Raw genomic sequence first — 72,089 nt, 5'->3', positions numbered from 1 at the left:
AAAATATCAACCCAGTGGCCAAAACGATTCCAATTTCAAATCGGTTTTAAAAACATTGATAAATACATATGTAGGGATTAAGGGAAAAACCTTATAACCAATCAACTGGGTATCATAAAAGGGGTAACGAAATGTGTGTGTATGCACGATAAATTTAAATCAAATCAGAGGAGATCAAATCTGCGTTCAATCCAATTATTAAGCAGAATCTATCCATACAGATTTTAAAATCCAAATGGAATTTCAAAATTTCAGATACCATTGACAACCCAAAAGCTTATCCAGCTGTTTTCTGGCATTGAAGTTACATATACCGGAAATAAAAAGATCACTTCAGACCCATCAGCCCAAAACTAGACACTTATTCACTCTCATTTTGCCACCAATAAATAAAAGACAAAATTATTATACACATAAAACTGTCCGTGCTCATATATCCTGATCAGTACATTACAAAGAGAAACCATCTTTATGTTCTTAAAGTTGTCATGGATTAGACCAACTTTTCCCATTTATTAGACGCGCATTAATAAAATGAATTAATCCTACCCTTATTATGCCTGTAGATGGTTTCATTATTTTACAGATTGAAGTGTTGGTACCTCGCTTCTCAATTTCAGGATGGCGGATGTACAAGATGGACTCTCCTCTTAAGTTACTAGAAAGGTTCTTGAATATAACGGCACCGGAACGAAATTGGCTTCAATTGGTGCTTGGCATGAAATAAATTCCTGGTATTGTGGTTACCCTGCATCAAGTAGAAACAGCCATAAATTAGCCATGTGGAAGGTAAAATCATCACCACCATTCAAGCCTTATCCCAACTATATGAGGTCAGTTGTCATTCATTCTGTTTATTGTCATGTCCTTTGTTAAATTATGGACGCTAAAATCATTTCTTACTATTTCGACATTTGACATTGAAGGTAGAACTGTGCAAGAAATCAGGTTAAAGTTTTTACAGATTTATTATTAGGAGTACAGCTTGTGGATTATTTGGTTCACATAGTTCTACCAGTTGGAATATAGATGTGGTAGCTTAGAAGTCACCACATGGACTAAACATCCATCACTATCAGTATCGCAATCATCCTTGCTGGAATACTTGAGTCCATCTTGGATTGCGGGTCCCATGGGTTTGGAACGTGTGATACCACTCAGAGTTCTAGCTTACGATTCATTTGTTGTTTTCCCAAGGTTGGACCCAGCAGTAGTTGCATTCCACTCCACTCCACTACTTAGCTTGTCCAATGGATTTGAAGATCCAGCAGTGTAATCTTATATGGACCATAAGTGATGTAACGCGCTAATCACTTTACAGGTCTCATGCTGTAGGAAGCCCCAAGAACGCACATTGTCGTTCAAGAATTTCTTCTGGTTAAAATTCATTAGCCCATAACAAAGAAGTAATCCTATACGGTATCACTGCAGTATATAAAATCTGTTCAGAGGCAGGGATAAAAGGAGAAAGAGAAAGAATGAGAGAAAGGAAGAATTAAAGAAATAGGAAAGAAAAGAACTAAGACCATCATCTGGAGGTCAGCTATATATATGTCTAAGATGGTGTGGACCCATCATGTTGAGATGCCTCGTATTGCAATTTTGAATTGGACCAAGGACAACACTAGAACATATTCAGGCCACCGAAGACTGACGCTATTGATTCTCTTTTAGGAAGAAAGAGAAAGGCAAACACCACAAGTTTATGTTAAGAAATAGTGATTGATGCTGCCAATAAAACTAAAGAAGTCTACGAGATTTGAGCATGGGCACTTTAGACAACCGAAGGTAATAAGAAGCCGGAAGAGGAGCTCTCGATGCCTTCTTTTCTGGGTAGGAGCCAAATTAAATTTGTCTATTGCAGACAAGAAGAATTTTTGTACAAGAAGATTCATTTGCATGATTGCATGTAAGATAAGAACAATATAACAAACACTACAAGCAACAGAAATCATGTCCATACATGTTGTCACATAGGAGATGAGCCACCGCTAGTCAGCTCCCACCTAGAAGATCTCGTTAGCTGAAAATTAACCCACCCAATATCTGATTCTAATCAAATGATCTAGAGATTTGTCTGGAATTCTTCCTAGTGTTCTATAATACTTTATACTATCAGAAAGAAGTGAAACTGAGCAGTAGACCATCTAATCAGGTGGATTTAGGTAGAGCACAATCATCCTATACATATATACATACATACTATAGGCCATGGCTTCCAAAATGATATAGAAAAGAAAATGAACTGTATCACTCACCTCACAGATGTCCTATCATAATCACAGGTTGGAAAATTTCAGTGCTTTCTGATTCAGCTCCTCCTTTTTCTCAACCTCTCCCTCTTTTGTCGAGTACTGCATAATTTGCAGGCCTTCCTCAACCACAGATTAAAAATGCTGTGATGAAGATGATAAATCCCAAAAAGGACATGTTCTGCATAAAACAAGAGAATATAGGAGGTATAACATTAGATTTATTGTTCTATTTTTTAGTTGCCTTGCTCATTAATTGAATGTGAATATTAACGGAAAAACTAAATGACCCTTAAGATGTCCGGGCCACCGGTCATGGGACCAATTCCATAGTTTCTGGATTCGGTTATTTGGGATCAATTTCGATCCGGAGCAGAACTTAGAAACTTGTAGAATTTAAGGCCCCAATTCTTTTAGTTGGAGCCATTGTTGGTGAGAGAAAATGAGGTGGGGAGCTAGTTATTTGAATTTCAGAGAAATTGATCAGGAGTGCAATTCATTCAGTGACTAACCAGTAACCACAGCTTTTGGAAGTAAAGTTCAATGAAGTACCTTAGTCTTAGAAGCAGAAACCATCTCTGCGAGATAACCACGTAATCCAATGTCATAAACTGGAGTTCCATCTGGATAGTACAACCCATAGTTCCTCTCAGAAGCCGGACCCGGCTTCAGATCCTCATTGAAGAGTGCAAAGACATAAATATCGATCGGAATAGATGGTTTCAATGGAGTACCCTGCCCCTCCTCTATTCTGCGCAGCAAATTCCCATTATAAATCCTGGCGTTCTCTGGTGAGGCCCCTACCTCGTCAGGGTCCCCTTTAGAAGGCCAACCTGTCTCAGAAATCCTCACTTCTATATCAGTATGCCCCATTCTCTTGATCGCCGAATAAACAGCATCTATTTGAGCATACAACATGTTATCGTATTTTAGATTTGTATTTGGATCTGTCATCCCTTGGTTCGACTGGAACAGAACGTAGTCCAATGAGACTTCATTGGGGTTATCTTTATAGGCAAAGTAAGGATACGCGTTGATGAGGAAAGGAGACTTGATCTGGGAATGAAAATTGAGAAGGGGTTGGATGTATTCACCGAGATCTTGCCGGAAAGCACCAGAGGAAGGCGGGAAGGAGTTGGCTAATATGGAGAGAGAATGAGCGGTGGTTACGTTCACTCGATCATTCATTCCAAGGGAAACAAGAGCATTGTAGATGGAATGGATTGCCGGGAGGAGATAGGACATCAATTGGGTGTCATTACCAGATAAAACTTCGTTCCCGACGGTGATGCAGGTTATTCTGGTCCAGGGAAGGTGGCGCAGGACATGTTGCTTCACCCAGGCCAGGGCTTTGTTGGAGTCCGTCATGTTCAGAAGATACTCATTTCCAACACCAACTACAAACTCGACGTTCGAATTTGAGAATGCCTGGAGGACATTTGGATCAGCATCATAGAGTTTGACTCTGTTGATGTTGAGGGACTCGAGGAGGAAGGCGACTCGGGAAGGAGAAGGGAGGTTGTTCGCGATCTGGCCGTAGTTGATTCCGAGCCCAAGGCCAAGGATCTGGACAATTGAATCTGTTTCATCAAAAAGAGAATGAGCTGATGAAATCACCAAACCAGGGTTTTTTTTTCTATTGTTTGAGAGCAGAGAATTAAGATTCCTGGTTCAAATTACATATCTTGCAATGAAAACACTAGGAATTTGATGAGGAGGAATGTAGTAGAATTATACTATAAAGAAATGTAGAAACATCGAGACATATAGAAGTCTGAAAAACTATCAAGAAATGCAGAAACATGTAACAGAAAACCGGTTATATTTTCAAATTATCAGCCCTAAAACGAAACGATAAATTAATAGAAGAGCAAGATTTCCAAAGTTCTAAGCTGGAAATCAGAACCACTCTACTGCAGTTCCCGAAAACCAACCAATGAAACCTTAGCAGATTAAAAACAATTAAAATAAGAACATCACTGCTCAGAATCAGAGAAAGAAATCCTATTGAGACGTGAAATCTTTAATTTCCTTAAAGAAATTACAGATTTTAAGGAAAGGAACTCAGCAGAGCAGAGCAAAGCCAACAACTATCTTCGGATTCTCAAATTTAAACTGCTTTCTATCTCAAAGTGTAAATTGCTCTACTCTGCAATTAACTGAGGCTCATTCCTCCAAACTTTCCTTCTTTTCTAACACACACTGAGAAAAGAGCAATGGACGCCATGAAGGAGCTTGAAAGACGGCTAGAAACAGAATTGACTGAAACACAGAGAGCTGAATCGAATTCCTACATTTTAATATACAAAAACCATGCGATCTCAATGAAACCAAATGTTACACGATACCATAAATAGAGTACAGAATAAAAAGGTTCGTTGCTCATTCACAATGAAGAGTACTGCCACGAAAGTAGCTTGAAGAATGAATTGAAGAAGAAGACGAAGACAGACCAAAAAGGAAGAGAAGTGTTAGCAAAAACGCGCAATCTCGCATCGCTTCAGCTCTCATTTCCCTCCGGTGGGCACCTTCTCCGTCTCCGTCTCCGACTCCCCAAATTTCAGCTCTCAATTCTCAGCGCCTGCTTAATATAGTAGTAACAAATAGACCTGCTCATGGGCCGGGTGGCCCGACGGGCCGGCCCGCCCCGGCCCGGACGGGCTTGAACATGGTTATAGGCCCGCGGGCTTAAACTCGGGCCAAAAAGCCCGGCCCGCAATAAATTCGAGTCGGGATCGGATTTTGTCAAAATAGCCCGGCCCGACCAAAACCTAGACCTAAAAAACCCTAATCGAATAGCCCCATCTTTTTATTATCTCTTTGCCTCTTTCCCTCTTCTTTTTCCAGCCAAACCCTTCTTCTCCAACCTCCACATCCTCCACACTCCACAGTGAGGTGGTGAACGTTCACCGGCGCAATCTCTCTCTCTCTCTCATGCGAAGTTGCGAACTAATGAGGAATCTCTGTCAAAGTGCGACGGTGAATTTTCTCTCTCTCTCTGCAAAATTTATTAGTTCGGGCTTTGGGCTTCGGGCTCGGCCTCGGGCCCAAGTTATAGGCCCGTAGGTCGGGCCGGGCTCGAGGTCGGGCCTAGCATATTTTCATTAATGGGGACTAAAAGTCCGGCCCGGCCCGATGGGCTGTGTTTGGGACTGCGATCTCAATTAATCCAGATATGGTGTGACACAAATGTGCGAAATTGACTGAGTGACCCATCACAAAATAACACGCTAGTGTTCCGTATACATGGGCCCGTCCAATGTCATCCCATGTGTACAGAACAATGACGTGTTAAATCGTAATTGGTCATCCAGCCAAATTCTCAGTATTAGCACTTAGCAGTAGATCCCGTGCCGTTTTCAACGGGGACAGAGCAATCATTCCGACTTGTGAACTTAAAGGCCCGCTTGCCTTTTTAATTTTTCGATAAATAAAGGGGAAAGTGTCTCTCATTTACTAACAATCCTATGTTTGTTGGGTTATTCCATAAACGCCTAAACGGTGGGTTTGCGGTAAATTGATTTTTTTCCTATGCATATCTACCACCCAGTTTTGGATATTAGCTTTATTCATTTTTGGAAAAGTTTATTTAATTGAGTAACTTCATTCACTCGGATAAGTGTTACGTAGAAAGCACTTACACTTACCGATGGGTGTAATATACTTGGATAGGTTCACTTATATTTACCCGGCTTACCTATCTTCATTTGATTCTCAAGTAAATTATACAATCACTATTTTATCTATAAAAATTTCATTATTTTTTTTGTAAGTTATTGTTAAAATGAGCAAAATTGTTGTAATACGTCTTGTCGGCATTTCTAACCTTTTGTGAGTTTTATATGAATATAAAAAAATGAATACTGGAAAAGTGGTCAATGGGAACCACAGTCCCATTGATGAATTCCCAGAAAAATTGCCAAAATGTTATGAGACAAATTCACCCCTTCTAATAATTAAGAATGGCAACATGGTGAGGTGAGACTGAGTTTTTCATGCCCCATTCCTAACCTTAAATTCAAATACCTTGCATTGTCCTCGCCCATATCTCAATGGGACTAGAAATCTCATCCCCATCCTCGTTAAGCTGGGATCTGCTCCTCACAAATGGGTGCTTCACAAGTACATCCACCGTGCATTGAGAACATCTCCGATGAATAATAACTAATAAATACGGGAGATGTTCCCAATGCATTATAGAATGTGCATGTGAGGTGCCAGGTGTGAAGAGTAGATCTGGTCTCATCCTCATCCCCACAAAGAATGGAGATCCCTGAATTCTTACTTACAAATCTTTTTTTTTTTTTTTTAAACCTAGTCAGAACTATATTATATTATGTAATATAATACAACATATATATATATATATTAAAAGTTATGTTATATATAGAACACACACACTTATAGTTCTAGTTAGGGCAGGTTCTGGGGCAGTGTTGGGGTGGAGCGGACAAATACCATCATCCCCCACCTCGTCCCCGGTCACCATAGTTTCGGGTTCCTTAAATCCGATCAATGATCAAAAAAATATAGTTTGCCATAGATGGGGTAAGACAGGTCAAATTGCAATGTTTATTATTAATGACAATTTTTGGGTAAAAATAATCATTGTTTAAATTACCTAAAATAACACTTTTGATCAAAAGAACATGAACACATAAATGCCTTTCTAAAAAACAAATGAGAGTATGAGACATAAAGAAAAGCATGTTAGTGTAATTCTGTAGGGTTAACAATGCAATTCATTATTTTTTTATTATTTTTATTTTTAAAAATAAGATTGATGAGAAAATAAGCTAATTGTCTTCTCATCATATTCTTCAATTCTTCTAGTGCCCTCCCCCTTTCTCTCTCCTCCCATCTTCTCATCATACTCTCCCTCCCTCTCTCTCATTTAATTCTAAGGGGGTCCATGTAATACATCAAAGTATGGGTGTCAACGGGGAGTTAGGATCTGGTCCCAACAGAGTTCCAACACATCATTGCAGCTTTACACAGCGAATTAAAGAGTGATGCTCCCTGAGTACGGCTGCAATGGCTTGTTGGATCAGATCCTGAATCATTCAAGGGGTAGGTTTGGTTTGGGACAGAATATACTGGTCTGAAACCAATTATTAATCAGGATAAAATCATAGACGCAAAACTCTATTAATTTATATAATCGTGTCTGACTTTATTAGAGTTAGTTATACTGATATTTGTAATTATTTATATTAATAGTAATTTAAAACTCTATTTCTAATAATACAATCTTAATAAAAAAAGATAATAAAATAGTAAATTGTTTATATGTTAATAAATCAAGTGTTTTTAACTAAATCTTATATATTATCTAATAAATTTATTCTTTTAAACAAAAAATATAATAAAAGTTAAGAAAACTAAGAAACCTTTATATATTATTAACTCAATAATCTATTTAAGACTTGATTAGTTCATAACAAGCAAAAATCATAACCAATGTTATTATTAATTAGGACAAAATCACAGAACCAGAACTGATATAATCGATCCGGTTGGTTCAATTTGATCACATAGAACCTGACTCATTAATGGCTTTGATTTTGTGGATTTAGCCCTTCACTAAAACTAAGAGGTGGACCAATTGGTAGATGGTGAAAAGTTTTCCCGTAGCCACTGTCGTTGATAGATGGGGAAAGTTAATATAGACGAAGGTTTTTAAAACCGATTCAGACAATGAACCGATAGGGGTCTGGTTTTTAAGTCAAATGGTCTGATCGTAACCAAACAAACAATTTGTTCTGATAAAAAATAAAACCGATCAAATCAGTGAACAGTTTGAATAGGTCAAACGGTTCGACCACCCATGTCAGTGGTTTGTTGACCAAATCAACAGTTTTAGGAGAAATAATGATTCTGGGGTAAAACGAAATCGATCACCAGACCGGTCTCTGATTTTTCCGGTTTGACTGTCCAATCCGGTTTGGTTTTGAAAGCCATGATATAAACCAATTGGTCAACAGCTGCCTATTGCTTAAAACCAATCTCATTTGCCAAATTAAAGTGAACCCCAAAGCCCATAATGGTATTCTCTTCAAAAATTTAGACAACCATTTTATTCAATTTAATTAATTAAAGCTGATAATAATTAATTAAATTATTTAATTAATAATTAAATATTTAAATAATTTTACTAGTTATTTAATAGTTTATTATTAATAATAATTTTATTACTTTTTATCAATTAATCATTTTATAACTAATAATAATTTTAAGTAATAACTTAATCACTTTATGTTTTAAATAATTAAAATTAAAAATTTTAAATTAATTTATTGTTTAAAATGGTAAATTAGCCATTTTTTAAAACCCAATATCCAAATTCTAAAACAGGATTCTTTGTATCCAAATATCAGGAAAAATTAAAAAAAAAAAGAACAAATTACTTTTCTTCTGATATCAAATGAGCATAAGTAGAAAAGTAAAAAAGTGGTCTGATTTCCCATCTATGAAGAATTAATCTGAGTAAAAGGAACTTACTCATAACAAACGTCAAGCAACTTATGCGGTAAATTACTTTTCAACAAGTAATTTACCACAAACCTACTAACAGGACCAAACAACACCTTAGAAGATCTCGTTAAACAATCATACCAACAAGGCAACAACCAACAAGCCTATCCTCCAATGCTTTCAAACCACCGTTTACCCAGACAGTCGGATCATTTGGCCCAGGAACCATTCAGCAATCGGTTTTGTTTTATCCCAAACCCGGTCCTTGGTCAAAAACCGTTGAATTGGTCAATAACCCATTGACTCAAGCGGCCAAACCATCGACTCATTTGACCCATCCAACAGTTTTTGGCTGTTTTCTATTTTAATTCTTTTTTATTTTTTGTCAGAACAGGCCGTCCGTTCAATTCAGATAGCTGGAACCATCGATCAAGAAACCAGTGGCCAGAATGGTTCAAATTCCAGGTTCTATTTTTTTAAGCTCAATGCTTGGATAGAACTTGCCGATTTGCAGTTGATGTGAGAGAGGAACTCTGTTTATCAATACTAAATAAGTAAATAGCTTAACGCCTTAACCTGAACTGTTCAGTTCAATTTGGTGGGTTAGGATTTGATGCCTGCTTAATAGTTGGAGAAAATCTATGATACCAAAACAAGATAATACTGAAAGAGCTTTGACCAATCAAACCCCCAGCACTAGATTGGTTAATATACCGGTTAAAAGGTTACAAGTTTTTGCAATATTATGTCTTTACAGCAAGGTTTTTAAAACCTAATCGGTCAGGGGTCGATTCCTGGGTCAAATGATTTATATTAAACTAAACGGATGGCTTATTTTAACAAAAAATTAAAAAATAAAAATAAAAACCACAAAATTCGTTTAACAATTTGACTGCCCAGATCAACGATTTACTGATCAAATCAATAGTTTTTAGTGAAATAATAATTCTGAGATAAAACAGAACCGATCATCTGATCAATTCTCAATTTTTCGATCCGACCATCCGGTACATTTCGATCAAGTTTTGAAAATCATGCTTTCCGGTATCATAGTCAAACCCAAGATCACGTCTTTTCGTATTGATGCACTCAGATAATGGATATACGGACACAAAATCATTTTAAAACTTTTAAAACCTTGGGACTATTAAAGCCATCCCTCTACTCACTGAAAAATAAAAAAGTAAAAAACAAAAAATAAAGTATTGGTGACACCCATACTTGGGTGGATGCTGTAAGCTGTACCAATTATTAGAGTTGAAGACCTTTTCTCAATTTTTTTCACACGTGATGTCACATGAGATTTTCTTGATTGCTATTGATATTTTGTATTTTTAAATTAAAACTAGTGATTAATTAATATACTCAAACTATTAGATAGTGCTTAAAAAAAAATTCGAACCGGACCATCCAACTGAACCAATCGACGCACAAACCAGTAAGTCTTTTAATTATATTTCTTTGATTGTTCTACTAGTGAAATGTATTATAAATAGGGTCTGTTTGGTTTATGATCAGAATCAGAATTGGAATAGCCTAATCCCAACATCTTTGGTTCGAATCACAATTGAAATGAGATTATTTCCAGATCTCTAAAATTTGCAGGGTTCAGCCGTTCAGCCATTGGAAGAGGGAGTGCCAACAATGGAGGGAGGGGTTTTTTTTTGGTTGGTTGGAATGGGATTCTCATTCAGGGGAAGGGGGATAGCCATTCTCTCAAATGGAAAAATGTCATTCTACTAAGAATTGGAACTGGATTCTAAATCGGCTTAACCAAACAGCATGATCCATTATAATTCCAATTCCAGACCCCTTTTCCCCCAAACCAAATGGTATTTATTACCAGATTTAAATCAAGCATTGGCTTCACCAATGTTTGTGACACTAAGGCTGCAATTGGCATTCCTTATTTTAAGGATTTATCTACTTTTTACAGTTAAAATGCCTCTATGAACAGTGAATTTTTAACAGAAAAAAAGAGAAAAATCCTTAAGAATGCCAAATGCAATCTAAGACCAGACTAAAAATTAGAAAGTTCAATGGGTCATAGAGTTATTGATTAACCAGCCAATTAGAATGTTCACCCTATAGAAACCACCAATTAATCAGGACCTCACTGAGTGATAATCTCAACTATAATTAGGAATGTCAGTGGGGACTCTAGATCTCCTGTTCATTGGGAACATTTCTACCCCGTGCATTGGGAACATTTCTACCCCGTGCATTGGGAACATTTCTCCATGCATAATACCATGTAGGAGGATGAGATGTTCTCTATGTGTGCATATGATGTTATGTGGGTAGACGTAAGCAGAGTTCTTGTGGGCAGGAAATCCGGACTTGTCAGTGAGTCGGGTTAGATGATAAACCCGCAATGACTTGACCCTTTCAAGTTAGGGCCGGGCCAGTCTTAATATATATATATATATATATATAATATCAATTGAATATAGTTTGACAACATTGATTCATGTCACATTCAAAGGTATTTTCATCTAGAAGTGTTGAATTGGAAGTTAACTCATTCATTAGTTCTCTTTTTACTTAATAATTTTTTTAATCAGCAACCCAGGAACATCCGTCTAATCATTTTTGGTTCATTTTATTCGTTTTCTCTTGATTAAAAAATGATAATACATGAATTATTTAGAGCATTACTTGCATTTGTTGCATCGAAACAGAGAGTAGGAAAAGAAAGAAAAGGACATAGAAACAACCTGAGTAGGAAATTGGACTATGAGTGGTGGCGGATTGAGCCATTTCTGTGCAGGCCACATTGTTTTTTTAAAAGTAGGGTGGATATACAGTTCAGAACTAACACCTCAACGTGGACCCTGGGTGGCTTTTAATACTCGGATTTCTGATAGCTTGTCACTGTCCCTCAACCCCCTTTCATTGTTTAACACGTGGCATGACATAAAAAATCGATAGAAAAAGCTGTAATCTAAGCAATTGGGATCTCCTACCAATAAAACACGTCTCAACACCCTATCAACGTGATTTGACACCACACATCTCACTATAAAAATGGGACCCACCATATATGAGATGTCCAGTGGGAGATGATGTTGGTAGAGCATTGAAATGCCTCTTGTTGGCAGGTCTGGACTCTAATCTAAGGAGGTGTTTGACCTCATGGTTGGTTTTATTTTTAAAATAAAAACAACTGCCACATCAACAAATCCGGATCTCCTATACACTCCTACCCACAGAACACTACAGCTGTACATTAGGAACATCTATAGTGTCTTGTGGGTAGGAGATCCGAACTATTTAGGGTTGTCCTACAGTGTGAATTGTTTTTCTTGTAGTTGATTCCTGAAATGGTTTGAAAACGGATTATTTCTCAAAACAAAAACATGAAAAAAAACGCATGTCCTTAACTGATTGTGTATGTGTTTTAAAGCTGAAACCAAAAATATAATCTTAAATTTCTGATTTAAGAAACATTTTTATCTGATTATTTAATGTCATGTTTCATAAATCATATAATTTCTACACAACAAATTAAATTTATTTTTGTTAAAAAAACCATTATTTTGATGGTTATAAAATCATCTATTGTTTTTTTTTTAACAAAACAACTTATCTTTTCCTTTCAAAGCAAAAATAAAGTGAAAGAACATTTGTTTTGTTTTTGACAGATGTGAGGATTATAAAAACAAATAAAAACAAAAACATTAATATTGTAGAACACCCCCTTGTATTGTTTTTCGCACACTACCTAAGTAAGCTCCGCCGCACAAGCATTAATGCTTATTTGACGGTGCCGACTGGCTAAATTGGTAAGATCTTTGGTTGATTCTAGTGGAGACTTTGGGATCATATCTCACCGTCATCAGGGTTAGGGGATTATGGATAAGGGACAAGCCACCTTATATTGTATATCACCGCGAAATAAAAGAAGAAGAAGAAAAAAAAAAAAAAGTGGCTCAAGTTAAATCCAATGGACTTGTTGCCCAATTGGAGGGGACTAAGAGATGACTCATCTAGAGCTGGCAATACTGTGGCAGTGGCTGTCACCTTTCCTTTGAGTATATATAAAATAAGGGCAGGGGTGCTTACAGGGGGTCCCATATGATGCAAGCCCTCATGTTTAACCATTGGATTGGTATCCAACATGTAAGTAGGTGAGGTATGGTTGTCAAGTGGATTCTAGTAGTCTGTTAGTGTGAAAGTACACCTCACATGAGGGCCCTTCACTGATCATGAATGGTGTAATAGTGAAGTTGTACGAGAGAACCGTGTTGAATTGCTGACATTTTTTATATAATAATACCACTTTCAACCAAGTCAGAAGATACTCTTTCTTAATAATTTTTTTTTTTTTTTTTTTTTCTGGTAGAATTTCTTTTCTCATCTCTTTCCACATTCTTTGAATAAATTTCCTTCTCATCATGGTGGGAAAGGAAACTTTATTCTGGTTCTCCACGCCTTCCCACTGTATCTAATTTTTCATATGGTAAAGGACATTCGTATTAAGCTAGCTCTTTGGGCAAAACTTGGTCTGATCTTCTGCCTAATAAAATATGAACGAATATAAACCTTTTTGAAAACTTGTATGGCCAGATGGTGATGGCTTTTGAAATATACTTTGTGTGAAGCTTTTCGTCAAACACTTGTTTAGAAGAATTTTTTGTTTTTGACCATTTATCAAACTTGTTTAAAGATAGAAGTTAACATCATATAATCTACGTCAAAATTAAGACAAATATCTGTTTTATATATTATTATTAATTATGGGGTATTTGCGGACATGTATGATTTTACTGATTTGTGGCTGTTTTCGTTTTCAAAAACGAATTCACACAAATTGGTGAACACCCCCTAAGATAAATCTGTCATTGGGTCAAATAGATCCACAGAAACAACCCCATTATATAAGGGTCCAGTTCTATATTACGTTCTGATTATAATTTGGTCGAGATCGGTTTTGGTTGTTCCTAAGGTTTTAGTTTTTGGAAGGAGGACATATACAAATATATAGAGTGCAAAACCTTATATTTTGTATCATTTTGTATGTATTTATACTTTATATATGTGTATTTATATTTTTTCCAAACTGTAAAGAATACAAATATAAATATATACATTACAAATGCATACAAAATACAAAGTTTTACATTCTACATATTTTTGTATCTCAGTTTGGAAGGAATGCAAATATAAATATGTTCAGTGCAAATACATATAAAATAAAGGTTCAAAAAATCGTTACGTATCGGGCCCTCCCGATACACCCCTACAGGGGTTGTATCGGGCCAAGAACTAATTCAGAGGGTAGCCAAGACTTAAATCAGCCCCTTTGAACCAAAATCAAAAATAAATAAATAAGTATTAAAAAAAATGACTGATACTATCGATACTTTAAACCTTATATAAAATAATACAAAATATAATGTTTTGTACTCTATATATTTGCATTTGTACTCCTTTCAAATTGAGCCTAAGGCATAGTTTAGAAGGAATACAAATACAAATATATACAGTGCAAAAACATGCATTTTATATTTCTAAGCCTCATTTGGCATTGTACATATTTGTATTATTTGTATGTGTATTCTTTAATTTTCAAATTCACAAATGTATATGTATATTAGCAATTTAGCATGTCACAAAGATACCCCCATTCTTATATCTGCCTTCATGGTATATTGGAAATATCATCATATTATCATGTCCAAATGTGCCAATTTAATAAAATAGAGTTATTAATTATAATTGAGTCTCTTGTTAATAATTGGTTTGGTTATGAATCTACGGGTTTGGAGTTGGTACTACATATTTATTTATCAGTTTGGTATCAGATCGACCCTTTGATTTGTGGGGCAGACTGAAGATCCAGACCAAACTAATCCAACTATATAGGGTACGGCATCATAGATCTTTTCCTTATTACAAAGAAACTCCCAGTCTAATACCTATATTTCTCTTTCACTATAAAAATTAGGGAGAAAGACGGTTCAGCCCAGGGTCAGAATTTGTAGGCATAAAGTGCTGTTGGGGTAAGTGCCAGCGCAGAATTGATGTCAATTTACAGATGGGCGTTGGTGCATAGAGTGTTAAGTATTAACATTTTAAATGTTTATAGCTCTGCAGTGGAAATCAGAAATCTACATTGGGCCTGTCTGTACTTCTCTGTAAAAATTATTTATTTTTCTTATAATATATGATATTTAAATGTAAAGATTTAAAAATTATTTATTTTTTCTTATAAGATATGATATTCAAATGTGAAGATTTAACAAATAAGTAGGTTTATTGACAAATTACAGATTAAAGTCTAGCTATCAATTACAATCGGGTATAATAAGGTCAGATCCTATAGCACTCATTACAAACCCTACAGAGTCTGGTTTGAAACTGATCTGCACGTTTAGGGGGTGTTCTTTAATGTGAATTATTCTGTTACCAGTTCCAAAAACAAATTAAAATCATCTGGTTTAAAAATAGATGTTTTCAAAACAAAAACACATAAACATGTTCTTGGTCATGTATATTTTTTTGTTTTAAAATGTTTGAAGAGATAAATTTTGTTTTTGTTTTAGAAAACACACCTTTAAAGGCTTCAAAAACATGATTTATTTTTGGAAACAACACCATCTTGTTGTCGTTTATCAAAACAAAATCAGAGAACATATTTTTGTTTTTATGCTGATGTGGCAATTTTAAAAACAAGTGAAAACAAAAACACTCACATTGTTGAAAACCCCTTATCAGGTTTTTTGGACCGGGTCTACACTGAATATGAAGGGGGGGGGGGAGCAAATTTATACTAATACTTGTAGGGTTCATATCTGTAGAGAATTTGGAAATGATAGGATTTTATTTGTCTGGCTTAGAATTTGGCACAATGTATGGGCCAAGTTTTGTATTAACTCGTCGTGAACATAAATATGGAGGTGGGCTGGGGCAGGGGTTGATCTAAGTCTGGCCTAACTTGGCCTCTACTTGAAGCTTGAAGCTGTGGAAGGTTTAAAACTTGAAGGTGATAGGGAAGAGAAAATGCCATTAGACCTTTGGTCTTGAGCCTTTTAAAATCAATTGTGGCACTCTAAACCGAGTCAACTGAAAATTCTTCCTCATCCAAGATACTCCAAATTCTTCCTCATCCAAGATACTCCCTTATCTTGGATATTCATGAATCTAGATAGCTGATTTGTGAGGTTTCAATTTGAGTATGCATGGATCGTCATCTTTCATGTATTTCAGGGTTGCAATGTGCAATGTGTCACCACTAGAAGTTGCAATAGGTTTGGCATAAACAAAATCGACTGCAGTGTTTCACAAGACTGTGCTCACACCATTCACACAGTCTCTTGCAATTTTGCATTAGGAATATTTCCCCATGAAAAAAAACTATACAAGTATGGAGATATTCCCAATGCATGATGTAAAAGGTTGTGCAAATGATGTGAACATGGTCTTGTGAGCACTAAAGCCAACAGTTTCTCCGTCACTCTGAACTACTGTACTGAGCACCGTTAGGTTACGATCATATTTTGGGATCTTTTGGTCCCCTTCAAGTGCTAATCTAGCCTTGTCTCTGGATCCCCACCCACCCATTTGAACTTAGAGCCAAGCCAATACACCACTAAATTCTGTGTCTTTTGAGTATTGTGCGCCATTTGCTTGCTCCATGTTCTCTTGATCCTCAAAGATAAGTTTCTTCTTAGGAGGTCCACTTCTGCTGTGGAGTACCCATCAGGGAAAGCCCCAAAATCTAGAGGTCCATCTACTAACTGATTGAACACAGTCAATAAAATAAATGTTTCATTTCTGTTTGTTTCTTATTGAAAATTTAAAAGAATATGAAGTTTAAAACAGTCACAAGGTATGTTTAAGTCCATTTTAGAACATCCGAGTATGTTTAAGTCAATTGCTCAAGTTTTTTGACCGAGAAAAAAAAATGGATGTGAATATGCAATCAACCCAGAGTAAAATTATCTACCTCCGGGCCATCTTAGTCGAGATTATTTTGAAATCTTGAAATTATAAAAATTACATTTCTTATTTAGAGTATGTTGTTCAAATCCTTTTAGTTTTCATGATTGTGTAATATGGTTTTCACACTGTCCATCGAAAAAACATCCATATTAGGTCTATACCAAACCATGTGTTGTGATTTTCCTGGTGATGCTAGAGCTTTTATAGTTTCACAAATTAAAACTATCCCAGTTTGCTTCCAATGCAATTTTATTTGCACTGGTGCAAAAGCATGGATGTGCAACAATTTGAGTGAATAAAGTATTGTGATCTTTTTTCTATTGTTTGTTTGCATAATTGCATTGCAGATAAAGTAAAATAAACCTGAAGCAAAGTAAAACAATACCCAAAGCAAAAGTGAACCAGAACTTTTATTCTTCTCATTTGCATTCCCTGTGCATCTGTACACTGCAATTGAAATTGCGCTGCAAAGTGGAAACGGAGCCAAACAGGGCTTGTTTTCCGACATGGAGATCTGGAAGGAGCTATAGGACTGAAACTTAACCACGACGTCTGAAGTGTGGCTAGCTTGGAAAGCACTTGTGAATACATGAGATTGGATTATCTACATTTCCCTGCTAGACAATTTGCATAGCAAACCCAAACTCATCTCCATAACGTAGATATGCTGCACGATCAAGACCTGGCCACACCACAATTGGCCAGTACCCACTGCTCCTGTGCCCATACAACCCCTTCACAGACAACATCCACTCAGATAAAGGAACTCATTGACAAACTTCTACAGATCATGTTCCACAGGATCACGAAACTGACCATGCCCCTGTACAGGCTTAAAAGCATGTAAAACAGTGCAAAATTTTCTGAACCATACATCGAGGAATACTGCAAAGAAAATGATCAAAGTAATTCTGTGTTTTGAGAAATATGTTGCTGACCACATGAAATGGAGTATACTGAGATTCTGAAACCATCAGACAAACCTCTTAGTGGAACCATTAATCAGTTCTCTCAACCTGAATTTAGAAACAAAGCAAGACTAGGAATCAAATGTTGTGAACCAGTACATGCATGCGCCACATGAGGAAGCAACAAACCTTAGAACGTCCACCCATTTGACAAGTGTTGTGAACCAGAGCTGGTTCTTCCTCCGTTTCCATTTAATCAAAAGCATGACTGAAAACATCACTCAGTAGAGATCACTTCATATGTGAATTACAGTCTGATGTTGGATATGAGACAAATGTCAACACATACCCCTTCTCCAGCTGTTTATCACAACAAAGGTCTCATCAGACTGGTCAATGGAACCTGACACCATCAGCCTAGCATTGGCTAAGCATGTTCCAACCCTGCACGAGTAGGGAAGCTCCACCAAACCATCAGTTGAAGCGAAAATTTGACCATCATCAGGAGCATCGGTTTCATGCTCTTCTCCATTTGGTCAAATCAGTTTCACCTTGTATATTGCCATTACAGATCTTTACTTAGAAACACTCTTTACTGAACCCAAGGAATATAGAATTTTTTTATCCAGGCGCCAATACTTCTCTGGTTACACTTCTGAACGTGCAAGTGGAGGGGAGCCTTCTGAATTCCTCATTAACCAACTGCAGCTTTGCCAAAAATCTTTGGCAATTTTTTCTGGATGCATCTCTAGGCGGAAGCTAGGATTCCTCCAAACTCAGTTACTGATTTTGTTACCCAGTGGATCAAACCAAAGATGGGGGAAAAAGGAAAGCTCTTTTGGAAAGCAGTAATTCATGCTGTTATGTGGGGAATCTGGAAAAAAAGGAATAGAAGAATCTTTGAGGATAGATTCTCTTCCTTGGATAGTGTTCGTGAGAAGATCTTATCAAAAAAAATTTCTTGGATGATGGTCCACCAGCTCTTCGAGGGGGTGAACAGAGGGGAGCTACAAAGAAACTGGCTGAAAATCCTGAATACTTCCCCCACCTCGCCATCTATACCAAATTTTCCTCCCCAAACTAGAGACGAAGATTACTTGTTACAGTTTGATGGCAGCTTTAGAAGGTCGTTGCAGCCTCCTTCAGCTTCTGGAATAGGGGGTACTGTGAGAAACTATACAGGAGACATCTTGTGGGCCTTTAGTGGCCCTGACCAAGTTGCAGATGCCTCAGAAGCTGAAGTCAGATCTCTTCTATAAGGTTTAAGAGTTGCTAAGAACAACCATTTCAGTCCATTAGCAGTAGAAGGAGACTCAAGAGTTACTTTTAAGTGGGCAAAAGATTCAGATGGGGGTCCATGGAAGCTAGCTCACCTTGCAGAAATTCATGAGCTATCTTCTTTGCTGAACTGCTCCTTTAGATGGATTCCCCGGGAGATCAATAGAACAGCAGATGCCTTAGAAAAGCAAGGATTGGGAAGGGATTTTTTGTATAGTGCTAACTCTTTGCCATCTTAATTTGATACAGGCTTTTCTTTTTGTGCTTTTTTGGCCTGTTTGTACATCCCTCCCCCCTTTTTTTGAATATAAGTTATCTTTCCATTCAAAAGAGAAAAAAAGTGGAAGGGAGGCTTGTGGATCAACATGTTTAGCCTATATCAACAGACCCCAAGCAGTAAATTTTGTTCATGAATGAACAAATTTACCATTAGTAAATATGGATAATGGATAGACAATTATTTACCAGAAAGGAGAATCAATACAAAAACAATGAAACTTGCTAAAGGCATTTAACAGTTCAACCAAATAAATTCTTTGTTTATTTTCCTGGATAACATCTTATCCCCCAAAGATCTGAGAAACTATTCAAAAATGTATAGGGTTCATAATTCCTAGGTTCGACCTTTCAATCAAATAAATCATAACAAGCCACTGGCATTGATCTTAGTGCAGGATACCTTTCAGGCAGGATTGAAAATTCTGCAGTCTTATGCCCTCAAGAGCATAATGCACATTCCTACTATGGATTTATATTGGAACCTAGATAATATATGTCAAGTTACAACAGATAAAAATACAGAACCAAAACTTTCCTCTCCGAAAAACAAGGAAATATTGATTAATGTTTGGAGCTGTATGAGAAGAATCAAGTGAATGGATCACTCCAACACTAAAAATATTGATCCTTAACCTTGAAATAGTCTACCATTGCAGGAAAAAAAAAAAAACTGTTTGGCCAGGTATGTCTGGATTTATATACTTCCAATGGCCAGAACTGTTCATACAGCAACCAGCATGCTAATTTCCCTCTATGAAGCACTTAGAAATTTATAAAATACTAGTGGTGACCCATGCAATGCACAGGCTGCTGTTTAAAAATGTATTTTTTTCAAGGTAAAAAATGAAATAACAGTGATTTATCAAATTTTTTATATATGTCTAATTCTTTACATAAAATATAGTAAAAAAAATAATTTTCTTTTCTTTTTTAGTTATTAAGCTGCAAGCTTATTCCTTTTATATAGCTAATATATTACAAGAGTAAATCAACTGCATAGCATGAGAACCAACTGATGGTGGCTCAGTTGATGGGTTCTCTAGCTAGTTGTAGCAGAGACCTGCAATCAAATCCCGCTGCCACTGTTAAGGGTTTGGGGGATGGGCTAACCCATTGTGTAGCCCTGTAAAGTCAAAAAATGTGCCTAACATGAGATAAAAAACAAGTAAAAAAACAATTTTATGTGATTTCTTACTGCATTTTATTATTAAACCAGAACAATCCATGAAACAAATATACATTAGATTAAATTAATAATAAAAGTGAGGATGATAATCCATGGAGAGGAGAAATAGTTTAAGAAATAAAATATGCACATATGTAAGAAAGGAGAGGAGGTATGTGTGAGCTATGCGGTGATAGGACCCCTCACCTTCCCTCTTTCCTCTTTCTATTACATATAGATGGTGTCTTCTTCACAATTCCTATTGCTTATAACTAAATATTCAGAAGTGTTAAAATCAAAGGCTTCAATAGTGATGCAGCACAAGTGAGCCTTACCCATGTTGCCTTGGGCTAATGACCTTGTGCCCACAACAACAGCAGGCTGTCTTTGTTTACAAGCCAAGACTCTTGGCTCATACACCCAAAAGACAATCTGAATTCCCAGCTTATTGTCCTTATATGCCAGCCATTATAGCAAGCTCAAAGCAAAAGACAAAAGGGGAATATTCCAAGGAAGATTCAGAAGTAGAAGACACCAGATTGGTATACATTTTTGCGAATTTTTGCAATTTCAATTTCTTGCTTTGCAAGACAACCTAACCTTCTATAAAGGTATTGTTTCCTCATTTTTCCTTTTTAGAGCTGAATGAATATTTTGAAGTTGTAGCTTTGCAACTTTATTGAATTATTGTTGTTGGCAAGTGAGATACTTCAACTTGATGGTGAAACTCCATCATCTATGACCTCTCCTGGGTTTATGGATTCCATCATCTATGATCTATCCTGGATTTGGTTATGCTCCATTGACAATGTGGCTTTGGGTAATGAAACTCTATCCATTATTCTCCCATCTCTACCTGGCTTCTTTTCTTCCTTTATTCTTCCCCGCAATATGGTTCTTTCCATTAAAGCATCTTTAGTAGAAACTCTCTCAGAGTTCATGTCCATGTTATAATCTCACCTTGGGTTCCATGTCATCATCAAAGAGGCTACAGTAACAGAAATGTTGAGAGATTTTGTGTGTGTGTGTTTGTGTCTGCTTTTTTTGGGAGGAGGGGATGTTAAAAATGTTGAGAAGTCATTGTTTATCTGTAATAAATTGACGGAAATCCCACCTGATACCAGAAATTGAATTATGAAAGCATGATGAGGCAATTTCACATCAAACTGCTAAACAGAAACAGGACTTCTTCCATCTCTTAATAGCCATTCTACTATGTTACGAAAGAATGCTTCCATGGGCCTGTGCTATTCTGCCCATTTTTGCTTTCGCAATTGCAGGGTTCCTCAGACATCCTCCAAACACAACATACAGAAATCCATTTAAAATAAAAGGTTGTTTATCTTTTTTTTTTAATAAATAAAAGGTTGTTTATCACTAGCTCTCATCTTGTATCCATCCAACCTCAGACAACATTAGAACAGGCTTAAACAGTTAAACCCTGTTAGGAAATTGCCCATAATGTTATTTGCAGGCCTTCCCTTCATGAACGGCATGCCAAATGGAACCATTTGAGCATATTCCATGTACTCAGATCCAAAGAACTGCCTCAAGAAAGACTCCTCATATGGTATCTTTGTTGAGAAGAAGTGCCAAGTAACCAGTGTAAAAGCAACAATGCATAAGGGATTGAAAAGCATCAACTGACTACCATTTTCCCAGATGAAAGAGCCACAATATCCTGAATGAAAGCTAAATCCGTAAATTCCATGAGTTACCAGCACATGATGTTCTTCACGATATTTCATAATCATGTGTAAAGGCACATCCAGCTCTGACAATTGCAGTTTACATATAGCCTCTCCTATAGGGGTGGTAATTGGGCGGGTTGGGTTGGGTTTGGGGTGAATTTTAACCCAATCCATCTAACCCGCCAACCCATTAATGACCCAGTTATATAAAAGTAAATGGGTTGGGTTCAACCCAATCCAACCCACCCAAACCTATTAATCTTATACTTATGGACTTAGAAAACAAACTCTCTCTCTCTTAACAAGTAAGTTGGTTGTAGCTTGGTGGTTATTGTAGTTATTATTTACATTAGACAGAGCAAGCGGCACTGATCCATCCCGCCTGGGATCTATTTCGGATTCAGGTCGACCCGGATCAGTATATGCTAGATCGGGTCAGACCGCATTGAACTGGTCCGGACTCGGGTCAAATTGATTTGGATTTATGTTGGGTGAAGTGTATTGATTCAAGACAAAACTAAATTTAGTCAATTATTAATAGAAAATTAATGCATTAATTATAAATTATTTAATTCAAATGAAGAAAATTTAAAAAAAAAAGGATAAGGAATTAATACTTATGTCTATAATGGTTAACCCAACGGTTATCTACAACCCAACCCAACCCAACCCATTTAAATGGATGGATTGACTGATGGATTGATCACACAACCCGCCAAGTAAATAGGCGGATTGGATGGATTAGATACTGGGTGGATTGGGTGGGTTCAGCGGGTTGGGTTAAAAATTGCCACCCCTACCTATTAGCACCATCACAAGGCCTAAGTTGCTTATCCACCAAAGTTCCTTGAGTCCAACAAACAAAGCGGTCTCAAATGTATTTCAACAATGAACAGCTAAATGCTATTAACATAATTTTTACTGATCAGAAGTGAGGAAAGGGTTACCTTAGATCTTCTATGAAAGATAAGTGCCAGAATATACTCTGTAGTGTGAAAGAAAACTACTAGTGTAAAGAACTGAGACAATTGCCTCCAAGCTGTGCAAACAAAGAATACCGTAACCATTTTTAACTGTAAGAAAGTTACTAGTTTATCTATGCTGTAAAGCACTACTGGAAATTCTAAGGTTCTAAAAGAAACTCCAACAAGATTTTTACGACCTAATTCTAGGGTTCTAAAAGAAACTCCAAATCTTCTGTTTCTCCCAAATTACTTCACAAAGGACTAATGCAAGATGACTGGCAAGAAAATAGAAACATTTAGAAGTTCAGTTAGATATGAACTGTTAGCAAGGCTAGAATTTATATAGGAAACACTTATCCATGTAAATGCATTTATCCATGTTTCTTTATTCGTCAGGTAAATAAGGTAATGACCATTTTAGTCATAAAAATCCATTATTAAAAGGGGCATTTTTGTCCCATTCAAGTATTAACAACTTTCCTCCTAGGTGGAAAAGTTATTTACCCACATAGGAGATGGGTATCACTTATTTGGGTAAGTGATACGCAAGAAAATAAACTTTCTCTGGTCCCCACATAAATCTGAAAATTGAACATGGGATTTTTGGTCAATGGAAACCAAAATCCCATTGACCAACTTTCTCCCCTCTCAAAATCCAAAAATAAATCACCCCCACAGAAAATTTCCAGGTAGGTGCCACTTCTGATAATTAAACGAGTAGGGCCTAAATCAGATGACATGGATGGCAAACCGTCGTTAACCATACAGTCAGTCCCATGCTACAATCAAAATAAATTTCATCAAAAGAAAATTTAAAATGAAAATTATCCATTAAGCCCAGAATAACAATACATGGAAAATGAAGATCATGCCACACTTCTGACATGCCAACAAAGGACAAAACGAAGTGAAAAATAAAAGGGAATTCTAAACCACAGGAAATGCAAGAAAGAATAAAAGGTCAAACAAAGAGAAAAAAAGACCCAAGACTAATTTTCTTTTTTCTAGAAAAAAAAAAGAAAATTAAATTTTATCATCAAAAAATTACTATATTTATGTTTTCACAAAATACTCATAATTTGTTTGGGTCCGAATGTAATAAGCACGTTAGGTAAGTACAATGAGTGAGCACGTAATAGTTGTATGACACATGTCCCAGTTAATACGTCTTTCATCCAAACATTTTTGGTTAGATAGAAATTATCCATTATTTTATTATCTTTGTCAAAATAATTAAAAATAAAAACAATAAAAAAAAACCTAAATATGTTGGGAATTGGAACTCATTAAAAATAAAAACAATGTCAAACATTTTTGACGTCAGAATAAAATAATCAAATACAAAATCACAATCACAACAAACCCAGAAAACAAATGTCAACCCTACAAGCTAATAAAATGCATGGACATCAATCAAATGAGTCAAGAAAAAATAAATACACCATAGAAAAGTTGTATAAAAAAACTTCATTTACCATGTTAAGGATTTGAAGTTTTAAAACCTAAGCGCATAAATGATATTAAAATAAATAAATAAATAGGCCTACACAAAAGAAAGGAGAAATCTAGCAAAAAATGTGACACAGAAGAGTTCACCTAAGATATAGATTCAGATTACAAGAAGCTAATGGTAATGGAAAATGGGATATTACCTGGCCGGAAATAATTGAAGAGTCAGAGAAGAATAACTAGTGTTGCTTGACAAAATTTTGGTTGCAGCTCAAAGTTAGGGGTGTAAACGGATCGAATTTGATCGGATCAGACAATATCTGAATTAGATTTCAATTAGAAAATCCGATATCCGAATTCGATTTAATATCCAATGGATATTGAAAATTAATATCTGAATTCAAATTCAAATAATTAATTATTTTAGGTAATTAATAAATATATAAAATAAATATTTTATTGATATAAAATATATAAATATATAAACTATTTATATAACTTAATTATTATATATAAAATATTTTATATATTATATATAAGAATTAAATAATCAGTCGAATTCGGATATTTATAGAATCGAATCAGGTTATATCCGAATTCAAATCTGAATAACTATTCGGTAAGAATATGATATCTGAATTCGACCGATTAGATATTTGAATTATCCAAATCTGATTCGATTATACTGAATATCGAATTCGAAATTGGATATTCGAATACCGTACACCCCTAGCACGAGCCTCTCTAAACAGTTGTAATTTCTTCTATCTTTCTTTAATAAAATTGATTACTTATCAAAAAAAATAACTGGTGTTTGCTTATATTTATAAGAGACTGGAGAGTAGAGATGGATGCCCTTTCGCATTTGTTAGTAGCCTAATGAGGCAAAAGAGACATTCCATGTACTCGCTTACTATCTCCAAAGCCACCTAAAACTAAACCTGCCTTACAAATAGGAGTGCAACCAGTGTTTTAAAAGCTAAAGGTGCAAAAAAGGCACAGAGGACCAATTTGTGCCCAATGCACAAGGCGCAAGGCAAGGTGTGTGCCTTTTTTAAGCAAGGTGCAAAAATACAAAAAAAATGCTGAAAAATAAAAAAAAAAGTCAGGAAATGCAAAAAAAAAACTAAAAAAACATTAAACATTATATTAATAAAAATATAAACTTGAATTTTAAAATAAATGTTTTAAAAATAAAATCAAATATATAAAACATTTTCAAGCATGTAAAACCCACAATCTCTTTCTTTCATCAATTGCATTAATTCAAGTAGCTCATGTGAAGTAAAACATATTACATTCCTAATTCTACAAGATGCCTTTGTGCCACACCCCTCGAGGCAAGCCCAAACAAGTCCATGTTAGGGTTTTAAATTTTCAGTTCTCACATAAAAAAAATTATGATTTTATAATTTTAATTGCTTTTTAAAAAGATATTTTATTAGGATGAATGAATGAAAAACATTAGCAAACAGGGGGGTTCTCAGAGCTTGGTGAGTAAGCGCAGCCGCTAGGTTCAAAAAAAAGTAAAAAATTATGAAATTTTCAAAAGGCGCACGCCTAGGCTGAGGCGCAAGGCGCATCAGGTGCACACCTAGGTGCACCAATCATGCACCTTTCGAAAGGGTTGCACCTAGGACCTAGGTGGGGCACATACCCTAAAATGTGCATCACTTGTGCACCTAGGCGCGCCTTTTAAATCACTTGTGCAACTTAGGCAGGCTCGGGTTGGGGCCATTGGGCTTTCGTCAAATTTTGAATGGACCAGGCCTAAAGGCCCGAGCCCAATGACCAAAGCAATGTAAAATGCTAACTCAGGCCAACCCAAGTTGCATCCCTACTTATAAAAGAGGACCACGTTACACATGTTTCTTATGTAATGCAAGTAGAGAATAAACCTACTATTTATTAATATCTTGCTCCTTTATCTCAAGAATTTTGGAAAGGTTCTATCTCTTTGGTTGGAGAGAGAGACATCCTAATGATGTGGCTATCTCATTATCTTCCTATTTCCTTTCTAAGCCAAGGAGAAGGGGGAGCATAATGTGACAATGTACAAGGCCAGCAGTTATTTGTACAACAAGGAAAGGAACGCCAAAATTTTTAATAAGGACAAATGAGGAAATCATTGAAGCAATCATAATAAAGGTGGTGTACTGGATGGAAATGATGGATACTTTTGCTCATTTCAATGTGGATGATATATTTAGAGGTCGGCAGCATGTAGCAACTTCATTATCAACTAGAAGACTCCACTGAGGAATGGCTGCATCATGATGAATTTCAATGGATGCATCATTTGGAAATTGGAACCTAGACCCCTCCAAAATAGGTGGAGTATTAGCAATGAATACAATACAATACTTGCTTTGTTCCAAGGACTAGCTGGAGTTGGAAACTCCATAATGGCAGAACTCTTGGCAATGATACATGGACTGAGATTGAGACATACTATAAACTTCAAGAAAGTAATCATAGAGGGTGACTCAACAGTAGTGCTGAGCATGGGAGTTCAGACAGATTCTTAGGGAATTAAAATACTTCATCAGGATGTAGCAACTCTTCAGTGGGTAAGAAGATAATGCAAACAGCATGGTCTATAAACTAGCCAAACAAGGGGTGCATAGGGATCAATTCTTTTGGGATCAGTTGTAAGATAAATGTATAAGTGGGATAAGCAAGTTCTGACTTGACCATGCATTGGGATGCTTGGCATCCTTGTACATACTTCATTATTTTTACATATCAATAAATCAGTCCACTAGTTACCAATAAAAAAAAATTGTTTTGGGATATATAGAAGGAAATGAGCAGGTACATCATTGAAGGCAAGCAATAGTCCAACTAAAGAACTATGCTTCCATGATGCTTCAAGGTTTTTCATGATTCCTTAGATGGTGAACACATAGATCTGGGGTGAAGGAGATTCAACAAGCAGATCTTCTTTCTTAGGGCTGTCTATGAGTCAAATAGAACAAAAAAAGCCAACCCAATTATATAGCATCTGGCTATTCATTAGGCAACCTGATTATAATTGGATCTGTATTGGGATTTGATATTGTGTTCTGATTATAACTGGGTTGGAACTGGTTTTTGTCTAAATCTATTGTGTTCTGATTTGATATTTTTGTCTAAACCTATTAAGACCAAAATTGAATATATATATATATATATATATATATATATATATATATATAAGTGTACACATGTTGCACGTGGAAATATCAAATGATGATGATGATAATAGTCAGCAACCAAATGGGCTTACTGGTTGAACCATTAACCTATTTAACCAGGAGAATGGACTATGATATTAAGACATTAATTCATTTTTTCTTTGTATTTTAGACATTTATATCTTTACTAACAATAATTCTTATTTGTCAAACATATTTTTGTTTAATATGAAGAATATATAATATTAATGCATGATCAAAAAATTTTATTTTTTTATTTTTTTATTATTTAATTTATGAGATAATAAAAATTACTTATTTACCAAGAGGAAATGCAATTCCAATATATTGTTTGAATATTGGGTTTTAATATTGTGGTCAAATCAATTATATATATGTTATTATTTATTTATTTATTTATAAATATGTTATTTATATTGCATTTTTGTAAACTTCTTATATGATGAAATAGTTGAAAATACTTATACTTTTTGTTTTTTTTTTTATTTCAACTATTATATTTTCCTTTCCTTTTAATAATTTATTATTTTTTTAAATTAAATCAGGTCGTATTATATTTGGATATCCAACATATTGATCGAATTTAGATCTGAATAAATATTTATGAGATCTGAGCCGATCTTCGGATCGAATCGAATTCAAATATACCCTAATTTAAATCCGATCCGATCTATTTGCATCCCTACTAAACCACTTTCCTACAATGACATAGCTAATTAAATCATTGAACCATTTAACATGGTTAGTGCGGTCATGTGTTAGACATTAATGCTCTTTATTTTTTATCATAATTTTTATCCCATTTCTATCATTAATGAAAATAATTCTCATTAATCACACTTTTTTATATGATGAATATATAATATTATAGAATGTACCCAAAATTATCTACAAATTTTTACATTTTCTAGAATTTTATGTATTTTATTATTTAATAATAACATCATGTGTTGATCCATTTGACATGGATAGTTGAACCACTAACCCACCATTTGGATGGAAAAACCATTTTTTCTTTATCAGTTTATTTTAAATCATGTTTTACATTTTTATTATCAATAAAAGTAATTCTTATTTCCACATTAATTTTTGCACGTGGTAGTACCAAATGATGATGATGATAATAATCGGTAACCAACAGACCTTACTAGTTGAACCATTAACCCCTTGCTTAGCTAATGAATCAGCCATAGCATTAGCCACCCTCCCCACCCATTGTACAATCAAGCTCATTTGTTGTATTAATCATCTGAATTTCTTCATTTCATCTCAATAGCGCCCACATCACTAAATTTGGGTCTTTTAGCCATCCCACCACCACCCTGGAGTCCCTTTCAATCACCAAGTTTTCCAAATTCACCTCTTTTGCAATTTGAACACCTTGTAACTGCAAACATTTCATCCCTTATAAAGTCTCCATTCCCCACCGGTCCTGAAAAAAAAGTGCTACTAGATTCCCTTCCCTATCTCTTATGACTCCTACAATTCCAGAAGGACCTGAATTGCCTTGGCTACTTCCATCAAAATTTAATTTCAAAAATACTTCACAGGGAGGTGCCCATATCAATTGATGGGTACATGCTAGGTGCTACAAAAGTAGGAGCTCATCATGGCTTCAATCCATAGAGAAATTTTGGAAAACATAGCAAAAGGAAAGCATAGTTTGAAACAAATAAGTAAATGTACTTCCAATTCATTTTCAAATTATTCAACTTGAAAATTTTATTTCAATAAAAGATTCTATGAAAACAACTAAGGCTTGAGAAAAGAAGGTAACAGAAGAAAAAAAATCTAGCACATCTCCTCAGTCAAGTGAAGGTTTGAGTCTAGATTTTCATAGGTTCAATTGCTTTAACCATAATGTTGAAGACACAAGATAGGTTACAAGTCTCTAATTTAACCCAACCCAGAAAGTTTTTCCTTACCAAATTAAAGAGATTCTAAATATTGAATAAGGGTTCCAAAGCATGATGAACCTGTTAGATTTTGCTTGTCCAAACAAATGCAAAGAAACAACAACATAGTTCTTAAGGCTCAGTTTGGAAGGACTACGAATACAAATATGTAGAGTGCAAAACCTTCTATTTTTTATGTATTTGCACTATATATAACTATATATTTGTATTTGTACTCTTTCCAAACTTATCCTAAGAAATTACTAGTCGAACAAATTAGAAGGTATGAAAAACAACGCTCTCACCATAAAGATGGAAGAAATAATAGCTGAAATATTTTAGATGAGAGTCTTAAGCAACCTCCCTCCCTCCATTGCCCTTTCTTCCAAAGAAAACTAATTGCCTTGCAATGACTTCCCATCCCTTATCATGAGGAAAGAAATCAATTTTCCTAATTGTTATGAAAATGCTCTTTTTAATTTGATTTTATTTGAACTAAGCATCTGAAGGTAAGGAATGAAGATGGAGAATAAGTTCGTAGAAGTTGCAAGATGGAGGTAAGTGATGAAGATTGAAACAAAAGATTTCATATTTGAAGAGATAAGGATCAAAGGCCAACAAAGCTTGAAGATTAGGGAGGCAAAGAAAGCTATAATACTACTAGAATGACTTGAAGTGATCGAATGGATGCAGAAGTTTGTTTCAGAAGCAAGTTCTAAAGGTAAATAAATGAACTTTACGAAGTTCAACCTTGATGGAAGAAAGAGTTATGAGTTGGAATGCAAAAAGAATACAAAAGGATGCTACATAACTCTACAGGAATTCTTTGGGCGAAGAAAGAAGTAGTTGTTTTGCTTCCCAGAAAGTAGAAGGGGTAATGGATGGAAGGTAGTTGCAGAGGTATTGAGTGACTTTACTCAACAACTAAAAACAAAACAAGTAGAGGCTGTAGCAAAGGAAAAAAAAGGGGGTAAACAGAAGAGAGAGAAAGAACCCATTGGTAGGAAATGGATGATTGCAAAAAAAGGAAAAAAAGTTGTAAACTGGTAGCAACGGTAGAAAAGGAGGATTGGGGGAAGAAATTTGTGGTGGAAACTTCAAGTCCACCAAAGGATTGGAGAGGTATTGCGTAGGCGATACCTAGAGAATTAAACCTACAAAAGCCGATGGAGATTACTCCTTATGACTCTTGAAAACATTTGATAGATCTGGGTGAAGATGAAGTACAGATTTCAGCTTTAAATATTCACTTAGAGGCTGGTGCTACCATAGTCTCGAAATGGTGTCTTCTCTCCAATACCAAAAGTTTTGAGATTGAGGACAATGTAATAGTCAGATTACTTAGGTTACCTTTCAATCTTTGGAAGGAGGAAGCATTGCAGTCAATAGTTGTAATCAGTGATGCAAGATCAAATGGTGTATTTGATTGTGATCTCCATTCAGTTGCAGTGATGTTAGGTGGTGTTAAATCCAGTGACATTCCAAGGAAGATAAAGGTTGTTTCATATGGGTTAGTATACCCCATTTGGCTTGCTACCTCCATTGAAAACTAGCTACGAAAGGAGGGAATAAGGGAGGAAGATGAAGGGGCAGAACTGGCATGTTTGCATGGTTTGCAAGGCAGAGTAGTCTCTACAAAAGAGGCTAAGTCAACTGAGGTATCCAAGAAAAAAGAGAATATTTTAAACACTTGGGGAAAGTCTACATGGCAAGGTGGGCTGAGGGATGGCAGGTCCTATGTACAGTCGGTGACAGAAGGATTAAATAGAGACAGACTTGTGCCAGGAGTTCAAATTTTAAAAGAAAATGAACAAAGGTCGGAAAGAGTTCAGGTTTCGAGCCAGTCTTATGAGCCAGTTCATTCTAGTCCAATGAATCGATGCCAATCACATGATGTTTTAAGTAAACACGTAACTCTTTAATGGGTCACGTCCCATTAGGTTGGGGGGCTAGGCCCAAGCCCATTAAAAATTGATGGGTCTATTCAAGTGAATGGACCAGTTGTTTTAAATCGTATGGACCCAAGCCTTAAAAAGCCATGCGCCATTTTAAGTAGGCACGTTACCAAAGGAAAAGGGGAGATGATGGACCAAAAAAATGGTCTATCATCGTCCCCCTTGAGCAAATCTCAACAAGTGCCTGTAGGAAAAAAGGTTAACCATAGTGGAGCAGCAAATCTGAACTGGGCATGGGCTCCAAGCAAGAAGAAAAAAGTCTACTCTCCGAAACGATGCAATCTGAGGTTCAAGAAGCACCCGACGACAGTGGGAACATGGTGTTCCCTCATTCTGGTGACACTAAATCAAAATACTACAAACGCATTTGAGGAATGTGGGCAGAGGAAGAAAGAAGCTCATAATCAAAGTCGGAAGGCTCTTCAAGCATTGGAAGCGTGGAACTGAAAAAAAGCCAAACTTTTCAATGCTGATGAGAGCCTACACACTGAGTTGCTTTTCTTGGAAAATGATGATTTGGATTTTAACAGACTCAACTCAAAAGAAGCACACTTAAATTCTCCCTTGACCTAAGGAATTGGGGTCTACCATAACTACTATAGAGGAATGGCAGGGAATAACGGTTCTTAAATATGCTCCCAATTCACTAGAGCAGCAAGAAATTGATAGAATACTAGAGGAACAAGACACACCTCGGTCACTAGAGTCATCAATCAGAGGACAACATCTAAAGGCAAATTCTGATGCAAGGACTAAAACAACATTGGCTGAACACAATGGGAACCCACAGTCATCTCTTTTGAAAGGATTAGTCATTGCCCTTTTCCCACAACCTTTCAGGTAATATTGTCAGTTCATTTTTTGGTACTGATGTGGGTTTTCTGCTTGGAACAAGTACTTTTGTAGCTCAACTAGAAGCAGCAGCCATGGGTGGAAATATTTAATTGGGAACAAAGAGGGAAAAGAACAAGAGGAAGTGGTAAGGGGAAGAAAAGTACAAGAAGGGGAGTTAGAGAAGATCTGGGATCAGATTTGTATGTTTTTGGAGGAGTACAAGAGAAAAGAGGAAGAGGTAGGGAAGTATGAGGTTCAAGAAGGTTTAGTAAAAACAATGGTTCAAAGTAGCAAAAAAGCGGGGGATGAATCAATTATGGGAAATATGAAAAAGGAGGAACTAGAGAGGATATGGGGACAGATTTGTGCTCTCCTTGAGGAGTATAGGTAAACAGGGAATCTTTGGAGGAAAACCAAGGAATTTTAGAAAGGCAAAACAAAACAAAAGCAGTCTTTAAGCAGATCTTGAACAATTAACAACCGAAGAAAGAAGAAAATATTAAAGGTGGAAAAGTTGATATCAGATATAGAAGAAAATTTGGAATTTGGCGGAAGAGGGGAGAGAAGGAAAGCCTCCAAGTAGGGGCCTAATCTCAGAAGGTGATGCCAAATCTCTTATATCCATGAAAATCATCAGTTGGAATGTGAGCGCGCTAGGGAGTGCTAGGAAAAAAAGACTAATTAAGGACCTCTTTAGAAGGGAAAGGTCAGATATAGTGATGCCACAAGAGACCAAATTAGTTGATATTGATAGAAGATGGGCAAGAAGCATTTGGAAATCTAGAGGAATAAGTTAGGTTTCAGCACCTTCTTGGGGGACTTCAAGGGGAATTTCTACTTTTTGGAGAGATGATACGGTGGAGGTTTTGGAGGAGCAAGTAGGTAATTTTTCATTGTCATTAAAATTCAGGATGATATAGGATGGATTTATTTGGGCACTAACTAATGTGTATGAACCAAGCAATTACAGAGAAATGAATGAATTTTGGGTAGAACTTTATGAGATACAAGGGCTTTAGGATGGTTCATGTTGCTTGGAGGGAGATTTCAATGTAATTCGATTTACGAATGAATCAAATAATCCCCAACAGGTCATTACAACCAGCATACGGAGATTCAATGATTTTATTAATAAATGTGAGTTAAATGAACTCCCATTGTTGTAAGCTCTCTATACTTGGTCCAACTTTGAGGAAACACCAACCTGCTCCAAATTAGATAGGTTCATTTTCAATGAAAACTGGGAAAATAGGTGGACGAACTTAATAACAAGGGCTTTACCGAGAGTCACATCTAACCATTACCCCATTGGCCTAGGACAGGAGCCTTTTAGACAAGGACCCCGACCCTTTAGGTTTGAGAACATGTGGTTCACTCACCCAGACTTTATGAAGAAGGTTGAGGAATGGTGGAGAGAAGACCTAAGGGGGGTGAACTGGAAAGGGGTAAGATTTTACAAAAAAAAAAAAAAAAAAAAACTAAAACGATTGAGAGCTCATATGAAGGATTGGAATAAAGAGCATTTTGGGAGAATAGAAGAAATGAAATCCTCTCTATTGACCCAAATAGAGGAACTGGATGCGAAGGAATCCCAAAGAGACATAAGCCCTCAGGATAGAGATCGAAGATGGGAACTGAAAAGAGAGTTAGACGAAGTCATTTTAAGAGAAGAAATTTCTTGGAGGCAGAAATCTAGATGTAAGTGGATTAAGGAAGGAGATGAGAACACTAAATTCTTTCATAACCTAGCTAATGTAAGGAAAAGGAAAAACCTAGTGTCCAAACTGGAAGTGGATGGAATAGTCTTTGATACCCGAGAGAGGATAGCCAATTGTTTTGTTAACTATTTCAAATCCATTTTGATGAGAGACCCCTAAGACCTAGTGTGGAGTTGGAAGGTGTGACCTGGTAGAGGCTTCCAAAAGAGAGTAAAAGCTGGTTGTAAAGGAATTTTGAGGAGGAATAAATTAGAAAAGTCATTTTTTCCATGGATAGATCTAAAGCACTGGAGCTAGATGGGTTTATAATGGATTTCCTTCAAGATTTTTGGGACATAGTCAAAGAAGATTTAATTGAGGTCTTTAAGGAATTTGAGGATAATCCAATGATGAGTTGTGGAATTAATTGTACTTTTTTAGCCTTAATTCCCAAGAAGAAAGAGGCCAAGCATCCAAAGGATTTTAGACCTATTAGTTTGGTGATTAGTGTATACAAGATTGTGGCTAAGGTCTTATCTTTGAGGATAAAAAAGGTGCTTACTTGTGTTATCAGCCAAGTGCAAGGAGCTTTTGTTCAGGGGAGACAAATTGTATATCAGATTCTAATAGCAAATGAATGTGTGGAGGAGATGAGGAGATCGGGGTGTCAAGGTTATGTTTGTAAAATAGATTTTGAAAAGGCCTATGACCTGGTGGATTGGGGAATCTTGTTACTCGTGCTAAGTGTGGGTTTGGGGATAAAAGGTGCAAATGGATAAACGATTGTCTTTCTAATTGCCATTATTCCATCCTAGTCAACGGGGTAGTTAATGATTATTCCTAGCTAGTAGGGGTCTGAGACAAGGTGACTCCATGTCACCTTTCCTTTTCACTTTAGTCGCTGATGCTTTTAGTTAATGATTATCCTAAGGGCTTTGCTCACAACACCTTGGAAGGCTATCTCTAGCATTCTCCCTAAATTCCTCAGTTTTGTAAGGTACGATGCTTGTTCTAGAAACTCCATTCTTTTTCGGGAAGATACTTGGGTGAGAACTCAACTCCTAAAAGACCGTTTCCCTTCTCTTTATTCCTTCTCCCTCTTTAAAGAGAAACCCATTTCATGGTTCCTTCCCCCCCCTCCCCTCCCCTCCCCTCCCCCAGTTTGCCCTTTGGCTTTAAACTTGGATTTTGGGTTTCAAAGAGGGTTAAGGGATGAAGAATTTCTTTGTGTTTCAAAGCTATTGTTGCTTCTAGATTCGGTGTGTTTGGACCCCCTAACCCGGATAAAAGAGTTCCCTAACCCTGGATAATTCCTTCACTTGTGCATCTTTCTTTAAGTTTGCTCCAACCCCTCCTCTCAAGTCTTCCCTGTTAAAGAGGTTTGGTCAAGGCCAATATCCCCCAAAATAGTAATGTTTTGTTGGGAAGCCTATTATGGTAAGATAAATATTGTAGAAAACTTGCAAAATAAAAAAACATTTTATGTGTTTGTCCCCAAATTGGTGCTTTCTGTGTAAAGTGAAGGATGAGGATTGTAACCATTTGTTGATATCGTTCTCCTTTACTGCCGAACTGGTTTGTTTCCTTATTTGGGTGCAGGTGGAACTTACCCTCTGAAGTAAAGTTGTTGTTCACTCCGGCTGCTTTTGGGAGATTGACAAGAAGAGGGAAGCTAATGTGGAAATGTATTAGAGCTGCTACCTTGTTGACTTTATGGAATGAGAGAAATGTTATAATATTTCAAGAATAGGAAAGAAGTCATGCTAAAATCAAAGAATGCATATTGAAGGACTACCTCATGGTTAAAATCTTCACATTTGTTGGTAGATTACTCCTTTGATGACTTGAGGAGAAATTGGGTTGTAGTAGCTTCTACAGTCTCCACCAAGAACAATTCACAAGTTGAATGGAAACCCCCACCAGATGGAGTAGTAAAATTGAATTTTGATGGCAGCTACCAAGGTAACTAAGGGCCATCCGGAATTGGTGGGATTCTGAGAGACAAATACAGCAATATGTTGTCTCTATTTTCAGGACCAGTGGGTGAAGGTGATTCTGTAAGGGCAGAGTTACTAGTAGCGGTACAAGGTATACAAATGGCTAGTCAAATTGGAGTGAACAATCTATTAGCAAAAGAGGATTCCAAGGTAATAGTAGGCTGGCTGAATAGCCCAGAAACAGCTTGTGGGGCTATAGGGATCTGTTAAATAAAGTTAAATGGATGACAAGAAATATGACTGTTAGGTTTCAGTGGGTCAAAAGATAGCAAATGCAATAGCTGATTCTCTGGCCAAGCAAGGGGTAAGGGGAGATCTGTTTTGGGCTACTTTGTAATTGTGTTTCAGGCTTGGGCATGTTTAGTGTATATGGTTCAGTCCTCGGGGAGGTAACATCTCATGCCTCCTCCTAGGTTAATTGTATTTCCGTTATTTGAATTAATAAAACTACTATGGAAAAATTGTATGTCCATTGCATAGACAAGCAAACATAGCCTTAAGGAAAAAAATAGATTTGTAGCTAAAGCAAAGCAATCCTATAAAAAAATTAAGAAACCAATTGAGAAACAAATGGTATATGATAATAAAATTAAGGGCAAATTTCTTAAATTACCCTTACTGTTTAGCTAATTGACAAACTCTACACTTATTGTTAAATTATTGTCTTAAACCACCCTTACTGTTTCTGATAATTGTTTAAAACCTCCTAGCCTAAAGAAAAAAAAAAATTGTATCCTTTATTTTCCTTCAAATTTTCAAAATAAAACGTAAAAGGAGAAATACAAGTTGAGAGAGATGGAATGTGTACATTGAGACACTGCCTTCTACCTCTCTTTGGTTTCACTGCTTTGAAATCACTCTTTGTAAACTTCATTGATCACGGTTGGAACTTGGAAGGTAAAGCCACCGTTGAGAAAGGTAAAATGAAAGGCAACGTTCTGGACAAAAGCATCGGCCTTCGTCAACGGAAGACACTACAGAGGCGGGGGCCGCTGCAAGTGCGAGTGCAGCTGCGGTGTGGCTGTGGAGGACATAGGAAGTTGAAATTTCTGTTAACGGATGAAAATCATGGCTTCGGTTTTGCATAAAAACACCGTGTATTGCCGCAAAAAAAAATCCCATAGAGAAGCCTCAACTTGCGGGGCATCTATATTTGCCTACAACATTCCCATCGCCTACATCTCCAATATGCATGGCTTCCTTGCATCCCTAAGCAACTGCTGGTTAGTGGGCTCCGCTCTAAAATGACAGATGGATGTGGGTTTCTATTATGTAACCACGCGACAAGCAACAAACAACGATTCCGTGGAGGGATACAGACAAACAAGGGATTGGGAACTTCCTTGACTCTGATTCAGTGGAGGGATAAAAGAGAAACAGATTGGGAAAGTGGTGGAGGGATAAAGACAAACACCTAGATGACATCCGCCATTTTCACGACTCTTATTCCAACAAGAACTTCCTTGGCTTTCGATCAGATTTCTATATTAGCAGGGTCCATTAGCAAAGAGTAGATAGAAAATAGAACCTTTCTGCAAATCCTCGAGTTCTTTCGATATAAGTTTCAACGCCATGAGAACCTCGGAGGAAATTAGGGATTTCCTTTCGTGAGTGTGAGTGTCGGAATATGGCTCACAGATCAAAGGTGATGTTATATTGCCTTCCAGACAATTTGGACGATGTAACTGCTGTGAGATGTAAGAGCATGTATTCATGAGCTGGCTTTGTATAGGAGAGCTTCAACGGCTGGTGATGAGCTTAACGATAAGTGTTCGACTGACTTCAAGCACTTGCCATGGATACAATTGCTCTGACCGTGGCTTCCTAATTTCAATCTAGGGATGGGATGCAATGATTGGCAATGGTTGCTCGGTTATAATGGGGGTGGCTTGTTGGTTTGTAGTGTCGCCTAAGTAAGGCCTGATAATAGAAGGAATTGGATCAATTCCGTCTCAGAATGAGTTGTCAGGAGGCCAGACCGTGAAAAGCGACAGTAGCAGGGGAAGGAAAAATCGAAAAACAAGGAGAGAGAGAGGAGATCACGATGGGAGATGAGTTGTAATGGTGGGTCGGTGGTCGGTGCTCTGTATCAAAGAGACAGAAATCGGTGGGGAGAAGAGAAGCAAAATGAAAATAGTAGAAAAAAATAAAAAAACAACAGAGAGAGAGAGAGAGAAGAAAACAGACGAGAACGAGAAGGTTGTTACCGAATCTGCCGTTTCAACAAGTTACAGCTGTAATGGCGGAAGTGAAAGGAGGGGGAAGGAGAAAGAGAGAGCAGAGGAGTGTGTTCAGATCCGCCATTATAGTGAGCTTGAATTCGTTAATAGACAGATATCATTGCACCGAAGGGGTTGGTTTTTCAATGGAATTAATGACCACCTCTGATCCTTGACCCCTGAAATGAATCTCTTTGATCCTCTCCCTCTGTTTGTATATTATAGCAGCTCACCCTCACTGGGTTTTGAGATGTTTCAGAAATAACTCTTTTTTGGTTTTGAATCTCTCACCATTCCTAGAAAACATGGGCCTTTCAGAAATATTTCTTTGTTGGGTTTGAATCTCCAGCGATGCCTCAATTAGCAGCAATATTTCGGAAAGTATTAATCGTTTTAGTTCTCATCAAAGAGTTTGGAGGATCACGGTTCCGTGCTGTAACCCCATCAGCTACCGATGGAGTCGACTTATGCGACAGGGCAGTTTCGGAAATTTTGAAAAATATTGATGGCACATGTGACTGAATGTGACGGAAAGTTAACGGTAAAGGTACTCTAAGATAATTATCATAAAATTTAAGGGTAATGTTATTCAATTAATTAAACCGTAAGAGTAGTTTAAAAAATTTGCCGTAAAAAGAGATGTTTTTCAGTATTAAACAATTAATGCCCATAAACTTCACAAAATTTATTGATAAATCTCAGAAACATAGGAGAAAGACCAAATTGGAGAGAACTCATCAATTGAAATACATGACCATCTGAATCTCCTTCCGTTTAAACCCACACTTCTCATAGAACCCCTTGTTCTCAACACTGCAATCAAGGATCACCTTATAACATCCTGCTGATCGAGCATGATCTGTGAGAAAGCCAATAATCTTTTGCCCTAATTTCATCCCTCTAGCATTTGAATCAACAACTACATCTTCTATGTGCCCTACCTTTCCACAGTTCCGTAAAAACTTCTTCTCCACGAAGACACTCCCTGTTGCAATAATTTTTCCTGTTTGATCATCTTCGATGACCGCAATAACATGGTCATCACCATGAGAACTGAGTTCTTGAAACCGTGCATTAAATTCCTCATCAGAGACAGAATCACAAACACTTAATTGTTGCAAGAGCTGAATGAAACCTTTATTATAGTCAGAGATCTGTAGCCTCCGAACTTGGAGTTGTTCTTCTTGACTAGAACACCCGTTTTTCATTTTATGCATAGGACGATAACAGCTCTGGCTTTCTAAAGATATGAGATCAAGCTGCAAGGAGTAACATATGAAAAAAATGAGAGAACTAATATTACCAATCTTTTACAGATCAATGAAAGGTGCTAGAGATAAGAAAGCGGAAAGAACTAGAACGATTTGTAGATGAAGATAACATAGATAAGAAGAAAAAAAAGGAAAAAAAAAAGAAGGTGACACAATTTCTGAATAATCAATAGATTCAAAACAATTTCTGAAGATAACAAAGACAAGAAAACGGCAGTGGGGTTGTGTAGGTACTGGGGCTTACAGGGGTTGGTTCGGGAAACCAGCTCCATCGGCTCTCCTTCTCCCTCCCAGATCCCAAACTTAGCATAACAAATTCAGAATAATTAACCCCAGAAGCGGGCTTACCTGGACTGTGTGGCCTGAAATCGATCGTCTGGACCGGGGATATCGCAATCTGATTTGTCTCCGATTATCTTCGCTGTACTAAGAGGAGAAACACCCACGAGTGATGGGTACTGCCGTAGGTTCTGATCTCATTTAGGCATAAAAATGAACGCTGCAACTGGGTTTGTTTTAGATTGTTTTCTCGAGTGATGGTGGGAATGGAGAAGAAAGAGGGAAGTAACGAGATAAATTAGAGAGGGGGGAGAGAGGGGTGCAGACTGGGCTCGAAATGAGGATACCGCCGCTGTTAGGAGTTGCAGCGGCGGTTCGTAGAAACTACAGAGACAGAGGAGGGGGCGGTGATATGCGGAACAGAGGAAAAGTTATGGGTGATGGAGAAAAGAGATGGGAATAGCGGAGAGAAAGAGAAGAATCAGGGAGAATGATCGGAGGTGGAGGGGGTTTTTTCTTGATCCAATCTGCTGCAAGTTGCAGCGGCAAAGACAGAACAGGGGAAGCATGAAAAGAAGAAGAAGAAGAGAAGAAAGAGGGAGGGAACGGAAGGCCGGAGATAGGGGTTGCCGCCGCTTCGCGGCTGGTTCGGTGTTCGAATGAAGGGGGGGAGTGAAAGACTCCGGATCACCTGCCCAACACATTACCCCCGTCAATTGGGGTAGGGCAATTTTATAATTTCAGGAAATATTGGGGTATTTTGATAAATTTAGGCAAATTGGGTTAAATCGTGCTTTGGAATAAAAAAAATAGAAGGTTGAGATGAGTAGTTAGTGATATTAGTCGAAATGAAATCTTTTTAGATGGAGGGGTAAATGAGGGTATTTTTTGCTCAAATTTCACAAGGTAGGGTTTTCAGACATCATGAGTTGATTGATGGGGTTAGATTGGCCCTGATGGTGCGCAATTCGGCCGGTCTTAACTGTCAACGACCTTGTCTCTGAACGGAATTGTGGGGAACCTGAAATGGAGAAGATGATGAAGCTCCGGGGGGAACTCGATGTGAAGGCACCGAAGCTCAAGTTAGAATACTTCAAAGGCAAGATAAAACCAGATAGCGCAAAGTTTGCATACCTTGTTCTTGGGGGTAGGGGGCCTTTTATAGCCACCTCATGCACTCACTCCTAAGCTTCTGTCAGGTCGGGTACGGTTACCTCTGGTCTCCTGCCAGTTCGGGTGCCATCCCCGCTACTGGTCAGAACCGCCACTGCTTCCTTTTGTCGGAGCCGTCTCTGCGACTGGCGATGACGGCGGCAAGTGGCGGTGGTAGGTGACCGTTGAAGTGCGGCTGTCAAGCGTCAGATCCCAAGTCAGTCAAATGCGTCGCCCCTTGGATACGGACCTCCTCGGTGTCAGGTATGGTACGTTTGTTCAGTTCGGCGTCTCGGAGCCGAAGTGCTAGAGTGGCGAACGAGGTGAAGTCTTGAGTTCGGATAGGGGAGTGTCCCGAACTGCCATGAGGCGGGCCAGTTCGGGTCACTGCCTTGTGTGGCTCGGGGCCCAAGGGAGAGTTCGGGCTCCTCGTAGGGAGGTCGGGCTCCTCGTAGGGAGTTCGAGCTCTTAGTAGGGAGGTCGGGCTCCTCGTAGGGAGTTCGAGCTCTTAGTAGGGAGGTCGGGCTCCTCGTAGGGAGGTCGGGCTCCTCGTAGGGAGTTCGGGCTCCTCGAAGGGAGTTCGGACTGTTGGTTTCTTTCCTTTGGTGCTTGCGCCCTGGGTACGCTGCTTTAAGTGCCGAACTATTTGTTTTTTCCATGTGGAGTGATTGCGAGGTCGGGCCAAATCTTCCTTCATCAGAACCAACTGGTCCGAATTGGTTAAATCTGGAAAGGGTTTTATTAGGTTAATCTATTGTATTGAAATGGAACCTTTGAGTGATCAAGAGGCAAACAAAGGCAGTTTTGGGTACAATTTCACAGATGGGTATTTGGAGGTATCCGGGATCTAATGGTGATGTCTGATTATTCTTGGAGGGTAAAGATCGTAGGAATTTGGGTTACCGGGATATTCCAAAACAGAATCTTGGTTAAATAAGGGAATCTGTGGTTGAAACTTTATAGGTAGGTGTTTTGATGTATCCGGAGTTCAATTGTATGTTTTGATCGGTTTGGATGTGTCAAGTTCAAAGGAATCTGGGTTCCGAGTGTTTAGTCTAACGACAGGCGTCAAAACAAAATCTTAGTTTGATGGAAGAGTAAATGGAGGAATCTTGAGCTGAAATTTTATGGGTAGGTGTTTTAGGAGGTCTTGGGTCTGATGGTTGTGTCTGATTTAATGGTTGAGGTACAAGTGGGGGTTGATAGGGGCCATCAAAAAGGTATCGGGTAGGTTTAATAGTGGATCTGAGGGCTTTCGGAAGGATCGAAAGCGTCTGATCAGGAATTTGGGGTGAATTAGGGTACATGCGATGGACCGAGCAAAAAATTGGGTGCTGACATCATCGTAGACCTATGGTGTGGATTGTGTCGTGCTAGCATGTTATGGATTGAAGGTGTGACATAATGGGCTAGCCCTTAGGCCTTGGCATGCCATGTCGGGTCCAACACTCCAACTAGGCCTTTTTTTTCTTTTGTAGTTTTTCTGAACTAAGAAAAAATCTAAAAAAATAAAAATATATAATAGTATAAAATTAACATGAATAATAGATAATAAATTGGAAAAAAACTTGTCAAAAAATTAATCCATTTGAAATTTAATGTGTACAAAAAAAATACATTGAAAAAATAATACAATAGAGATGAATTAATAAAATGATAAATTTGAATATAAAAATTACAATGGGATTGGGTCATGGTTTTCAAAACCAGACCGAACCGGATGGTGGGACCGGAAAAATTGGGGATTGCTTCCGTTTTACCCCAGAACCGTTATTTCGCCAAAAACCATTGATTTGGTCAACAAACCGCTGACCCAAGCATTTGAATTGTTCAATGGTTTGGTCGTTTTTTATTTTTTGTCAGAACAGACCATCCGTTCGATTCGAACAGTCATACCATTCGACCTGGGAACCGGACCCCTGACCAGTTCGTTGTCTGATTTGGTTTTAAAAACCTTGGATTGGATTATTGGAAAACGTTGCAAATAATTCTAAAATAAAATCAAACATAAAAAATTACAATACAAAAAATATTGCATTCAACACTTTTTTAAGTTCCACCTCCATTACCTGCATCTAGTGAACTATCAATTGAGGTGATATGTCCTCCTTTGTCTTGTAGTCTATCTTTTGCATCTAGCCAATCCTTCAAGTAAATGCACATCTCCAAAGAATGATCATTCAAGTTGCTCCTCTTCTCATCCAAAAACCAGTTGCCTACAAAAAATAAGACCCTAATGCAACTATTGACACCAGAGGGGTTAATATAACAAGTTCCATGGTTGAAAGAGTTGGATTTTTTTTTTCATTTTTCTCTCAACCAAGCTAAAACATCAACTTTGTTTGCTTCCTCCAAACCATTGTTTTCAAAACCGGACCGGACGGTCAGACCAGAAAAATTGGGAACCGTTCAGGTGATCGGTTCCATTTCCCCCCAAAACTGGATTTTCACAAAAGACCGTTGATTTTGGTCAGAAAACCGTTGAACCGGCAGGTTAACCGTTCGAACGGTTTTGACTATTTTTTTATTTTTTAAACTTTTTTATTTCTTTTGTTAGAACGGGCCAAGCATTCAATTCAAATGATCGGACCATTCGACCTAGTAACCGGACCCCTGACGGGTTCGGTCTCCGGGTGGGTTTTAAAAACCATGCTCCAAACTGAGGTAGTCAAACATACTTGATTGTTGCAAATACAATGAAGTTCACTAAATGATGAACTTTATGAAGAGGTGGCAATTGATTGTTAGCTTCCCCTACTTATTATTGACAAAATTTTATTTCACTACCACTTTTACGCGGTGTGATTGTTGAATTTTGCTTATTTCCTATTGAACTTTGAGATTCATACATTTCATACATCTAAAATAATAAAGTATTAACTTTATCTTTTTTGTTCTAATTTGAGTTATCATATTTGTATGATAAAGATCAAGTAAAACATCTAAACTTGATTTTTTAAAGGAAAATTCCACTTTAGTACCCTGAACATTGGGGGCAGTATTATGTTAGTACCCGAACTTTCAAAAGTGACACTACAATACCTAAACTTTTAAAAAAGTATCAAGTTTGTCCTTGTCGTTAACCTACCATCAGTTATCTATTGAAAATATCAAAATTACCCTCCAAAAGAAGGCATTGTTCATTGTCTTCTACTTTGAGATTAAACCGGTTGAGATGTTTGAGGTTCTAGACTAATGAAGTCATTGTCTTCTACCCTTAAATCTAAAGCACATTCTTGTCTAGTTATTTCTTTACTTTTAGTTATTGTTTCCCTCTATCATATTTCATGTTTTTTCTCTCTTTTTCTTTGAAGATAACCAGTTCAGTCACAAGGTAGAAAACAATGAACAATGTCTTCTTTTCAAAAGTGAACTTTTGAAAGTTCGGATACTAACTTGACACTACCCCCAAAGTTCAAGGTACTAAAATGGAATTTTCCCTTTTTTTAATTCTAAGGTCAAAAATTGCAACTAAACAATATAAATGAGAAATATTTTTTCCAACATTTTTTAAATTTTATTTTCAAAATTTCAATAGTTTGTTGAAATTGTGGAACATTCCTATATTTTGAAAAGACATCACTAATTATAAATAATTGATTAACTAATACACATGAAGTAGGATACCAAACTCTTGAAAAATAAATTAGTTCGTCATAAAAAAGTTTGTAAAAAAAATCTTTTATACAAATTGTAATTTCCCAATCTTCATAGTTGTGCAATCATTTGGCATTTTTTTACTATAAAAACTTGTTAAAACATGTTCATATGTTAAACAAATTTCTAACATAAAATATGTTGAATTCCACTTATATTGTACATCTAATACAAATATTTTATATTTTTTACATATTAGTGACATAAATTTTTAAATTATTGTTTTCTAACCCCCTGAAGTTCTAATATACATAATACAATTTCTAACTTTATTAATATGGGGTGAAATAAATTCTAATGCATCTTGTACACATAAATTTAATATACAACATGCACACCTAATACGAAATAAATTTTCATTAAAATTTGTTTTAATTGATTTTTTAACATATTTATTGCAAAATTGTTATTAGTGTAGCATTATCAAAAGTAATAAAAAAAATTATTTTTCAATTTTATATTCATATAAAATTGCAAATTCTAATCTTGATCAATAAAACTTAAATATATGTGCATTTCATATAAAATGGTTTGGCATTTTATATGCACATTGGCTAAAGTCATAACATTGGCAATGACATTTGATCAATATATGTGCAATGGCATATAACATTAGCCAATGTATGGCCATTTGATCAATATGTATGGTTTGGCATACGCTACAAGAGACTATGCTCCTCCATACTAGGCAAGGATGATGTCAATTATCATCTCTTACAACTGCTTCACAAAGAGTGAGGCAATAATGACCTGTCGTGTTTCTAGTTGAATTCCTTGCATGTGTTGCATATGATGATGTTGATTTGTCTAATCTTCAACATGAAACTCTAAGGGTAAATCCAGGAGGGCATGAAGAATTTGTAGTCTGCACATGTTGAACCTGCTCTAAACAATTCATAAGCAAGACAATCTAGAGATCCTTCTCTTTATTGCTCTTAGTAGGGGTGAGCATTGTTCGGTTAAAACTGAAAAACCAAACCGAAATTTTTGATTTTGGTTTGTTTGGTTTGGTTTTTTGGTTCGGTTAATTCGGTTTTAAAAAATTTTGGTTTCAGTTTCTGTTTTTAGGATTAGAAATTTGGTTAACGAATTAACCAGAATTTATTATATACATAATATAATATATATTATTAAAATGTAAAACATAATATATTATAATATGTATATATATTATATAAAATACATTGACATATACATATATTATAATATACATTAATATATTAATATATATAATATATAATATGTATTAGTATAATATTAATAAAATTTGGTTTTAACCAAAAAACTGAAAACCAAACCGAAAAATTCGGTTTTGGTTTCTTAATAATTTGCTTTCGGTTTGATTTTTAAAAATTTGATTTATTCAATTCTGTTTTTAACCAAATAAACCGAATGCTCACCCCTAGCTCTTAGTGAGTCTTGCAACTGAATCTTGTAAGCTTGCAACTTGTTCCTCTAGAGTCATGGTACATGTCATCATTACTAGCATCACTAAAGTGTAAGAATGACTTGTAGATGGGCTTTTCCTTAAGGTTGTGTTTGAATGTGGTGTAAAAGTAAAATTACACCATGGAATTGTACATCAATCAGTTTAAAGTTATGGACTGTTGTAAACATGAAATTGTGATTATCGATGTAAATATTTACATCATTTTTATTGAAGTTGTATTTACATTGATTGTCGATGTAAAACTCAATGTGAGTGGAGTTTTACATCATTTTTTTATGTTTAACTACATTCCATCCAAACGCCAACAAATACAGACTGTAATGTTTAATTACACTGGTCTGTATTTACACCACAAACAAACTCAACCTAAGGTGTGGACCTTGGCGATTTGAATGCCATTATAGAGGCATCATAAGGAGCAATTTCAAGATCTGAGTTTGATCCTTGTGAAGATGTGCATGAGCTTAATTGTTTTCTTGCCCCTGATGAAACAATAGAGGTCACAAGCTTCTTAGGAAGACCTTGGCCAAAATAGGTGTTTGCTTCTTGGTAGGATCTTCCCCAAAAATTGGAGTTTCCCTAGACAAAAGAGTTGTCTACATCTAAGAAACAGCTTGCTCCACCATTCAAGCCTTAGTCCTAGTTATATAACTAGAGTGCTGGATGTTAAGATTTGGGTTAAGCCCACAAGTCATCTAAAGGTTAACAGTTGTTGGTTTGCAACTAGTAGCTTTGAAGATGTCTGTCTTCGGGGTTGAGATGGTTGATTAATGCTTGAAAGGTTGTTGACTAAACAAAAGAGATGAGAGGCAAAGATTGTCGCACCGAGGGTGCCAGAAATTTGTCAGCAAACTTCTTGTCTAAAAATCCAAAGACACAAAAATGATGACAAATATCAAATCTTTGATATTTAATAAAACAAGATATGGATCTTTAAGATTTAATCTCTTTACAATGAGAAAACCTTTGATTATTTTCTTTAAAGATTCAACTTGGGGATTTGAAAAACTTGTTCTCTGATGAATCTAGAAGTGGTTCTTTCCTTATGAATGAGAACATTTTTATAGAAGTGAGTTGAGAGTCTTAGTTGGTCTCAACCTTCTTGGTGAAATCTTATCAGTTGAAGCTTCAATTTATCACCTTCAAGGCTTCAACTTGTGGGACCCATGTAGTTAGGAGATAAGATAAGGTTGGATTAACCATTTTGAATAGGATTTACTCAACCTTATCTTTTTATCTAGATTTATTTCTAGATAACTTGAGGATTTTAGGGACTCTTTTAGTAAGTCTCACTTGAGTCCATTGAATCTAAGGCTACGTTTGGAAGAGGTGTAAAACATCATCAGTGTAAAAAGTTGTTTAAGTTTTACATCGATAAAATCGATGTAGTTTTTATATCAACTATCGATGTAAAACTTTAAATGTAATGAAGTTTTACATCTATCATCGATGTAAAACTACACTCCATCCAAACACACGCAAAACTGAACCAAAGTGTAATTTCACGTCGATAATGATTACACTTTTTTACCAAATGCATACAAAAGCGAACCGATGTAAATTTTACATCGGTTCTTGATTTACATAGCATCCAAATACAGCTTAAAGAAAGAATCCTTGAAATTAAAGTAGAAGTATAAAAATCATCCATACTTTACCATGAATATAGATATCTTATTTTTTATCATACATGCCTTACCATTGTATGATGTCATAAGCTGAAATAGTTTAATGCGATGGTGTATGTATGCCATGGCTAGGGGGGTCATTAATGGTTGGGAATATGAACCATCTAACCCACTAACCCATTAATGACCATTAACATTAAATTAAAATGGATTGGATTCGACCCAAACCCACCTTCATCCAATCCAACCCACCCAACCCCTTAATCTATTATTCATTAAATGTGACTTATATAACTTGTAGAAAAATACATAAATTATAAAAACATAGAAAAAAAAACAATATAAATTATAGGAAAATATATACTAAAGTTGCATAAAATAATGAAAATTAACAAAAATTGCAAAAACAAAGAAAAAACAGAAATAACGAAATAAAACAAAAAAAAATTTGCTAAACAATATAACGAAAATTACAGAAAAAACATAAAATGAGCAGAAAATAACAAGAATTGCAGAAAAAATACAAAAAACATAAAAATGCAAAAAAAATAACAAATACTACACAATAATATAACAAAATTTATAGAAAAATGTAGAAAATTAAGAAAAATATTAGACCAAGAGATTTCATCTTCTACGTCACTCCATCCTTTAAATTAAAAACTAGATTCTCCACTACTCTTAAATAGAAAAGATGGATTTAGTTTTTTGGAAAAATCACTTTAGAGATACCAAAATTTGAAGTTCTCTAATCTTTCTTCGTGAATGAAATTCAGTACTCATACAGTCCTTTTGGTTTGTGCGATGTGGATGGCCGAATATTCCTATTTTCTGATGTTTGTTTCGAGAGATATGATGCGATGAATTGGGATTAGTATTCTCAAAATAAGGAATGTGGAGTCTCATCAAATAGGTGTGACCCCAGTGAGAAACGAAAGTTCTCTAATCTTTCTTTGTGAATGAAATTCAGTACTCTTACAGTCCTTTTGGTTTGTGCGATGTGGATGGCCGAATATTCCTATTTTCTGATGTTTGTTTCGAGAGATATGATGCGATGAATTGGGATTAATATTCTCAAAAATAAGAAATGTGGGGTCTCATCAAATAGGTGCGACCCCAGTGAGAAACGAAAGTTACGTGACGAGTGTGAGAAAATTTTGTCGAGGGTGAACTGTTCTCATCTTCCACCTTTGCAACGGTCTGAACTCAAATCTCAGACGACAAGGAGAAAAGACATTGTCTTCGTCTTCTCAGATGGCAAGGAGACAGGATTCCGTTTCACACATCATTCACATTTTTTTTTTTTTGCATTTTTTATCAAGAACATTTTTCCTTCCATGTGTTTCAAGTGCTTAGCGGACAAGGAGCACGGGATTCATCTCTTGAGACTGGAGTTCTCATCCTCATCTTCTTCCCATATCTTCTCCATTTTCTAACCCTTTACTATTGGGTTGCCATATGTAAAACCCTTTTTTTTGTTGTTATAAACCCCTATTCATTGTATAGATATATTAAACCAAAAGTATTTTGTTACAGATCTAACATGAATTTAATTTTTTTCATGATTTATTTGTCTTAACAGCATAAACTTCTCTTGCAAATCTGCCAGCTCTTATTAACCAAAGCTGGAAGTAGATTCTGTAAGATAGTGGGTCTCAGCAAACAAACTAGTGAATGAGAAAATAAAATTTTCTTTTCTCATCCCACTACTTCTGGACAACTAAATGGACCACTAATCTGTGGTCACAGAAGGGATTTAAAATTTATTAGAATTTAAAGGAACCCTAACGATCGCTTCACCATTTTAGCCAACTACTTTCCGCTCTTTACAAACCACATAACACGAATACCCAAATCTTGGAAACCACTCCTACAACTCATATGTCCTTATTTTTTCAGTTCAATCTAAATCGGAACTATTGTTTATTTCTTTCACATGCAACCACATTTGAAATTAAATTCACGTTTCATAAACTCAAAAAAAATCTAACAAAACCCTAGAATATACCTGTATTGGAAATTGGAATGAATCCTTTTTGCTCCATTTGAAAGGAATACAAATATAAATAAGTAGAGTGCAAAACCTTATATTTTGTATTATTTTGAATATATTTATATTCTATATATTTGTATTTGCACTCATTTCAAACTGAGCCTTTGGTTCAAAATCAGGAAAGCGGTAAATCCAAAAGGATGAGACACTGCTGGTTTGTAATACAAGGGCTTTAACACTCTTGTGCTGGATTACTGTAGTGTCTTTGGAATCCAAGCAGAACTCATTTCAAACAAAGCGGGAAAATCGGAGAGAGAGGAAGAAGAGGAGGAGAAAAGTAAAGACAACGAAGAAAATTGCAGAAGACTGGAGAAAAAGGGGAAAGTCAAAATATCAAAAGTTAAATGCTTAATGGGTTATCCGCCATGACCCAGCCCACCCAAACCATTAAATGTTTCTTTATTGAGTTACCCAATCCATCAGTGACCCAGGACTAAATGGTTACAGCCTAAGTTATCCAACCCATCAATTAATGGGTGGGTTGGCGGGTTGGGTTGTTAAATTGTGACCCCTAGGTGCAGGAAGGAACCACTGTTAGAGGTGGCAATTGGGCGGATTGGGTTCTAATCCATTTAATCCGTCAACCCATTAATAACCCAATTAGATAGAATTAAATGGGTTGAGTTCAACTCAAACTCACCTGAACCTAATCCAATCCAACTCAATCCATTTAGATAAAATAATGAAAATTACACAAAAATAATAGAAATTGCAGAAAATAAAATAGAAATTAAACAAAAACACAAAAATGCATAAAATTAATAGAAATTACATAAAAATTTGAAAAAACAGAAATTGCAACTTTCATTTTATCCTTTCTATACATATGAAAAAACAGTGTTGCAAAATAAATATAACAAAAACTATTGAAAAACACAGAAAATGAAGAAAAATAACAAAAGTTACAGAAAAATATAGAAAACCATTAAAAACTAGGAATTGCAAAAAGAAAATAAAAGTTATTAATAAAGAACAGAAGTGCAGAAAATAGAATAAGTTATAGAAAAATATAAACATAGAAAGTTTTATGCCCAAAACAATCTCACTTGCATAACTATCGATCTTTTTCCCATATTTCATTGTAGATGAATTAGCACACGCTGGAAGGACATTCACGTCATGAGAGTGACCCAATTGGGATTTACCTCTGAATCCACCCTTAACATCTCCTCAAACTCAGAGCTCACAAAAGTGCACAGAGATATCATAGCTAGTAGTCCAAGAAGCAATCCTTCCTTTTGGCATCCTTTCGAACAACACATCCTCAATTTGCATTGCTCCATTTTCATTTAACATACAATCAAAGCATTCCATGAAACGTTTTTCACATGCATATTGTCAAACAGTTTATGAGCATTGCCCTGTTTACCACATTTTACGCGTACATCAATCAATGAAGTCCCAACATACAAATCATATTCCAATCCAATTCTTGAAATCTTTCATAAATACATTTTTCAATCAGAAGTCATGATAATTCTGCAAAACACTTGAAATTTATCATAAGAGTTCTTCCTTGGTACCTAACCGAGTATAGGCACGAATGGTTGAATTATAGAGGAGTGATGTTGGAAACAAGGTTCAAAATATCGATATGCCCGATACGCCAGTAGGGGCATATCAAGCGAATTGATACTGCATTTTTAAACGTTTTTTTATTTTTTTGCAATTGATTCAGGGGGGGCGGTTTAGGTCTCCTCCATCCCCTGAATCGGTCAGACCCCTGATACACCCACTGTAGGGGCATATCGGAGGGGTCCCAGAACGATACGTATTGGCCGATATGTATCGATACTTTGAACCTTGGTTGGAAAAGATGCTTGACTAAGAATTGTTTCTATAGAGGTTGTATCATTGTAACTACATTGCAATTTTTGTACTAAGGAATGCATTCCATTGGAATCCACTTAAGGTCATTCCCTAGTTTTAGATAGTGGGTATCGGTTAAGAATTGGAAAGTAGTGCATAGGATACTTGAGAGAGAGAGAGGGGGAGAGAGAAAGAGAGAGATAAATTAATGGTTACCCGCTGGATAACCACGTCCTAACCCATCAAATGTCCTCTTATTGGGTTACCCAACCCGCTATAATCCAAGACAAAATGGATACAACCCAACCCATTAATTAATGGGTGGGTTGGGCAGGTTAACGGGTTGGGTTGAAAATTTACCAGCCCTAACTAAAGTACAAAGAAGGTTCGTTGACCAAATCAATGGTTTTTGGCCAAAAGACGATTCTGGGGTAAAACACAACCGATTATATGGCCGGTTCCCAATTTTTCCAATCCAACCATCCGGTTCGATCTGGTTTTGAAAACATCGGAAAATAGGATTGGCTAGCAGAGATAATAGATCCATCCATTCGATTGCACTTAGGTCGGTTCGTCCAATGAAACCAATCCTATATTCAGGGATGGAGAGCTCCCGTACCTGGAAGAGCTTATGGTGAGTTCATTGACACTTTGGTCTATAATAATGGTCATGGTTTTCAAAACCGGACCGGACCGGATGGTCGGACTGGAAAAACTGGGAACCAGTCACCTGACCAGTTCCGTTTTCCCCTGAACCCGCTTTTTCCCCCAAAGCTGTTGATTTTGGTCAACAAACCACTGAACCGGCCGGTTAACCGTTTGAACCGTTCGAACGGCTTTGATAGTTTTCCAATTTTTTTAATTTTTTTATTTTTTTGTCAGAACGGACCAGTCATTCAGATCAAACGGTCGGACCATTTGAACCAGTTACCAGACCCTAACCGGTTCAGTCACCAGTTCGTTTTCAAAAAACCATGGTAATGGTTATAATGTGCAAGAACTTGACAATTTGCAAGAATGTTTTGGAGGCATTAATGGCCCCCGGGTCACCTTTAACCATGTTGATGCTTCTACCACTGGTGAATACGGTTACAGAGAGAACTAGCTCTATGAAGCTGAGAAGGACATTGGAGATATAGCATTAAAACTAGGGTTTTCTGCTGCAACTTGTACTGAGGTGAAACTGATGATCCACCAAATTATTGATGAAGAGATCAGTCCTGGGGAATGGTTCATTGTTCTTGTTGGTACTTGTTCAAACATTAGACTCCTTGTAACTATGCCTTATCCCATGCCTGGCCAAACTAGGTTCCAATTTCTTCTTTTCTTTCAAAGGCATTTATTTGTTAGAGTATATCCATATCTGGTACAAATGTAAATGGATTAAATCTAGATCCGTAAATATGTTATTGAATTGAGTTCAGATATCCACAGATTTGATCCTAATATATTTTGTTGACCCTGTAGTGCAATCAAATAGTCTTCAGAAATACTAAGAAAAAAGATATTCTTCTTCCTATAACCACAATATCTTTGAAGTTTCTTGGTTTGTCTTAGGGCTGTTCATAAGAAGGTCCAACCCGATCAAATCGACCAACCCGAACCGACCCAATCCAAATCGGCTGGGTTATCTTCAGCACCGGTCGATTTCGAGTTGTAAAACATCATAAACCGATGGTTCGGATTAGTTTCGGTTTTTTTGTGTGAAAATTGAAACTGACCCGAACCAAACCAACTAATTGTCCATTTATGAAGTTTAAATTAATTAAGCCCCCATAACTAATTGTCCCTCTTCAAATCTATTACATTGGTTAGAGTAATAATTGTAATTAACTGTCCTGAAGTCTCCCTACAGAATTCACCCAAATCCCAATTAAGACAATTAAACTTCAAAATGAATATATAATCAAAGGGATAGGTTGGTGGTTTTGGAGATAAAACTTAATTACTGAAAAGATATATAACATATATATCTCTATAATAGGCATTATTATTATATATGGGTTTTGCTCTTCTCCTCTCCAAAATCCAAACTATGGATTAGAGGTATATCCTGTTTATCAAAAACAAGGCTTTTCCCGTGTTCACTACCTCACATACTGTGGTGCCACAGTCCCCACATATATACTGCAGTTGAGTTTCTGTCAAACATGGTTGAACTTAGAGTCAAAACCGACCCAACCCGACTCAAACCGACCAGGTCGATTTTGCCTAACACTGGGTCGATTTTGGTTTCAAGTTCAGGTAACCCGACCAGGTCGGGTCGGTTGGAAAAACCTCAATAAACCGACCCAACCCGACCCGTGAACAGCCCTAGTTTGTCTTTGTTTCTAGTTTCCCCCTCTTGGTGCAAATGATCGGTAGTCAACTTATCATCAACCAAAAGCAAAATAAATGGAGTGACTATTTGGCATTTTCTCTGTTCATCGCTGCAGTAACATGTGAAAAGCCCATATGTTATTCATTCATTAAAAAAGGCAGCCGTTTATTATGCTCATCAACTTACTATTTATTCATTTCTCTGTTTCTCACATACATGTATTTTTTTAGTTAAAATAATTCGTATATGATGTAGCAATACATACTTCTTACAAAATTGTATTGATCAACCCAAAATGTAATGGCAGAGAAAAGCTATTGTACCAAAACACCCCTTTTCAACCCTTATTGTCTAGGCTTAGCAAGGTCTATACACCAAAAAGAGGTGTAAATCGGGTCGTGCTGTGCTGACCCACAGGCTGGGCCAAGCCGTATTTGCTACCCCTGGGATACTTCAGAGTTTAGACCAGTCCGGCACCGCCAATGCGGGCCTGAGCTATTCTGTGCAGTGCCGCAAGTCAAGCTGGTCTGCAGACCAAACCTTGGGCCACTAGACCAAGCCATGAGAGGTATATTTTTTTTTATTTTGAAAAATAATAATAATAATTTAAAAGTAAATTAACAAAATAGACAAAAAAAATCTTAAAATTTTATTTTATATAAATTTTGATGTATACAATTGTTTATATATACAATAATAAAATGAAATTAAAAAATTACAATACAATTGGAATAAAATTAAAAATAAAAATATTATATATATATATATATGGATCGGGCAGAGCCACAGGCCTGTGCCGGCATGAAAACCCAAACCCAGCATGGCCCATACCTCCATGCCATCCGTGTGCTGTCATGCCGGGCTGTACTGGGCCACGGGCGGTATGCCCAGATTTACAGCTCTAACACCAAATAGGACGCTTCAGATCACCTCGCTTCATATGGTATCCAAACCACAGTTACCTAAATCTAAATAGGACGTTTCAGAGAAAGAAAATTCTAAATTTCTAGTCAAGATGCCATTGAACAAAAGGTGCACAAGACACCATTCACAAAATCCTGTCCACAAGGATGTGTGATTAACCAAACTTAAACAACAAAAAAGGTAAAACGCAATTCCAACATTAAAAGAAAATGTGCATAAGATACTTACCCTGAACATCTCTACACGGCAAACCACAGTATGACAAAAAAAAAAAGGATGCTTAGATTCTTAAAATGAATGCGTAGGCTTTGCTTCTATAATTGAAGAGTGAATGTAACAGAAGCAAAGCCTACGCAGTACATGAAAGTGCAACCACGTTCATCATAAATCTTCCTCTCATCACCATGTTCTATCATTTATGTTGTAGACACAACTTGGCTATAGCATTCAGGTACTATCATCAATAAATATTTTCATCTGAGGAGATCTATGCAGAACTATAATAGATGAGCTTTACTGCCACATTGACACTACTGAAAATCCGGATTTTTAAAGTCATTGACTTCTGAAGGGTCCTTATTCAAATTGTCACGAGTCAAACTGAATCAACGCATTACAATGCAAAGACAAAGGATAGTATACACCCCAAAACAATAAATTCGTAGCTATATTTTGCAAATAAAGCTACGTGAATCAACAAGTTGGCACTTATTAAATGATCACTAGTCAATACAAGATGTTTCGGAAATCATCAAAATTTCTGATTGAAATTTGTGGATATTCAGTCCAAATTCCATGGTTCAGAACACGGACAGAAAAAAGAGGGGATACAAAACTTCATTCTTCAGACTGCCTTGTTCCCAGTACTGGAATGTCCTCAAACCGCTTCTGCATTAGAATAACATCAATTTTCTGTTAAAAACCGAGAATGGCAAGCTTAAAAAACAGTTCGGAAATTATATAAATATGATGTTAGATCCCAAACTTGGCCGCACAGGAATGACAACAATTCTCGATTCAACAAAATCCTAACCCTAACTATCCGAGGTCAGCTCATTTATCAGGAAAAAAAAAAAAACTATCCGAGGTCAGCTATGAAAGACAATATTATCAAAGTAGTTAAAAGTCAAGAACTCCAGCCAGTTCCTTCTCTGATAATCAATTATCTACCTTTGCATTTTTTTTTACTTACCTAAGAATAATATCATGTTTTTTATAGATAAAAGAAAGTATTTCATTAATATAAACAAGCATATACATAGGATTACAACCAGGGTCTGGGTACCGCTAAAAACAGATGGAACAATAGAATCCAAGAATAATATCATGTTAATTGATTGCATTGACACGCTATGCTGCTTCTCTATGTGCATCTATGATTGTCAGTTGTACAAGACAATTGCATGGTAGAAAAGAAACTTACTGTTCTCTGTGCTAGTGTGCTTCATTTAATTTAGATGCTGTGTAGTTATCCAACACAATTGCATTTTAGAATATTATTAAACCTGTTGTCTTCTTCATTATTATAGCTTCTTGATCTCTTTCAAGTAATTAGGGCTGTAATCGGATCGGATTCAGCAAAATCCAACTCCGATCCAATTATGGAAAGCTTCTATCCAAATCCAGTCGGTTTTAAAGACCTCAGACTCAGATTCAGATTGGATTCGGATTTAATCCGACTCCGCTTTAATTTTTTAAAATACAAAAAATAAATTTATTAGTTTTCAACTTTTATATATAATAAATTAATGTAACATACATACTGAATTTATTATATATATAGATTCATATATAATATAATATATAAAATATATTTTTTATAATTTTAAATATGATTATATAAAATTTATATATTAAAACCAATAAATATTATGATATAATCAGATTCGGATTTTAGTCAGATTGGATGGAGTCAAATCCAAACCCGATCTGATTACATAAATATATCCAAGGTTCAAAATATCGATATGCCGGCGTATCAGGCAGTATGTTTTTTTTTAGTTTTTTTTTCAAATCCAGTTCAGAGGGGCCAGTTTAAATGTCCGTCTACCCCTGAACTGGTCAGAACCTTGATACACCCTCTGTAGGGGCATATCAGGAAGCTCCCGAGTCCCGATACGATACGTATCGGACAATACGGGCCGATACGTGTCAATTTTTTGAACCTTGAATACATCAGCCAAATCTGAGATAATCGGATTGGATGTTGGACCGGGCCTCATTTTTCGGGTACCATTGACAGGCCTACAAGTAATTGATGCCACCAAGTTACCCACTTGTATTTTTCTTCTAGTGAAGTTTACCCCTTGTACACTAGGCATTGAATTGAATGTTATAATCAAGTTTGAGTTACAAAACAACAAACAAACAAATAATGGCTAATTAGCCTACATATGGATGGAAAATATACTTAAAAGGATCTTTAAACAGGTTTAGATATCCAAATTAATATTTTTGTAGTGTCTGTTAAAACCTCAGAAGATAATTAAAAGAAACAAAAAGTGATAAAAGTATGGAACTAGGTCCTGTTCAATTTGATTGGAATTGTCTTGGGCGAATGGTGAGATTTACAAAACAAATAGTAGTAAGTTTCAAAAATATGTTTCAGAAAGAGATTAAGTGTAACGATTTAAATCGGAAACATGGGTTCGCATTTTCCGTCATTAATTGTATCTTAATTTCTAGGAGTTTTACTACTGTGGATCAGAATTATGTTACAAACCTAGTGTTTCAAGTGCTGACATATCTAAGACAGCTTATTTTCCTGCTCAAAGTGTCATGTAAAAGGAAACCAAGATGTAGGAAATAATAATATCAAAGTAAAGCATATAAAATACCACAAAAACTGGCAAGATAGATCTAGACAAAATAAAGTTCCTTGTGCAAAGATCACTTTTCTCTTCAAAGTGTAATCTAAACAGAAGCCAAGTACAAGGAATAACATTATTTTTATCATTAGTGGGAATAGCAAAATGAAACTATAATATGAAACAATACTACAAAAAACTAGCACAAAGTACAAAGTGGCATCCAACTCCATGTCCTACATAAAAATAAGTGGATTGGTCACTTCTGGAAAAATTTAAAGCAAGATGCGGATGGATCTCTTATAGGAAAAATCTCACTATTGGGCAAGTGGTTTTCCATCAGGAAAAAACACCTATGGGTATTAGTTTTTCACAACGTATGGATTGAACTCCAACAGATGGATAGTAAATTAGTAACCTAACAGATGCATCAATTTTACTTGGTGAACTCACGAAAGGGTATCATTTCGACTTGCCATGTTTCTATCCCTCCTTCAAGATATATCCTTGAGACTTGAAACAGAAGAGCGTTTTGGAAGTTCAGTTCTGGAAATTTTGGAGCAAGATATGGGTGCATCTCTTAGAGGAACTATGGGCATTAGTTTTTTGCAGCAAGTATGTAGTCAACTCCAACAGATGAGTAGTAAATTAGTAGCCCAACGATACATTTAATTTTACTTGGCAAACCATGAAAAAGTATCATTTCCACTTGCCATGTTATTGTCCCTCATATAAGCTATGGCCTTGGGAATGGGAACAGAATAGCCTTTTGGAGGTTTACTCCTCTTCAAAACCTCATTGTTGGATACTTCTTCCAGTTTCTCAACCAGTTATCTATTCCCCTCACTCACATCTTCCCCAAACCCAATATCTTTCCAGGAAAAAAAGGATTCTGGCATTCTGTTGTACCATCAAACAGTTGCTTCTTTTTATTGAAAGCCATATGTGAAAAAATCAGCATGCTTGACGGGCTATTCAAGAAGAATGTGGTAGTGACTACATCTTTCCTCAAGTTTGCCCTTTGTTCCTCAAAGAGGGGGGAACTCCATTGTAGGGTTGTTATCCTATGCATGGTTCAGGAAGAAAGAAACTCGAGATTATTCAAGGAGGTGAGTCAGCCAAAGGAAAGAATGCAGGAAATGTGGGGCAGGGATCTGCTACCAACCCTGTCCCAACAGTCCACTGCAGCCACACATTGGGAACATCTCCCTTGTTGTCATGGGGAAATGTTCCCAATGTACAGACGCAATGGCCAATTGGGATGTTGTTGGCACTGTGTGTTGGTAGCTGACCTGAACTCGAAAATGTGAAGATCAAGGTGACAAATTGGCTTAAAGTAACTACATTGATTAAAGATTTCTCAATGGATGACATTATGAGAGAGTGGAAGCAGCTAGCAGATTCGGCAGTCTTGTGAAAGCTAATAGATGGATTTCCCCACTAATAGGTGGGTCAAACTCAAGTTTGATGGCTGCAAAACAATTAATATTGGGAAGTTACTTAACACTTCAAATCTGATAATAGATGGTGACTCTACAACAGTTATCAGCTGACTGAAACAAGACAAACCAGGCTCATGATCGTATAGAAATATCATGAAGGAAATCAGGAATTTACTTAAAGATATAGATGTGAAGCTTCTTTGGACACCAAGAGCAGCTAATGACTTGGAAGATGCATTAGCAAAACAAGGGCTAAAGTGGGAGCAAATGTTTTGGGGAACAATGTGAAGAAATGAAAGCATGTATATCATAATTCATAAACAACAGTTATCAGCTGACTGAAACAAGACAAACCGGGCTCATGATTGTATAGAAATATCATGAAGGAAATCAGGAATTTACTTAAAGATATAAATGCGAAGCTTCTTTGGACACCAAGAGCAGCTAATCACTTGGCAGATGCATTAGCAAAACAAAGGCTAAATTGGGAGCAAATGTTTTGGGGAACAATGTGAAGAAATGAAAGCATGTATTTCATAATTCATAAACAACCAAGGGCTCCCATACCTCCTAGGAAACATGTTGCCTAAATTTTTTCATTGATCCCATGTATCATGAAGGCAAGTTTAAGGTAATGGCTATAAATATAAATAGAACCAACCAAATTCATGAATGTTATAAGATGCTTCAACAGAATTTACAAGAATCGATTTAACACCAGCAACATAGGCACTGTTTATATTTATAATTGTATAACCTTTACAAAGGACAAGCATAATACAAGCACATACATGTTAGCAGTTTAAGAAAAATACAACAGAACTTATTCACTATGCAGAACGATATAGGCGGCAAATATAATACCCCAACATTGTTGTACTCCCAGAGCTTATGAACTCCGTAGTCCACTGCCTGCATCCAAAAACATCACTTCGTAAGTTACCCTAAATAAATAAATAATCGAAAGCGTCCTTTTTTCAACAAACCAAAAAAAAAACAATTGATTAAATCATCTGCTGAGGAAGTATAGCTAAAATGCAAACCCCCTGGAAACCTAATTATCTTTTAAGAATCAACCTTACGAGGGCATTTACCAACGTCAATGAGATCCCGGCCGCCGTGTATCAAACAAAACGAGTAAAATTGTAAATAATACTACAAAATTACCAAAACCCAAGATTTAGGAATTTGCAACTGAGTATATTCCAGCTTGATTTCAATCGTGAAATAGAAACTGTGCACATAGACATTCATTCCAGATCGTAAAGGTTCAGTTGAACAACAAAACATTGAGTATTTAGAAACAGTAAGGCGTGTTTGAATTAAGAAGAAGCAAGACCAAATGAAAAAACAATACTTGCATAAAACCCAATCGATGGCCTTCTAGAGCAAGCAAATAAACAATCAAAGAAAAACGCGGGGATTGGGCAGAAACCCTACCCGTTCTCCGACGAAAGCGCCGGCAATGATGAAGGTAACGTATACAGAGTTCCGGCGCATGATGACTCTGTAGAGCCCTTCGAAAAGACCTCCACTTTTCCGAGCAGTAGAATCCATGGCTTCTGTTGGTCTTTGATCTTTCTCTGTTCAATTTCTTTCTGGCTTTGGCGCAGACTACCATTTTTCTACGATCTTGGAGGAGCGTCTTATAGGGCTGCAAATGGTATCCCGTATCTGGCGTATCCGTTTTTCCGATTCGATTTTGGTCCGGTTCAGAATGATCCGGTTTTTTTCTTTTTGGTGAAACGAATTGATCCAAAATCGAGCAGTTTGTAATTGGATCGAATGTGGACTGTGGAATCATACCTATCCGATTGGACCGATTCCATTCGATTTATGGGTGATAGTGGCGTAGAGTTGTAAAGTGGGCTGGATCACACATAAGGGTGTCAATGGACCGGTTTTGGGTTAGACCCCGTCCAGTCCAAAGTCAATTTAGACGGACTAGACGGACCAATCAGACATATTGGATTGGATTAATCGGTCCAAAATATTAATTAGATTAGATTGGACCTAGTCTATCCATATCAAATTTATATTGGATTGATTTGGATTAAGCCAATATCTGGTCCATTGATAGATATAAGGTAAGAATATATGTGTCAATGGACTGGGTTTGGGTTGAAACCAATCTAAGTCGAAATGAATTTGAACAGATTGAATGATTCAGACATTGACTTGGATCGGTTCAAATTGGTTCAAAACATTCACTGGATTGAATTGGACCTGGTCCATTTATAATAGACTCACATTGGATTGGATCGGATTGGACCAAATCCAATCCAATTGACACCCCTGGTCACATAGCCCAGCACAGCTTCAGGAATTGTAATGAGTGGACATGTTAGGCCTGGCCTAAACCCTTGGCTAGGGTTGTTCACGGGTCGGGTTGGGTCGGTTTACTGATGTTTTTCCAACCGACCCGACCTGGTTGGGTTACCTGAAATTGAAACCGAAACCAACCCTGTGTTAAGCAAAACCAACCTGATCGGTTTGAGTCGGTTTGGGTCGATTTCGGCTCTACTTAGTTGTTGTTCAAGTGTTCATTTTTTGCTCTACATTCCCAAAGGAAACTATCATTTCCTTAATGTTTTGTGGCCCATCCATGGATCCAGTTGTGGAGGGAGCAGAGTTTGAGAGACAACTTAGTTAAGTAGGTTGTAATTAGGATAGAGACAACTTAGTTAAGTAGGAACTAATTAGGTTGTAACTACTAACTAGGAACTAACTACTAAGTCGATTTGGTTCGGGTCCGTTTCGGTTTTCACACATGAAAACTGAAACTGAACCGAATCATCGGTTTATGATTTTTCATAACCCGAAAATGACCGGTGCTGAAGAAAACCCGGCCGACTCGGGTTGGGTTGGCCCGAGTTGGTCGGTTTGGTCGGGTTGGGTCTTCTTATGAACAACCCTACCCTTAGTCATGCCGAGCTAGGGTTTTGGGGCCCATGGACCATCATGGCATGGCCCACATATATATAAATATATATAATATGTATTATATGTAATTATAATTATATAATAATATGTATACAAATTTTTATTTTCAATTTTATTATATTATTTTATTCCAATTTTATTATGATTTTTTCAATTTCGTTTTATTATTTCATATATAAACAAAATTGTTTACATCAAATTTCATATCCAATAAAATTTTAAGATTTTGTTTTCAATTTGCTGTCTAATTGTCTATCTTGTGAATTTATTTTAACTTTTCTTAACTAATAAAATAATAATTAACTAATAAACAAACAATTATAAACATTTTACGTTTCATGTAAAAAAACAATTTAAAAGAAAAGAAACATATCAATATAATCATCCATATAATACTTAGTTGATTTTATCTATGCAAATAATAATAATAATAATAATAGTAGTAATAATAATAATAATAATAATAATAATAAATTTTAAAAAAATCCACTAGGAGAATAAATGAGAAAAATAACAAACTTGGGACATTACATTTAGAATAATAAGAAAAAATCTTACTTGATTTATCCAAAAGAAACTAATAACTTGATTAGTCCTTTTTTGCATTGAACTCTCTTAAAACACTAAGAAAAACTAGTAGAACTTGATTTGCCTTATTGGTTTTTCAATTTTACTTTTTTATTTGGCCCATAATTATTGAAGTATTTTTTATATGTTTTAAATTATAAAAATATATTTTCTTTGCATTAAATCACTAAGTAATCATTGATACTTGAAGCTTATGCCTCATTTAACAAAGGATTAAGCCTCACATCAAAGTTGTGAGGCTTAAGCATTGAGGCAAAATTTGTGTATCTCACCTCAAGGCGTATGCTTCACACCTCAAGGCTTAAGCCTTTTAAAACAATGGTCGTCGATAATGTTTATGCTAAGCCTATGGGCATACACATGCATGGGTCAAATTTCCAAGCCTATAACTTAATATATAAATAGAGAATGACCACTCAATGCTAAGTATGGGGTTAGTATTTTAATAATTTTTGTTTAACATCTATTATTTATGACATAAGTTTAGGTTTTTTATATAAATTTGTTACTTAATTTAAGAGATTAAATTAGGTTTAATTTCCAAATAAAAAAAACATGGATAAAATGCACTTACCCAAGAAAACATTTATTTAGGCAAATGCATTTACTAGGTAAATGGCTTCTCAAAAAAATGAACCCGCCAAAAAAGGAGTAATGATAAAGCAGATTAGGTGTGGATTAAACTTTACAACTATTATTTTAACCCAGTCAAAGTTTTAATGGGTGATACCCTAACCCAATTAGTTTATTCACATAGATATAGATAGTTAAGTAATAAATCATTTTGCTATCCTTTAATGGTAAAAACCTTAAAGTTTGACCCATCAAGGCAATGTTTTGTTTTTTCATTTTTTCTTTAGGTTGTGTTTAGTTGATTTGCACTAATTCAAATGCATAGGAGTGCAAATCTAAACCGTGTAAATCTGATTTAGTTTTGCATTAACATTTGCACTTTTCTTGTTTGGTTGAATGTGGTGCAATTAATAAATCAATTTTGCACTTTTTGTTTGAGTTGTAAAAAACAAGTGCATAAACAAAATACAGAACTCGAATACTTATTAATTTTTTTTTGGCTCTGCCAAGATATAGGTTGACATATGCATATGTACCACATGTGGGACCAAAATAGGCATCAAAATGTATAGCCATTAATACATTTTATATGTGGGGTTCACTTATAACACAAATTTATTTAATTTATAAAAAGTCAGTCTTGCAATCCTAACTTTGTCCCTACTAACATAGGCTAACGTATGCATATTTACCATGTTTAGAATCTACGCGGGCATTAAAGCATGGGGACATGATGATGTTTCAGTGTGGGCCCCACCTATAAACCCAAAAAACTTAGACAACATGGTTTTAATGTGGAAAATTAGCTATTTTGATGAGTTTATACATATGTTGGTTGAAATACAAAAACTATTGAATTGGGGGCCAAAGATGATCCCCTCTTTACCTATTGACTTTAGATGAAAAAGAATCTAATGTCTTCTACCAACAACTCTCAATTGTTGGCAAGAAACATAGGTGGACCTAATTAGAAACCTCATGTCATAACCAATAAAAGAAAATTAGCAATAGAAAACAAATGGTCCCCAATAATTCATCCATTTTACAATTACATCCAACAAGGTTAACGTCCCCTTAAACATTAAATATACTTGGAATTAGCCTGATTTGATACTTAGGAGATGCAATAACATCATACAAATGAAAAGAAAAAGGCCTCAAGACACCTAACCAATCAACATCCAATTTACTAAGAAACCTTTGCCAAGGACAGGCCAAGTGTCTATAATTTTTTGTCAATAATAAAGTGTTTGTAATTAATTCTTTTCTTTTTAATTGGTAGTGACTACTAACTTGAAAACTCCTTAACAATAGTTTAAACCTTAGATATTGTAAGTCCATGAATGAATATTGTTATAGTAGTTTGAAGGAAGCATAAAACCATTCCACAACCCTTGTTTTGAATATTAGCTTATGGGACTCATACCAAACCACTCAATGCAGAACAAAGTTGTCAATTTTTTTTATCAAATTTATCATATGGTATATGAAAGGTAAAACGGTTGACATGATAGAGATAAACAGATCTAATGTTTCCTCTCCATGAGATGATGTAAAAATTCCATTTAAACATATGTTACACTGACTTGAAGATTACATAATTGAATCCCATGCTCAAACATGGAGAACACGTCTTAAAAAATAAATTCATTGCTAAGCATTGCTTTTGCTTCTCTTGGAGTATGATGAGCCATACTTTTTTTCCCTGTGTAAATAGAAAATCAAACATTTTAATGAGAACATGTGATGATAATTTTACCAAAGAGGTGCAATGCAAGCTTGAAAATGTTGTTGGAGACCTTCTTTGGAAACACAAATTAGAAAAACAAAAATTAATTTGAAGAATTATGAGTACTATGAAATTTTTTTTGTTATATTTTATCTTGCCATGTCTAATGGTTTTGAAGTCACTACAGGAGCATCTTTTCATTATCGATGAACTTCTATGAGCAAATTTATATGAATATTAGAAATTTAATCAAGATTCCGGTGGTGAGCCCTATTTTAGAAATTTGAAGCCAATTCTTTTTGTCTTTCCCTCTTCAAGAAACAAATCAGCTAAAGTATATAATTCTAGAGTAGTCCTCATTGGAGCATCATCTACAAGTTTTTAATGTAGGGTTTGTTGATTTTATTAGAGACTTGCTTGAGATTAAATTAGAGAAGTGACTAAGTGCAATGGATGCACTATAGCATCCAAGGCTTTCCTATTCGTACAAGTGACACATTTTGGGAAACTAGTAAGCGTGCATGCGCTTTGCATGTGACAATTCTAGATGATGATAATAATACTTTTATTTTTTTATTTTTATTATTATTCAAATTCATGTTACAAAATCCAAAACTAATTACATAAACACCTGATCCAAATATGTGATAATTGGATCAAGTTGTGATGTTTAAAGTATCATTGATAGGCCTATCTATTTGGCTAAATTCTTCTTTTCATCTTGTTTGTGTATCTTTTTTTTGTTCATTTATCAAAAAACGTCAGATTTAATTATAGGGGAATGAGGTGAAAAGCAGTGGTTCAATTTACAATTTAAACCTCACAATTAAATAGGAACTAAATTGAAATATGAGTATTTTAGTAAAAAGAAAGTTTCACAATTTTATTCATATTTTTAATAGTAGCGCAAATATAAAATTATAGATGTGTTAAATTTTTCTATATATTTTTTATTCTTGTGTGTAAAAATAATTCTGATATATCACACTTACCTCTTATTTAATATGATAATTATATGATATTATACATATGCCCGGTTTTTTTTTTTTTGCAAAACTTATGTATCCTCTTCATTTTTGTATTTTTATATTTTATTATACATTATTATTTATTTATGACATTAAATGTTAACACATTTGACCCAAAAGTTGAATTATTAATCTTTGTGAAATAGTAAAATAATTTATAATGAGGGGTAAATTGATACCCCACCATGTGGCACCACCGAACCATCGCATAACACATTGGCATCACATGGGCGGAGACTTGTCCCAGTAAGATCGGCCTAAACCATCCCAGAGTCACCTTGAGAATAGTGATGACCAACATACCACCCTGATGCACCTTGGCAAGGACTAAAGTAGACCTAGTGAATGAACACCTCGGGACCCGACCTATACAGCCTATGCCACCTCAATGAAGTGGGTCAAGGAACCAAACAAGAAGGCCAACCTCCTTTCGAAGTGCTCGATGACCTGACCGGTGTTCGGGTGCTGACCTACATGGCGTAATCATTGACCTCCGTTGTATGTGACTTCTCGTCTTCGACTCCTTCAGGATCACATCGCCTAACGGATAACATTGAGCTTCCTTGTTGCCCACTTTGAATGGATCAGTTAAGACTTAAGGTAACTCGTTAGGCTGCCTCCTAAAATTGTGGGCCGATGAGCCTCGTCCTCTCAGAGATCTCGGATGCACTATGTGAACACAGTGCCTATATAAAGACACCTCCTTGACCTTTAGGAGGGACGTGTGATTGTATATCCTACAGGCAAAGATACTAAAAACTCTTTGTTATCCCTCTCTCTTTCATACACTCTTCGTTGACTTGATCATCGGAGTCTCCACCCCGGGGGTACTCTGATTGTTTACCCTTTACAACTCAACCTGCTAACCTTATCAACTGGCGTTCGAGTTTTCATCCAGTAGGGAGATCAGTGGATGCCTGCTAAAATAATTTCATTTTTTCATTAGTTCTAAATTATGTATTTCATTTCCATTATCAATAAAAATAATTATTGTTTATTACGCTTATTTTTTTTAATTTGATTAATAAAAATATCATAAATGTGTCTATTTTTTATGTTTTGTAATTTTTATATTTATTTCTATTTTAAAAATTTTATTACCTAATTATGATTTCATAGGTTGACCAATTTGATTCGGATGGTTGAATTGCTTAGCAACCATTTAAACAATGAATGTTTTTTTTAGTTAGTTTTAAAATATGAGTTTATATTGTTAAAATTATTGGCATAAATCCAATTAATAGAATTTATTAGTAAAAAATAACTTAAATGTAGGATTTAATAAGAAAAAATGGGAGTTAAATATAAGACTTTATGAGAGGCGATTAAATGAGGTGAAAAGCAATAATTGCAATTACATTTTCAACCCTTACAATTAGAGATGGACTAAATACACAAATATGGGCATTTTAATAACCATTGAAATTGGCATTAAAGTTGTTACAAAATAACTTTTATACCCTTTTCTCAAATAGAGAAATATAGGGTAATTTTAGTCCAAAAGAACTTTTACATTGCATTCACACTTTTATATGTAGTATATATATATGGTTTAGCTAGGGGCATGACTTTGATGTTTCAAGTACTTTAGTGCAGAATTCTAGCATTGTGTGTAGGCAAGAAGATTCCTAAAATCTACTCTTGATGTTGGATGTTTAATGTATACACGTGCATGTACAATTACAAGATTCGTCATATTAATAATCGGTTTATAAAAGATTTTTTTAGTGGGTTTTTTTTTGTATGACAATATGAGAAAAATGCATGTAGAAAAGGCTAATTCATAGTCCAAACGACTACTACACTAATGCGGCAATAATGTGAACTATTACTTTTGGGCCCTGTTCGCTTTTCGGTAAGTTACTTACTTGGGTAAATGCAGTTACCTAGGTAAGTTTTTCTTGGGAAACACTTACCCGGGTAAGTGCATTTACCCAGTTTCTTTTATTTCTCATGTAAATAAGGCAATGACCATTTTAGCCATAAAAATCCATTATTAAAAAGGGCATTTTTGTCCCATTCAAGTGCTGGCAACTTTCCCCCTATGTGGGAAAGCTATTTACGCACCTAGGAGATGGGTATCACTTACTCGGGTAAGTGATACCCAAGAAAATAAACTTTCCTTGGTCCCCACATGAATCTGAAAAAAGAACATGGGATTCTTGGTCAATGGGACCCAAAATCCCATTGACCAACTCCCTCCTCTCAAAATCCAAAAAAAGAACACCCCCTTGGAGGGTCAGGATAATTAAATTGTTGCTATACAGGTGATAGTACACATTAGTAAAGAAAGTTCTTGCAACCAAATTTCTAAAATATAACCCAACAAAAAAATCTTATCAATTTAGTAAAAGATAACAATTACAACTCAAATAACCAAAAGGCAATATCATGATGTTGAAATTTTCTCATCAATAATAAGCCAAATAGAGGCTTTGCAGCAATGCTAGTATCAGAGCATGAATTGAGTCATCCTTATAAATTAGACATGAAAATACAAGAATGATTTTCTCATCAATAATAAGCCAAATAGAAGCTTTGCAGTAATGCTAGTATCAAAGCACGAATTGAATCATCCTTACAAATCATACATGAAAATACAAGAATGATTTTCACTATCCCCAAGTTCATCTTCTATCCCAAATGGTTAGAAGTTTTTAATAGAATATCCTTTGAAGTTATTGCACTATGACAAGGAGATGGCAGGTGTTGCATGTATGGTTCTTAACCTTTTTAACTCCATAATATTGCTTTAATCAGGCTAAGTTTAGCCAATGCCTTTTTTTTTCTATAGTTGAATGTAGGACATCTGAATTGGATACTTGTTGATCCAATCTGATAACAATTCAATCCGAGTTTACTAAGCTACAAGTGATACACTATTATATTTATTATTAAAAATCAGTTTAGATTTTATCAATTGGAAGGAATCATCCCTTTTACTATCAGTATCCATTCCCTGTTACTTTTCCAATGCCATCAATAGAACTTCTAGCTACTTATTGGTTTACAAGGGAACAAATAGATGTATAAACTTGTGAATGACTAAATTTTTGGAGCAGGGTTGTGCATGTCATTTCTCCTTACCATGACTCATGATTTCTTTGATGTCTCTATATCCATGTAACTTAGGCCATGCACTTGTTTTTCTTTTACTTTCCCCTCAATAGTACATTCAGTTTTTTAAATTTCCTCGGTTCCTTCTATATGTATTATTGAGCTTTAAGCCCCTAACCATACTTGGGACAAATAATTCTATGGTAAATGGTTTTGATTGTGGGGTTCAAAGGCTCACTAGTGGTGGAGGTGGGTCATCTATTTTTTTTCCTACTGTAGATGTTGTTTCTTGCTTATGTTTTTAGAATCAAAACAACCACCTAAGGAACCTGTGTAATTAATGGGCTATTACTATTTTCATAATATCAAAAATAGTGGTTATAGTATTTCTACACATATTCATTTTTAAAGTAGGTCATGTTGATTTTTTTACTACAATTTTGTTTACAATATTAAGTCAATAGAATGTACGCAAAATAAATAGAAAGCAGACTTAATTGAGAAGGGAAGATATTTCCAAAATTTTTAAACTTAAACTTCTTCTTATTTTCAAACTCAAACTGAAAATTCAATTTGAGGGAATAAAATTCACTACTTGTGTTGGGTTTCCAAAATCATTTTGTCCTCATTGGGGTTTGAGGGAATAAAATTCAATTTAATCATTTGCCAAATTTGGCTAAGAACCAAGTCTCAAATTATATTATCCTTCTAGAAATTTCTCTTGTGGTCCATAACTTTCGGAACTAGGAGAAGGAGATTATTATTCCCAATCCTATCTTGGTTGACTTCTTCAGTCAAGGGTTTATCACTAGCCCAACAATCATTTCAAAAGTTGATAGACTTTCCATTACCAACATCGAGTGTCTTTCTTAATTAGGTCCCTTACCATGAGGGTCCTTATCCATGCCCTTATTACCTTTAACATTCTTAAAATTTCCATCCTTTAAGAATTTGCTTTTTCATAACCTTATCCCAAAGATTTTCATCAACATTTGAGAATTTCCATGCCAATTTAGCATGTAGATTTCTTGGGCCTAGACCTCCCCACCTTTTAGCTATTCAAATATTGTCCCAATTTAAAAGATGGATGCAGTTCTTCCCATTTGCATTAGTCCATATAAAATTTCTCTGGTAAAGAGGAGTTTTTCTTCCACCCTGTAAGTTTTGACGAATTTCTTTTCTTTGATATTTATAAAGGTTTCCCTAGTGAACTCTCCCGTTAGTCAAAGGGATCCCCAAATATGTATTTGGTATGAATCCATATGGATCTAAAAGGAATATTCTTTGAAACTTTGACAATAGATTTAGTAATGTGTGGGCACTAGCCAAAGGCTTTTGCAAGGGTAGTCAAAATGTTTTTGATTTTAAGGCACATATGGATGGAAGTATTGGCAAAGATGAGGCGATTATCAACAAATTGCAAAATGGGAATAGTAGGACTACCCCTAGAAAATTTTGCACCCATTGGGATTCCCAGATCCTTGAGCTTCCTTATCCAACTTCTTAGTGAGAACCTCAACACGAAACACAAAAATTTTAAGAACCTTTTCTATAAATTCCCATTCCAATCTATCATATACATTTTCCGTATCAATTTTATAAGCCATAATTACAAAATTTCCCCTTTTTTTCTTCATAAAATGAAACATTTCAGGCGAGAATGTTACCACTAATTTGTCTATTCGGCACAAAAACACTTTGAAACTGGGAAATGATATTATCCAATAGGTGTTTTATCTTGTTAACTAGAATATTGGCTATTATCTTGTAGATAACATTACAACGATTTAAAGCCGGTAGTTGTTCACGGTTTCAAGATTTTTACTTATTGGGATTAAAGAATTAAATGTTTTGTTTATGATCCCACACATTTTCTCGCTATGGAAGAGAGACTTAACAAATTTACAAACCAAATCTCCCACAATATTCCAAAATTGTTTATATAAAAGTGCATTTAGTCCACCTATTCCTAGCTAAGGCTTTTAGCTCCTTGATTGAACCAAGGGATTCGAGGATTTCTTCATTTGTTACATCTTTAATGATTGGCTTGTTTTGTTCCTCGTAGATACAAACATTTATCTCTCTAAAAAAATTTCAATTACACTAGTACCCTAATATTTGAATCTATGCTCAAACTTATTATTTAAATAATTTGAGATTTTTCTATGGTTACTAATTCAAGAAACCTCATCATTTTTTACACCCATAATTCTATTCCTCGATTTTCTGGGAGTGGCAGTAGGGGTGGAAAGAAATTGAGCCAAGCTAAACTCGAGCTCAATATATAGACTTGTTTTCTAATTGAGCCAAGCTAGAGCCTAATATAGCTCAACTTGTAAGGCTTGTGTTGAGCCTATATAATAATTAGTTTTTATATGTATTAAAACAAAAATAAGTATAGATACCAAAATATTATACATATAAAAAATAATATATACATAAATATTTTATATACATATAATCAAAATATTATTTATATATAATATTTTTGTTTTTTATATGTACAATAATAACTAGTTTTTATAATTCTTAAATATTTTATATGTAAAATAAAAAATAATTTTTTATATATTTATAATTTTTTAATTTCATAAGAAGCTCGGATCACAATTGAGCAAAACTCGAACTCAACTCTCTAGCTCGAACAGAGCTCAAACTTGAGCCTCAAGGCTTTATGGCGAGTCGAGCTAAAGTAGTCAAATATTCAGCTCAAATCCATCCCTAAGTGGTAGTAGTGTGACAAAACTTATTATCTCTATCTCATAATTTGATCCAATGGACTCTAGATCTCTAGGCCCAATAAACCTCCTTATGAGCAAGAATCTTATCAAATTGTTTTTGGAGGGTGCCGTCAAGATTAAGCAAAGCAACATTGTTGGGATCCTCATTGGTTTGTTTTTGAATTTCCTATAGTCTCGTCATAACATTTTACTTCCCTTTAAAAATATCTCCGAAATGCATTTTATTCTACCCTTTTTAACACATTCACAAGGTTATTTATTTATTTTTTAATGAATTGAATAGATCTTGATCCAATGGCACCATAGTTCCATGCTTGTCTCACAACTTCCTTAAGATTAGGATCGTGACACCACATGGCTTCAAACCTAAAAGGTTTAGGGCCCAACGAATGCATAATCTTTATGTGAAGTAATAAAGGGGGAATGATAGATGCAG

At 35.9% G+C, this 72,089-nt stretch overlaps 3 protein-coding genes across 4 annotated transcripts; all 3 read right to left on the bottom strand.

Annotated features, from left to right (window-relative positions):
- Window positions 1-222: 222 nt before the first annotated feature.
- LOC104607670 (glucan endo-1,3-beta-glucosidase 14-like) lies at window positions 223-4,862 on the bottom strand. The gene is made up of 4 exons (XM_088897298.1): window positions 4,706-4,862; window positions 2,805-3,832; window positions 2,259-2,433; window positions 223-748 (listed from the first exon to the last, which is right to left on the bottom strand). Exons 1-3 carry the CDS (start codon window positions 4,761-4,763, stop codon window positions 2,377-2,379), a joined length of 1,143 nt encoding a protein of 380 aa, XP_088753424.1. The 5' UTR covers window positions 4,764-4,862; the 3' UTR covers window positions 223-748; window positions 2,259-2,376.
- Window positions 4,863-38,862: 34,000 nt separating this feature from the next.
- On the bottom strand, window positions 38,863-40,473 carry GNA1 (glucose-6-phosphate acetyltransferase 1). 2 transcript variants are annotated; one of them, XM_010273348.2, is made up of 2 exons: window positions 39,718-40,473; window positions 38,863-39,461 (listed from the first exon to the last, which is right to left on the bottom strand). In XM_010273348.2, the coding sequence occupies exons 1-2, from the start codon at window positions 39,781-39,783 to the stop codon at window positions 38,940-38,942; spliced, it is 588 nt and encodes a 195-aa protein (XP_010271650.1). In that variant the 5' UTR covers window positions 39,784-40,473; the 3' UTR covers window positions 38,863-38,939. The 2 variants fall into 2 exon arrangements, with proteins under 2 accessions (XP_010271650.1, XP_010271651.1); XM_010273349.3 differs by having other exon boundaries at window positions 39,822-40,469.
- A 14,796-nt stretch (window positions 40,474-55,269) lies between these two features.
- On the bottom strand, window positions 55,270-60,622 carry LOC104607672 (cytochrome b-c1 complex subunit 9, mitochondrial-like). The gene is made up of 3 exons (XM_010273350.3): window positions 60,435-60,622; window positions 59,859-59,906; window positions 55,270-55,633 (listed from the first exon to the last, which is right to left on the bottom strand). The coding sequence occupies exons 1-3, from the start codon at window positions 60,549-60,551 to the stop codon at window positions 55,583-55,585; spliced, it is 216 nt and encodes a 71-aa protein (XP_010271652.1). The 5' UTR covers window positions 60,552-60,622; the 3' UTR covers window positions 55,270-55,582.
- Between the last annotated feature and the right edge of the window lie 11,467 nt (window positions 60,623-72,089).

The sequence above is a fragment of the Nelumbo nucifera genome, chromosome 2 (assembly GCF_055504915.1).
Source record: "Nelumbo nucifera cultivar China Antique chromosome 2, China Antique-T2T, whole genome shotgun sequence".
NCBI classification, from domain to species: Eukaryota; Viridiplantae; Streptophyta; class Magnoliopsida; order Proteales; family Nelumbonaceae; genus Nelumbo; species Nelumbo nucifera.
The sequence above is the reverse complement of the archived record's forward strand: the minus strand, read 5'-3'. Positions and strand labels throughout refer to the sequence as shown.

Bases quoted from the DNA above. Each gene is read 5' to 3' on its own strand.
- GNA1 (XM_010273348.2), bottom strand. From the start codon at position 39,783: ATGCTAAGTTTGGGATCTGGGAGGGAGAAGGAGAGCCGATGGAGCTGG. The intron at 39,462-39,717 runs GTAAGCCCCAGT...TACTCCTTGCAG, and splicing joins GGTTTCCCGAACCAACCCCT to CTTGATCTCATATCTTTAGA.
- LOC104607672 (XM_010273350.3), bottom strand. From the start codon at position 60,551: ATGGATTCTACTGCTCGGAAAAGTGGAGGTCTTTTCGAAGGGCTCTAC. The intron at 59,907-60,434 runs GTAGGGTTTCTG...TTTTGGATGCAG, and splicing joins GCGCTTTCGTCGGAGAACGG to GCAGTGGACTACGGAGTTCA. The intron at 55,634-59,858 runs GTATTATATTTG...ATTCTAATGCAG, and splicing joins GGGAGTACAACAATGTTGGG to AAGCGGTTTGAGGACATTCC.
- LOC104607670 (XM_088897298.1), bottom strand. From the start codon at position 4,763: ATGAGAGCTGAAGCGATGCGAGATTGCGCGTTTTTGCTAACACTTCTC. The intron at 3,833-4,705 runs GTCTGTCTTCGT...TTGATGAAACAG, and splicing joins AACACTTCTCTTCCTTTTTG to ATTCAATTGTCCAGATCCTT. The intron at 2,434-2,804 runs GTACTTCATTGA...TGTTTTATGCAG, and splicing joins TTTCTGCTTCTAAGACTAAG to AACATGTCCTTTTTGGGATT.